Source organism: Musca autumnalis, unplaced genomic scaffold (assembly GCF_047663935.1).
Source record: "Musca autumnalis isolate F117 unplaced genomic scaffold, ASM4766393v1 scaffold_1, whole genome shotgun sequence".
Lineage (NCBI taxonomy): Eukaryota > Metazoa > Arthropoda > Insecta > Diptera > Muscidae > Musca > Musca autumnalis.
The window spans coordinates 63,967,645-64,038,609 of record NW_027411644.1 but is presented as its reverse complement, the minus strand read 5'-3'; the positions used below and the strand labels follow the sequence as shown (position 1 = coordinate 64,038,609).

At 39.3% G+C, this 70,965-nt stretch overlaps 4 protein-coding genes across 6 annotated transcripts; 2 read left to right on the top strand and 2 right to left on the bottom strand.

Annotated features, from left to right (window-relative positions):
* The first annotated feature begins 1,874 nt into the window (after window positions 1–1,874).
* Window positions 1,875–20,112, top strand: Gyc88E (Guanylyl cyclase at 88E). Of its 2 annotated transcripts, XR_012409410.1 has the most exons (10): window positions 1,875–2,562; window positions 4,700–5,187; window positions 5,449–5,572; window positions 6,977–7,112; window positions 7,234–7,360; window positions 7,524–7,728; window positions 13,699–14,975; window positions 15,043–15,108; window positions 19,217–19,705; window positions 19,784–20,112. XR_012409410.1 is itself a non-coding variant. In XM_073963533.1 (9 exons), exons 1-9 carry the CDS (start codon window positions 2,395–2,397, stop codon window positions 20,001–20,003), a joined length of 3,234 nt encoding a protein of 1,077 aa, XP_073819634.1. In that variant the 5' UTR covers window positions 1,875–2,394; the 3' UTR covers window positions 20,004–20,112. The 2 variants fall into 2 exon arrangements, 1 of the variants encoding a protein (XP_073819634.1); XM_073963533.1 differs by lacking the exon at window positions 15,043–15,108.
* Window positions 20,113–35,048: 14,936 nt separating this feature from the next.
* Kpc1 (Kip1 ubiquitination-promoting complex subunit 1) lies at window positions 35,049–51,847 on the bottom strand. Of its 2 annotated transcripts, none has more exons than XM_073979050.1 (16): window positions 51,362–51,847; window positions 51,045–51,288; window positions 50,574–50,719; window positions 46,262–46,744; window positions 45,933–46,196; window positions 45,590–45,872; window positions 45,216–45,531; window positions 40,584–40,629; window positions 40,365–40,518; window positions 40,116–40,304; window positions 39,936–40,049; window positions 39,587–39,876; window positions 39,164–39,524; window positions 38,738–39,103; window positions 36,129–36,375; window positions 35,049–36,068 (listed from the first exon to the last, which is right to left on the bottom strand). In XM_073979050.1, exons 1-16 carry the CDS (start codon window positions 51,547–51,549, stop codon window positions 35,755–35,757), a joined length of 4,005 nt encoding a protein of 1,334 aa, XP_073835151.1. In that variant the 5' UTR covers window positions 51,550–51,847; the 3' UTR covers window positions 35,049–35,754. The 2 variants fall into 2 exon arrangements, with proteins under 2 accessions (XP_073835151.1, XP_073835146.1); XM_073979045.1 differs by having other exon boundaries at window positions 51,045–51,306; window positions 51,362–51,726.
* Window positions 51,848–52,640: 793 nt separating this feature from the next.
* Window positions 52,641–55,676, top strand: Ufl1 (UFM1 specific ligase 1). Its single transcript, XM_073978473.1, has 7 exons — window positions 52,641–52,889; window positions 53,016–53,214; window positions 53,280–54,565; window positions 54,621–54,774; window positions 54,830–54,995; window positions 55,056–55,403; window positions 55,466–55,676. The coding sequence occupies exons 1-7, from the start codon at window positions 52,813–52,815 to the stop codon at window positions 55,603–55,605; spliced, it is 2,370 nt and encodes a 789-aa protein (XP_073834574.1). The 5' UTR covers window positions 52,641–52,812; the 3' UTR covers window positions 55,606–55,676.
* A 5,491-nt stretch (window positions 55,677–61,167) lies between these two features.
* On the bottom strand, window positions 61,168–70,440 carry LOC141399515 (PAX3- and PAX7-binding protein 1). Its single transcript, XM_073978462.1, has 13 exons — window positions 69,963–70,440; window positions 69,229–69,563; window positions 66,703–66,943; window positions 66,465–66,641; window positions 65,800–66,305; window positions 65,594–65,717; window positions 65,078–65,266; window positions 64,866–65,014; window positions 62,319–62,523; window positions 61,973–62,165; window positions 61,741–61,900; window positions 61,520–61,683; window positions 61,168–61,444 (listed from the first exon to the last, which is right to left on the bottom strand). Exons 1-13 carry the CDS (start codon window positions 70,264–70,266, stop codon window positions 61,393–61,395), a joined length of 2,799 nt encoding a protein of 932 aa, XP_073834563.1. The 5' UTR covers window positions 70,267–70,440; the 3' UTR covers window positions 61,168–61,392.
* Window positions 70,441–70,965: the final 525 nt, after the last annotated feature.

Genomic DNA, 70,965 nt, shown 5'->3' with positions numbered 1-70,965 from the left:
AGAAAGGGTGCTTATAAGATACCCTTCTTACAGAAAGGATGCTTCTAAGGGTGCTTCTAAGGTACCCTTCCTACAGAAAGGGTGCTTCTTAGGTACCCTTATTACAGAAAGGGTGCTTCTAAGGTACCATTCTTACAGAAAGGGTGCTTCTAAGGTACCCTTCCTACAAAAGAGTGCTTCTTAGGTACCCTTCTTACAGAAAGGGTGCTTCTTAGGTACCCTTCTTACAGAAAGGGTGCATCTAAGGTACCCTTATCACAGAAATGGTGCTTCTTAGGTACCCTTCTTACAGAAAGGGTGCTATTAACGTACCCTTCCCACAGAAAGGGTGCTTCTAAGGTACCCTTCTTAGAGAAAGTTTGCTTCTAAGGTACCTTTCTTAAGGTAATGGTGCTTTTAAGGTACTTTTCTTACAGAAAGGTGTTTCTAAGGCACCCTTATAGAGGAAGCATGCTTCTATGGTACCCTTCTTGAAGAAAGTGGGCCTCTATGAAGATTTTCCTTCAGAATCGGGCTTCTAAAGAGGCTTTCTTATATAAATCGTGCTTTTATAGAAGCTTTCTTACTGAAAAGGAGCTTCTAGAAGGGCTTTTTAAAGAAGATGGGCTTCCAAGGCGTCTTTCTTATTGAAAAGGGTGTTTTAGGAAGATTTCTTGTTGAAAAGGCGTTTCTAAGGAGGTTTTCTTTTAGAAAAAGGACATCTAAAGATGTTTCTTATAGAAAAGAGGCTTCTAAAGAGGAGCCTTTCTTATATAAACGTTCTTTTAAGAAGGCTTTCGTGCTTCTAAAGAAGTTTTCTTATAGAATTGTGCTTCTAAGTAACCATTCTTACATATGGTGTGCTTCGAAGGGACCATTTCTGATAGAAACGGTGCTTATAATAACAGTTTTTTGGGGAAAGGGCTCTCCGAATATACGTTTCTTAGAGAAGGGCTATTTTTAAGAACCCTTTTTTTAGAGAAGCTGCTTTGATAGACCATTTTTGATAGAAAGCTAGCCTCTAAGTACCATTTCTTATAAAAAGCCTACTTTGCAAGACCATTCCTCATAAAGAGGGTGATTCTAAGTACCCTTTCTTTTAGAAAGTGTGCATTGAAGGAGTATTACTTATAGAAGGGGAGCACCAAACGATAATTTTTTACAGAAGGGATGCATCAAAGGAAATTTTCTTACAAAAGGTCTGAATCGAAGGACCATTTGTTATGGGAAGGGTACTTCAAAGGACTTGTTTTTATAGAAAGGGTGCTTCTAATTGGTCTTTTCTATACAAGGCTGTTTCGAATGACCATTTCATATAAAAAGGGTGTTTCGAAGAACCATTTCTTATATAAAGAATGTTTCCAAGTACCATTTCTTATAGAAAGGTTGCTTTAAAGGAACTTTTTGGCAAAGGCCTTGTGTAAGCATCCCATAGAGCTTTTAATTATGTTTTCTTAAAGTCACTGTTTTGTTAAGGAACTTTATTTTGTAGATTACTCCCTTTCACTTTAAGCTCATGTTTGCTTTATTAAATTACCATTTCTATAAAACCACGATTTCGCCCTTAATACAATCAAACACACCTTCTTAACAAAACACAAATACATGTGTAAATGTGTAAATACATGTATGGAGATATGTTTGTTTATATTACATGACATATTTATGCAAATATTTACATATGAAATTACCGGTAACACTAAAACATCTTTGACACTAAACAATGATTGGGACAAAATAATATTTTTACTTTTAGTTGGTAGAACTTATGACCGCACTTGAAACCATCCAACGAAAGAAAATATTCATGCATTACCTTTTTTATACGCATATAATTTACTGACACTTTTTCCCCGTATCTCATCCTTGTCTCATTTTTGTCTACCATTTATTACAGATGACAGCATCATCATCATCAACTTCAAAAGTAGGAGCAACAGTAACAGCAATGTCTACTATCCGTTTACAGCGATAAGAGCGATGTGTGATAAAAAGGGAAATTAATTAAGGCTCACATACAGCCAGTCAGCCATCCAACAACATAAGCCAATATATCAGGCACTCGCTAACTCACTCATTCACTTCAGGAAAATATCAAGTGTATGTCCACAAGGCATATCCTGCTACGAATTTAACCCAAGCAAGCGGAACCATACCAGAAAAATACAAAATATGTAACCAAGTTTTACGGTCATTTACTTGCTTATGTTTCAAGCAGAAGAAGAAGAAGATGGAACAGTAAACGCCTCCAGTTAAGTTGAGTCGGTTGGTCTCCGCCTTCCCATTGACGGCATTTAAGCAGCCAAGAAGCAAACCATCACAACAACATCAAGTCAAGCCTTCATTCCCCTCGAGTGGCATACTACAAAAAGAACAACAACCATAACAAACGACATTCATCTTCATCAAGTCATCATGTACGGCCTTCTGTTGGAAAATCTCTCCGAATATATTAAATCAGTGTATGGCGAAGAAAAATGGGAGGATATACGACGACAGGCTGGGGTGGATTCGCCATCATTTAGCGTTCATCAGGTTTATCCTGAGAATTTATTAAATAAATTGGCAAAGAAGGCACAAACGGTAAGTTCAGAGAAAGTGAGATAATATAAATTAACGTTTCATTCTTTTATACTTTCTTTAAGCAAATTCAATTTGTTTTTATTGAGGAATGTTTTTCTTTCGAAAGGGAACAAAAAGATCACACAATCTTAATTCAAAACACAATTTCTATATGAAAGGGTATTTTACATAAGAAAGCTGCCCCAAAAGCACACTTTATATAAATAAGGGTCCAAAATAGATGATTTCCATAGCCCTTAGTAGCACCCTCTCTCTAACGAAGGGTTCTTAGAAGCACCCTTTCTCTAGGAAATGGCCCTTAGAAGCACACTTTCTCTATGAAAGGGTCCATAAAAGCACCTTTTCTCTAGAAAAAGGTCGATGGAAGCACCCTTTTTCTGGAAAAGGGTCCATAGAAGCACTCTTTATCTAGGAAGCACCCTTTCTCTAAGAAAGCACCCTTTCTCTAAGAAAGGGTCTTTAGAAGCACCCTTTCTCTAAGAAAGGGTCTTTAGAAGCACCCTTTCTCTAAGAAAGGGTGTTTAGAAGCACCCTTTCTCTAAGCACCCTTTCTCTAAGAAAGGGTCTTTAGAAGCACCCTTTCTCTAAGCACCCTTTCTCTAAGAAACGGTCTTTAGAAGCACCCTATCTCTAAGAAAGGGTCTTTAGAAGCACCCTTTCTCTAAGAAAGGGTCTTTAGAAGCACCCTTTCTCTAAGAAAGGGTCTTTAGAAGCACCCTTTCTCTAAGAAAGGGTCTTTAGAAGCACCCTTTCTTAGAAAAAGAGTCTTTAGAAGCACCCTTTCTCTAGGAAAGGGTCTTTAGAAACACCCTTTCTCTAAGAAAGGGTCTTTAGAAGCACCCTTTCTCTAAGAAAGTGTCTTTAGACACCCTTTCTCTAAGAAAGGGTCTTTAGGAGCACCCTTTCTCTAAGAAAGGTTCCTTAGAAGCACCCTTTCTGTTAGAAAGGTTCCTTAGAAGCACCCTTTCTGTTAGAAAGGTTCCTTAGAAGCACCCTTTCTGTTAGAAAGGTTCCTTAGAAGCACACTTTCTGTTAGAAAGGTTCCTTAGAAGCACCCTTTCTGTTAGAAAGGTTCCTTAGAAGCACCCTTTCTGTTAGAAAGGTTCCTTAGAAGCACCCTTTCTGTTAGAAAGGTTCCTTAGAAGCACCCTTTCTGTTAGAAAGGTTCCTTAGAAGCACCCTTTCTGTTAGAAAGGTTCCTTAGAAGCACCCTTTCTGTTAGAAAGGTTCCTTAGAAGCACACTTTCTGTTAGAAAGGTTCCTTAGAAGCACCCTTTCTGTTAGAAAGGTTCCTTAGAAGCACCCTTTCTGTTAGAAAGGTTCCTTAGAAGCACCCTTTCTGTTAGAAAGGTTCCTTAGAAGCACCCTTTCTGTTAGAAAGGTTCCTTAGAAGCACCCTTTCTGTTAGAAAGGTTCCTTAGAAGCACCCTTTCTGTTCTAAGGTTCCTTAGAAGCACCATTTCTGTTAGAATGGTTACTTAGAAGCACCCTTTCTGTTAGAAAGGTTCCTTAGAAGCTCCCTTTCTGTTAGAAAGGTTCCTTAGAAGCACCCTTTCTCTTGGAAAGTTATTTAGAAGCACCCTTTCTCTTGGAAAGTTTATTTAGAAGCGCCCTTTCTCTTGGAAAGGTTCCTTCGAGGCACTCTTTCTGTATGAAAGGTTTCTTAGAAGCACCCTTTCTGTTAGAAGACATGCTTCCTATATGAAAAGCTCTTTCTATGAGATATTATGTTTAGAGGCTCCCTTTCCATAGAATGGGATCCATATAGGCCACCTTCCTATAAGAAAGGCTCCTTATATACACCCTACTTTGAGAAAGGCTCCTTAGCGGCACCATTACGATTATAACGGTTCATTAGATACACCAAGAAAGGCCCATACTATAAGAATTGTTCTTTAGAGGCACCTTTCCTATAAGAATGTCTTTCCTATAAGAAAAGCTTCTTACCGTCAACCTTTTCTACGAGAAAGGTTGCCTCTAGGGAACCCTTACTATATTAAAGATTCCTTTGAGACACCCTTCCCCTTAGACAGAGTCTTTTAAAGCTTTTTGTCCTTTATATAACTTTAAATGCAAATATGCCAAGTAAAATTCCCTCTATGTTAATTTTGTTCTTCCCTCTCTAATTTCTTTACAGGTCCTTGGTGTCTCCGAACGTGAATTCATGGATCAAATGGGCGTTTATTTCGTCAGTTTTGTTGGACAGTATGGTTACGATCGTGTACTCTCCGTTCTCGGTCGTCATATGCGTGATTTTCTCAATGGCCTGGATAATTTACATGAATATTTGAAATTTTCCTATCCACGAATGCGGGCACCCTCCTTCATATGTGAAAATGAAACAAAACAGGGTCTCACCCTGCACTACCGTTCAAAACGACGCGGCTTTGTCTATTACACCATGGGTCAAATACGTGAAGTGGCGCGTTATTTCTATCACAAGGAAATGCATATTGAGCTGGTCCGGGAAGAAATCCTCTTCGACACTGTCCATGTGACATTTCAGTTGACATTTGATAATCGAGCCTTTACCTTGGCCTCCTTGGCCATGACACGTGAAGAGAAACATTTGCCAATTAGTGCCCATGTGTTATTTGAGATATTTCCATTTTGTATTGTTTTTGGGTGAGTAAGGGAAGGGAGATGTGTCAAGTTAAAAGGACCTGCTTGTTGTAACAAGTGGCTGTCATCGACCACAATTACTTGTGGCCACCTGTCTTTTCCATTTGTGTTGAATGTTTGGTGGCTGGTGGCTTTTAACGTTTATATCATCTAATGGGCGTTCTTCTTTTTTCTTCTTTTTTTCATCCTCTTGTTGTTTTTGCTCCTGTTGCTGCTGGTCCTTGAATTCTTGTAATGATGCCTTATTGTTGCTTTGCTCTTTAGAGCTGACATGGTTGTTCGCAGCATTGGAAACTCTTTAATGGTCATATTACCAGATTTGCTGGGTAAAAAAATCACAGCATGGTTCGATTTAGTACGTCCATTGATTGCCTTTAAATTTCAAACGGTAAGTAATTCGCCACCCACAGTGAGAGAGAGAGCAGCGTATAGAGTTTGCACTGTTTCTGAGGTTAAGAAAAAGTACGCAGATTTTTTAACAAAATTTGGGAAGCATCTAGACTTCGAATTTTCAAAGAATTTTATAAGGCTTCTAGGACCAACTTGGATTTTTTTAAGGAATTTTAAAATGCCTCTAGGACCAATGTAGGTATTATAAAGAATGTTAAAAGGCCTCTAGGGCCAACGTGGATTTTTTAAACAATTTTAAAAGGCTTCATAAACACCAACGTGGATTTTTTAAAGAATTTAAGTGACCCTCTAGGACCAACCTGGGGTTTTTAAGAATTGTAGAAGGCCTCAGGTAACAACCTGGATATTTTAAAGAATTTTTATAATCTCTAGGGCCAACATGGATATATTAAAAAATATAGAAAGGCCTCTAGGATCAACGTGGATTTTTAAAGAACTTTAAAAGGCCTCTAGGAACAACGTGAATTTTTTAAGGAATTTTTACGGGCCTCTATGACAAACGTTATTTTTTTTAAGAGTTTTAAAAGGCCTCTAAGACCATCGTGGGCTTTTCAAGAAAGTTAAAAGGCATCTAGGAACAAAGTAGATTTTTTTAAAGAATTTTAAAGGGCCTACAGGATCAAAGAGAACTGTTTTAAAAGTCTCTAGGGCCAACGTGGATATTTTAAAAAATGTTGAAATACCTATAGGATCAACGTGGATTTTTAAAGAATTTTAAAGGGTCTCTTTGACCAACGTGGATTTTTTAAAGAATTTTAAATGACCTCTAAGACCAACGTGGTCTTTAAAAGGAACAAAGTAGATTTTTAGAATTTTAAAATGCCTCAGGATCAACGAGCATTTTGGAGGCTTCTAGGACCAATGTAGGATTTTTAAAGGATTTTAGAATGCTTTTTAAAGATTTTTAGAAGACCAATAGGCCACATGGATATTTTTAAGTTTTTTAAAGACCTCTAGTTAGTACGTGCGTGGATTTTTTAAAGAATTAAAAAAGCCTGTAGAAACAACGTGGACTTTTTAAAGAATTAAAAAGGCCTGTAGAAACAACGTGGACTTTTTAAAGATTTTTAAAAGGCCTCTAGGAAGACCAACCAAAACACTATTTTTAAACATGTTCATCCCATCGGAAACGGTGCAAACAACCTAACCATGTTATTGATAATGATCCAATCTTTACGAACCCAGTGTATTCCTTTCACTCATCCATCCCTTCCTTGTTCTTGTCAAAAACACAGCACTTTAATGGGATTGAAGAATGAGCTTCAAATAACACTTAAACCTAACCACAACAATTATCGTTAGTTTTTATATGTTTTTTTTTTTTATCGTCTTCTTCTTCTCCTTGTTTTTTCATGCTCTTTTTATTTTTATACCAATTTAGATTTTAAATCGTACAAATAACATATTTGAATTGGTAACAGTTGAACCTGTCACAGACCGTCCCGATAATCAAAAATCCAGTGAATTGTTATTGCATGAAGATGGTTCCGAACCGGAAAAATCGTTGCGTTTAAAGGGTATGTAAGAGAAGAAATTAAACAAAGAATCTAGAAATACATTCAACTAAAAAGCTTCACCAAAACCAGCTGGCATTACCCTCAATTTATCATATGTGTTTTTCCATTCCTTTTGTATTAGGTCAAATGGTTTACATGGACAATTGGAGAATGATCATGTTCCTGGGTACTCCTGTTATGCCTGATTTGAATGCCCTCATAACTACTGGACTTTATATTAATGACTTGTCCATGCATGATTTCAGTAGGTAAGTACACTAGCCAATTTTTGTAGAGTCCATAATTTTAAGTTTGTTAGAGAGAGAATGTTTTATTTTGTCGTACCAATCTTTCTCTTTCTCTCCAACAATAATGAATTAATAATAATTCTTAACCCCCCTTCTAATTATGATATTTTCTCCCTGTTGACAGAGATCTCATGTTGGCGGGTACTCAGCAATCGGTAGAATTAAAACTGGCCTTGGATCAGGAACAACAAAAATCAAAAAAACTTGAAGAATCAATGCGTAAATTGGATGAAGAAATGCGTCGTACCGATGAATTATTGTATCAAATGATACCAAAACAGGTGGCGGATCGTTTAAGGCGTGGTGAAAATCCCATTGATACATGTGAGGTGAGTAGAGACGAAATAAAAAGAGAGTAAACATTCTGAAGATATTCAGGCGGATTCAATTACGAAAATAAATCTGTAGGTCTTGGAGAATCCCAAAGCGACAATCAACTTGGATTTTCTAAAGATTTATAAGTAAATTCACAAGCTAAACGATTTTCTAGAAATTCCTAAGAAGATTCATAGGCGACAATCAAACTGGATTATCTTAAGATTTGAGGTGGATTCAACAGTGACAATTAATGTGGATTTTCTAAAGATTTTTAGGTGAAATCAACGGTGACATTCCACGTGGATTTTGCAAAGATTTCTAGATAATAAATTCAACGGTGACGAATCAACCTAGATTTTCGGTGGATTCAATGCAGACAATCATTGTGGATTTTAAAAATGATTTTTAGGTGAATTCAACAGTGACAATAAACGTGGATTCAATGGAGACAACGTGGATTTTATAAAGATTTTTAGATGAATTTAACGGTGACAATCAACGTCGATTTTCTAAAGATTTTTCGGTAAATTCAACGGTGACGAATCAACTTGGATTTTCTAAAGATTTTTAGTTGCATTCACCGGTGACAATCAACGTGGATTTTTCTAAAGATTCGTAGGTGAATTCAACGGTGACAAACAACGTGGATTTTCTAACGATTTTTAGGTGAATTCAACGGTGACAATAAAAGTGGATTTTCTAAATATTTTTAGGTGGATTCAATGGAGACAATCGACGTGGATTTTCTAAAGATTTTTAGGTGGATTCAATGGAGACAATCAACGTGAATTTTGTAAAGATTTTTAGGTGAAGCCAACGTGGATTTCCGGAAGATTTTTGGGTGGATTCAATGGACACAATCAACGTGGATTTACTTAAGATTTTTAGGTGGATTCAATGGAGACAATCGACGTGGATTTTCTAAAGATTTTTAGGTGAAGCCAACGTGGATTTCCGGAAGGATTTTGGGTGGATTCAATGGAGACAATCAACGTGGATTTTCTAAAGATTTTTAGGTGGATTCAATGGAGACAATCGACGTGGATTTTCTAAAGATTTTTAGGTGAAGCCAACGTGGATTTCCGGAAGATTTTTAGGAGGATTCAATGGAGACAATCAACGTGGATTTTCTAAAGATTTTTAGGTGGATTCAATGGAGACAATCGACGTAGATTTTCTAAAGATTTTTAGGTGGATTCAATGGAGACAATCGACGTGGATTTTGTAAAGATTTTTAGGTGAAGCCAACGTGGATTTCCGGAATATTTTTGGGTGGATTCAATGGAGACAATCAACGTGGATTTTCTAAAGATTTTTAGGTGGATTCAATGGAGACAATCGACGTGGATTTTGTAAAGATTTTTAGGTGAAGCCAAAGTGGATTTCCGGAAGATTTTTAGGAGGATTCAATGGAGACAATCAACGTGGATTTTCTAAAGATTTTTAGGTGGATTCAATGGAGACAATCGATTTTCTAAAGATTTTTAGGTGGATTCAATGGAGACAATCGACGTGGATTTTCTACAGATTTTTAGTTGTTGTTGTTGTTGTAACAGTGTTTTTTATTATGTTAGTATGTTCGTTCCTCTGTTCAATCTGGCACTGGGTCTATCGCCAGTTCCAGAAAAATGGCTGATTCGATGGGATGTAGCCACAGATCCACTGGAGTTAGATGGGTAGGTTTGGCGGGGTAGTTGAAAAGGTGTTCTGTGTCGTGCGGGCCCATGCCGCATACTGGGCAGATGTCGCTGTGCAAGGCGCGATCGATTTCCGCCCAATAAGAATTTAGGCGACTGCAATATCCCGAACGTAGTTGAGCCAGCTGCGATAGATGGGGGATGTACTCCGAGTATTCATACTATAATTGCTTAAAGCCTTGACAAATGCGTCCGTGTGAATGCTATTCAAACCTGCTCGATATTCTTGTTGATCTAGGGGATCTCTCCTGTATCGTTGGACCTCTTCCTCTAGAGCATGGATAACTTTCCTGATCTGCCTGAATGTGTCAGGCCTACCCACAAGATTAGGATTGGGATGGTGATTGGGATGGCTCACACGGTAACATCCAAGCAGGTACTGCAACGAAAGCATCTCATTGTGTTGCTTCACTGGAACAATCTTTGCAATCTTTGTAGATGTGAGGAGGCACCCTGTTGCTGTTCTCAGGGCGGCTTCTGGCAAGTTTGAATCTTTTTCCAATTCGTATCACATAATCTCGGTGACCAGACTGGAGCCGCATAGCTTACCACAGACCGACCTATCGCGTTATATGTGGTCAACAAGGTTTCTTTATCTGCACCTCGAGTGCTGCCGCCTAGGGACTTGAGGACCTTGTTCCTACTTTTTAGCTTGTCGCAGATAGCTGTGGCGTGTGCGAACGACGTGAATGTAGTGTCGAATGTGACCCCTAAAATTTTAGGGCAGTTTGTTGTCGACATTCTGCTACCATCGACCACGACATTCAACTCACGCCCAAACTGTGCTGTCCATGCGGTGAACAGAGTGGCTGTAGATTTTGTGGCGGAAATCCTATTTCTCGAATGAAAAAGGTGGTAAGATCGGTTAAATAATTGTTCAGTCTCTCACAGATGTCATCAGGATAGGTACCTGACGCCAGGATCGTGCAATCATCCGCATACGTTACGATTTCGATGCCGTCTGGAGGGGGCGGAATACAGGAGACGTAGAGGTTAAACAGTTCCGGAGATATCACCCCACCTTGGGGAACTCCCTGTTTCACTCTACGGGGCTTGGACTTCTTGTTCCTGAATTCAACGTGCGTCTGGCGTCCACACATATAATTGACTATCCAACGTTTCAAGCTTGGCCGGAGGGTTGTTTGCTCAATGTCCTCAAACAGCGTGGAGTGCCTGGCTGTATCAAAAGCTTTTGATAAGTCAAGCGCCACCATCACAGTTCTATCGTACGGCCGTCTCTGGTTGAGTCCTTGACAAATATGTGTGGTAATGGCGTGCAGCGCAGTTGTCGTGCTGTGCTGCTTACGGAATACATGCTGATGATCGGCAACTTGATAGCTATTTCTGATACTGGGGAGGACTAAGGCCTCAAGGCCTGTACGATTCACTTTTGCTGGCATCCTTGCCGGGATTCCGTAGTGGGACCACCCTGCCCATTTTCCAGACTTCGGGATCAATGAGGGTGGATAGCGACAAGTTGAGAAATTTAGTGAGATACTCCAATCCCGGCTCATCCAGCTGCTTCAGCATTACCATGGAGATTCCATCAGGGCCCAACGCTTTGGATGATTAAGCGTTCCTGATGACATTGGCAACATCATCCATTTAAAACTGTGGTGGTTCCTCCTCGGCAGGAAGAGATCTGATGCGACGTAATACTTTTCTCTTCGCCTTTTCACTCTCAGTGTGCTCGACAAACTGTCGCTTGAAATAACTTGCGCACCTCTTCGGGTCAGTCAACGTAACGTCGCCAAACGTGACTGAGGTCCTATCTTCCCTTCTTCTAGGGTTCGAGAGTGACTTAACCGTTTCCCACAATTCACCTATACCGGCTCCAATGTTGCAACTCTTCAGATGATTTAACCACTTGTTCCGCTTATGCTCGCTGACCAGCCTGTTAACTTCCAGTGTCAGCCCCTGACTCTAGGGTCATTGGGGTTGGTTCGACGAAGCTCATCACGCTCATTTGCTAATCCCGTCGCCGCTGCTGGGAAGTTTGGTCTTACTTCGGGTATTCGACCAGCAAGGATATGGCGAGCGGCTGCAGCAGTGATGATGTCTCGGAACGTCCTTTCAGCTACCCGAACATCAGAAGGATTGGGCAGTTCTCTGAAGCGGTGATTGGTGAACTTTCTGAAACCCGGCCAATCAGCTTTCTTATGATTGACGAATGTGCGGCGTTCAGAGATAATGAAATCGGGTGGTCTGCTAATGAAGACAATTATGGGGAGATTGTCTGATCCAAGAGAAATGACGGGTTGCCAGGTAACGTCATTTGTCAGACCAGGTGACATGACGGTTATGTCTGCCGAGCTGTGACACTCTCCTCTAATTCTGGTAGGGGCGTCCTCATTGACCGTGCAAAACGTAGAGCTGTCAATCTGCTCAGCCAGTGCTGTACCTCTCTGGTCGTTTCCGAGGGCCGAATGCCACATCTCATGATGCGCATTAAAGTCCCCCAGGACCAGACGATTATGACCTTCCAAAAGCGGGCTAATGTTAGGCACGTAATCTAAGATACAGCTATTTCTCGGCGGGATGTATACGTTCAGCAACTCTATCTCGACAGATCCACACCTGACTGCTACCCCCATACATTCCATGTACGGGTCATTAGAGACAGGCTCAAGCGAGATAGGTCTGTATTGGACAGACTGGTGCAATAGGAAAGCTAATCCCCCACCTGCACTTCTGGTGCGATCCTCCCTTAGCACGTTGTAACCATCGCAACGTTGTAAGCTACAGTTGTTGTTGAGCTTGGTTTCTTGCACCGCAGCGACCTTGATATTCCTCCGACTCATGAAATCTACTATTTCCTCGATCTTACCTCGGAGTCCATTGCAATTAAATTGCAAAAAGGATGCATTCTCTGGGATTGGAACAACAACGGCTGCTGTTAAAGGCTGCGTGTGCGGTTGTTGTCGAGGGGACTGCGGGGGAGTTTCGTAGTCAGACGACGAGGAATTTCGTAATCCGACGACGACTCACTGGGGACTGTGTTCACGCAGCATGCAGCAGCATAGTCCCTGTCCTAGTTCCTCACGTGGACAAGTCCAGAGCAACCCCTTAAATGCACCCACTTATGCATCTCACCGAAGGTTGGATGTGGGTGAAGATGCGGATGTGACAAACTGAGCACAGACATATTGGTCCTGGGGTTTCCTCCGTCCTGGCACGGACCAAAAGAATTCGGAGAAGGCATTTCGGGATATGCTGCTCCCAGCACAGAAAAACGAAACAAATACAAACATATGTACACTGAGGTGGCAGCCGCTGGCCGGAACGATGATTTTGTGTTGTTCCGGGTCAAGCCGGTACGAAAGAACCCGCTGCCGTGGGATTGATAGATTTTTTTATAGATTTTTAGATGAATTCAAAGATGACAGTCAACGTGGATTTGCTCAAGATTTTGAGGTGAATTCAACGTGAATTTTCTAAAGATTTTTAGGAGGATACAAATGTGGATTTTCTAAAGATTTTTATGAGGAATCAAATGCCACAACCATTCTCATTTTTTTGAAGATTTTTAAGCATATTCAAAGGCGACAATCAACTTGGATTTTTTTTAGATTTCTAAGTGGATTCAAAGGCGAAAATCAACTTGGATTTCCTAAAGATTTTAAGGAGGATTCAAAGAAAAAAGAAAATCAACCTGGGTTTTTTTTTTAAATTTCTAAGTGGGTTCAAAGGCGACAATCAACTTGGATTTTCTATAGATTTCTAAGTGGATTCAAAGGCGAACATCAAAGTGGATTTTCTACGATTTTAGGAGTATTCAAAGGCAACAGTAAACCTCGAATTTTTAACAATTTACAGGAGGATTTAAAGGCGACAAACGACTTCGGTTTTCTATAGATTAATAGGAGGAATCAAAGGCGACAATTCAAGGCACAACAATAAGCAGCAATAAACACGGATTCTCTTAAGATTTTTTGGAGAATTCAAAGCTGACAATCAACCTGGATTTTTAAGAGGATCCAAATGCAACAATAAACGCGAATTTTTTTAAAGATTTTTAAAAAGAATCAAACATGACATTAAACAGGAAATTTTTCAAGAAGATCAAAAGACCAAAAATACCTTGAGGTTTTCATCCATAGGCCTAATTCCATTGATGTCAACGCCTGCACGTTGTCGTAACAACAGAGAATAACGAATTCAAATGAGAGCTATGTCAGCCGTTGTTTAACAAAGGGACATTACTCTCTCATCAATTCTCTCTCATTTATTTTGGCCACCAATGCCTAATTCCAAACTCATTTTTCTCTCTCTTTTATTTTCCAGATGTTCGACTGTGTCTCGATACTCTTCTCGGATGTGGTGACTTTCACGGAAATTTGCAGTCGCATTACTCCCATGGAAGTTGTCTCCATGCTAAACGCCATGTATTCCATATTTGATACGCTGACAGAACGTAATCACGTCTACAAAGTTGAAACAATTGGTGATGCCTATATGGTTGTGGCCGGTGCCCCAGAAAAAGATCCCAATCATGCAGAGAAAGTATGTGATATGGCGCTAGATATGGTCGATGCCATTAAAGATTTAAAAGATCCCTCAACGGGTCAACATCTGCGTATACGTGTTGGTGTACATTCCGGTGCTGTGGTGGCCGGTATTGTTGGCTTAAAAATGCCACGTTATTGTCTATTTGGTGATTCGGTGAATACCGCTTCTCGCATGGAATCAACAAGTGTAGCAATGAAAATCCACATCTCGGAAACAACAAAAGAATTCTTAGGTCCAAATTATCGGGTAGCCGAACGTGGTGAAATTGATGTCAAGGGTAAGGGAACAATGAAAACGTATTGGTTAGATGAACGGGAAAATCGTAAACCTTTGCAGTTGTCACCGGCCCAATTACTTCCCGTCTCAACATTTGTACCGCCCGCCCCAACACCGGCGGTGATTATGGCAAAACAACCGTCAAGGGCGATAATGCCGGCGCCCACAGTATTACCCAAGGAAAGGTCAATGGTAACGATGCCTGCTGTGCCACCAGCATCAAGCTCAATGGCCGTGGCTTCCTCCTCAACATCGGCCAAGGTCGCAAGTCAAACGGAACCGGAAACTAACAACAATTCAACGATAGAAGAACGTGGTCGCATCTATTCACCGGTAACATTTAAAGATGTGGCACGTCGCAGCATAGCCAATTCACCGGTACGCAGCCTCTATGGCAGTGCATCGGCTGGTATGGGCGAAAAGGGCCGTGAATCACGTTCCAATTCGACAGGCCATGTATTTATGCGCTCGCCCAGTGATGTATTTGGTAGTTTGATTTTGGATACCGAAGAATTTCTGGAAGATCTACAAATGTCCCGCGGTTCTTTGTCGAATAATGCCCAGTGTCCCTGCAGTCCCATACCGCCATTCCGTATTGGTAGTGCGCCACATAAACCGCGACCCAGTAATCCAGATCAATTTACCCCCGAAGAATTGGCGGTAATGGATCAGGTCACACCACCCTCAACAGCACCGGCTCGTGAAACATCTACGTATCACATGAAGTCATCAGCATCGACTACGAGTTTGAGTATGGAAAAGCCGGTAAAGGCCAGGTAAGTATTTGGCACCATAAGGGGAGGCATTTAAAATTTATGAATCTGTACATAAACACCTATGTAGGTTTGAAAAATGAAATAGTGGCTTTCCAAGGATTGAACCAACTCAATCCGTAGTTTATGAAAAAAGGTATTGCCATTTAAGAATATTTTAAAGTTCTTTCGTTTGTGTATTCGATGCATGTTGGTGCCATGAACCATTTTCTTTATACCATTTTGTCAGTTTTAAACGAAATTTCGATTTTTTTAATAGTTAAAATTAAAAATTCTTTTTATAAAAATTATATTACAGTTTTTTATATATAATTATTTTTTTTTTAAATTTGTATCTAACAGTTCATTAACACATTAATCTCCCAATGTAACAATTGATTTAACTTTAAATGCAAATATGTCAACGTTTCTTAAAATTAGTGACTGATCCCCAATGCGTTATAAATACGGATGAGGCTAAGATATTTCGAATGAGGTGCACTTTCCTTTTTATCACACAGTACAAACGAAGTCAGTCCTTGAAGTTGTTGTTGTTGTAACAGCATTCGTTTTTCTTCTCAGTCTGGCTTTGGGGTCATCGTGGCATCTGACGCTCCTCAGCTGCGTAGATGGGGGATGTTCTACGAGGACCGCATTCACACCATAGTTGTAAATGGTATTTACGACTACATCCGTGTGAATGTTATTTAATCCTGCCTAAGTCTATCAGGCAGGATCTAATAGTAATATTTTGTAACGTTGGACCTCTCTTTCTAGATCATTAAGATCCCTCCTGACATGCCCGGGTGGGGGGGTCCTATCCACCACATGGTGATTCAGATGTCTCTCACGGTAACACCCGATCAAGTACTGCAACGAAAGCATGACATTGTGTTGCTTTACTGGTAGAGTCGACAACGAGGTAGAGGAGACAACTCCTCACGTAGATGGTCCACTGAAGACATGTGAGGGCGGCGTTCAGACAGGTTTGAATATTTTTTTCATCGCATTGCACTTATATTCGCGGACCATACTGGCGCCGCATAGCTTACCACAGAAAGACCCAACGCGTTATACGTGGTCAACAAGCTTTCATTATCTGCACTCCAACTGCTGCTTGCTAGGGACTTGAGAGCCTTGTTCCTACATCTCAGCTTGTCGCAGATAACTGTGGTATATGCGGACGATATGAACATGCTGTCGAATATGACCCCTAGAATTTTGGTTTAGTTTGTGGTCGGAATTCTGCTACCATCGATCATGACATTCAACTCTGCATATTTCTCGCGTGGAAAAAGGTGGTAAGATCAGTCAAATAAGAGTTCATCCTTTCACAAATGACATCAGAGATTGTACCTGACGCCAAGATTGTACAATCATCCGCATACGTTACGATCTCAATGTCGTCTGGAGGGGGTGGAATACAGGAAAGTTACTGGTTAAACAGTTCCGGAGATATCACCCCACCTTGGGAACTCCCTGTTTCACTTAACGGGGTTTGGACTTCTTGTTCCTGAATTCCAAAGCAAAGGGTGCTTGTATTGACCCTTTCCAAAGGAAAGGGTGCTTCTATAGACCCTTTCCAGAGGAAAGGGTGCTTCTATAGACATTTTCCAAAGGAAAGGGTGCTTCTATAGACCCTTCCCAAAGGAAAGGGTGCTTCTATAGACTCTTTAAAAAGCAAAGAGTGCTTCTATAGACCCTTTCCAAAGGAAAGGGAGCTTCTATACACCCTTTTCAAAGGAAATGGTTCTTCTATAGACCCTTTCCAAAGGGAAGGGTGCTTCTATAGACCCTATCCAAAGGGAAGGGTGCTTCTATAGACCCTTTCCAAAGGGAAGGGTGCTTCTATAGACCCTTTCCAAAGGGAAGGGTGCTTCTATAGACCCTTTCCAAAGGGAAGGGTGCTTCTATAGACCCTTTCCAAAGGGAAGGGTGCTTCTATAGACCCTTTCCAAAGGGAAGGGTGCTTCTATAGACCCTTTCCAAAGGGAAGAGTGCTTCTATAGACCCTTTCCAAAGGGAAGGGTGCTTCTATAGACCCTTTCCAAAGGGAAGGGTGCTTCTATAGACCCTTTCCAAAGGGAAGGGTGCTTCTATAGACCCTTTCCAAAGGGAAGGGTGCTTCTATAGACCCTTTCCAAAGGGAAGGGTGCTTCTATAGACCCTTTCCAAAGGGAAGGGTGCTTCTATAGACCAAAGAAAAGGGTGCTTCTGCAGACTTCTTCCATAGTAAAGGGTGCTTCTGTATACTTTTTCCATAGTAAAGGGTGCTTCTGTAGACTCCTTCCATATGAAAGGGTGCTTCTGTAGACTCCTTCCATATGAAAGGGTGCATCTGTAGGAAAGGGTGCTTCTATAGACCCTTTCCAGAGGTAGGGGTGCTTCTATAGACACTTTCTAGAGGTAGGGTAGCTTCTATAGACGCTTTCCAAAGGAAAGTGTGCTTCTATAGACCCTTTCCAGAGGAAAGGGTGCATCTATAGACCCTTTCCAAAGGAAAGGTTGCTTCTATAGACCCTTTCCAAAGGAAAGTGTGCTTCTATAGACCCTTTCCAGAGGAAAGGGTGCATCTATAGACCCTTTCCAAAGGAAAGGTTGCTTCTATAGACCCTTTCCAAAGGAAAGTGTGCTTCTATAGACCCTTTCCAAAGAAAAGGGTGCATCTATAGACCCTTTCCAAAGGAAAGGTTGCTTCTATATACCCTATTCCTTTGGAAAGGGTGCTTCTATAGACCCTTTCTAGAGGTAGTGGTGCTTCTGTAGACCCTTTCGAGAGGAAAGGGTGCTTCTATAGACCCTTCCAAAGGAAAGGGTGCTTCTATAGACCCTTCCAAAGGAAAGGGTGCTTCTATAGACCCTTCCAAAGGAAAGGGTGCTTCTATTGACCCTTCCAAAGGAAAGGGTGCTTCTATAGACCCTTCCAAAGGAAAGAGTGCTTCTATAGACCCTTCCAAAGGAAAGGGTGCTTCTATTGACCCTTCCAAAGGAAAGGGTGCTTCCATAGACCCTTCCAAAGGAAAGGGTGCTTCCATAGACCCTTCCAAAGGAAAGGGTGCTTCCATAGACCCTTTCTAGAGGTAGTGGTGCTTCTGTAGACCCTTTCGAGAGGAAAGGGTGCTTCTATATACCCTTTCCAAAGGAAAGGGTGCTTCTATATACCCTTTCCAAAGGAAAGGGTGCTTCTATATACCCTTTCCAAAGGGAAGGGTGCTTCTATATATCCTTTCCAAAGGGAAGGGTGCTTCTATATACCCTTTCCAAAGGGAAGGGTGCTTCTATATACCCTTTCCAAAGGGAAGGGTGCTTCTATATACCCTTTCCAAAGGGAAGGGTGCTTCTATATACCCTTTCCAAAGGGAAGGGTGCTTCTATAGACCCTTTCCAAAGAAAAGGTTGCTTACAAACACCCTTTCCAAAGGGAAGGGTGCTTCTATAGACCCTTTCCAAAGAAAAGGTTGCTTACAAACACCCTTTCCAAAGGGAAGGGTGCTTCTATAGACCCTTTCCAAAGAAAAGGTTGCTTACAAACACCCTTTCCAAAGGGAAGGGTGCTTCTATAGACCCTTTCTAAAGAAAAGGGTGCTTCTATAGACCCTTTCTAGAGGAAAGGGTGCTTCTAAAGACCCTTTTCAAAGGAAAGCGTGCTTCAATAGATCCTTTCGAAAGGAAAGGGTGCTTCTACAGACCCCTTTCAAAGAAAAGGGTGCTTCTATAGACCCTTTCCAAAGTAAAGGCTGCTTCTATAGACCCTTTACAAAAGAAAGGGTGCTTCTATAGACCCTTTCCAAAGGAAAGGGTGCTTCTATAGACCCTTTCCAGAGGAAAGGCTGCTTCTATAGACCCTTTCCAAAGGAAAGGTTGCTTCTATATACCCTTTCCAAAGGAAAGGGTGCTTCTATATACCCTTTCCAAAGGAAAGGGTGCTTCTATATACTCTTTCCAAAGGAAAGGGTGCTTCTATATACCCTTTCCAAAGGAAAGGGTGCTTCTATATACCCCTTCCAGAAGTAAACATAACGTAAGATACAGTTGCTGTAGAGCATAGTTTCCTTCATGAAGTTCACTGTTTCCTCGATCTTATCCCGTTGTCTAACTACAAATAATCTCATAACCAACACATTTTGTTGACTAATTCAGAAATATATTGAATAAATTCAAAGTAAAGTTTCCACTTAAAATCCATTTTCTTGTTAAACCCTTTCTTCGCATTTCCTCCACCACATCTCAAACAAACTTCTAACATTTTTGTCCACCCATTTTAGGTTAACACCTCAAACAACCAGCATGCCACCATCCCGAGTAAAAGAAGTAAAACCTGTCAGCAGCAGCAAACCCGCCACGGTATGTACAGCTCCCAGCGCAACGTTAACTGGTGCTACACCCAAAAACAGAGCCTTCATTACCAGTCGTACCACTTCCAAAGAGTCAATTTCAATGAGTTCACCACCACCAATGCGCTCCATGTCGGCACCATTGCCAATGTCAAAGGCAGCACGCAAAGCATTTCTGGCAGCCAAACAGACCAAGGCCATTGAGAAATTGGATAAAATGATTGAAGAGGTGCAGGAAAATGATGCCCATTTGAAGGCGGCACAAAGCGTTAGATTAAATGAAGTATTTGGTGATCGCATTGGTCCCCAGGGTGGTAATGCTTCGGTGATGGATATGGGCGGTGGATGTCCGCTGTTTTTACCACCACCGCCAAGGCATATGGGAAATTCAATTTCCGATTCGAATATTTGTAGTCATGGGTATGTTTTGCATGTACATTTATCTTATTTCGATTTCCCTTTAATCTAATCCTCTCTTCTTTCCACACACACACACAGACACAGTCATGGCCATGCTCCCACCATACATCATGCACCGTGTCATCATGTCCACGAGCCTTCCTCCTCCAGTAAATTGTCAACCAGTCATAGTTTTAGTCATGCACGCCATTCGGCGGCCATCCATCCATGCTGTACGGGAGCAGCAGCGTATGCTGGTCATTCCGGAAATGGTCGTCATTCACATCGCATGCACTCGAATGCCTGTTACATACTGTAGATCAATAAAATGCAGATGAAATGAAGAAAATAAAGAAACCCACCCACACTCGAACCTACCCACTCCTCCTACACCCCCCTTACACGCACACACACACAAAAAAAGAAAAGCAATGGTTTTCACTAGACATACAAAAAAATGGCTTTAAGTGAAATGAAAAAAAAAAACACTCTCTCTCTCATCACTCTTTGAAAGAAACAAGAATCAAAACAAAGGATATTTTTAAGGATATTACTACTACTAATACTCGTATACATACACATGTGAATGCTTTAAGTATTTTTAGGAATTATGTCTGTATGTATGTAATTTATGTACTGATTGTATTATTATTATTACGATTTAATTGTAGAATAAGTATTAAGTCAAATTACACTGAACTATGATGCAGCTGGAATATGTACCTACCGACATATATTAGGGTGTATAGCGGAGGATCTTGTGTGGGTATATAGGAAGGCAAATTTAGTCGCGTATAGAATAATATTTGAAAACAAAAATAGAAAAACTTTAGAAATTATTGAAGCTCTTCTTTTGTTCACGGTCTTCACACTGTGAGGTTCATCTACATCAGAGATGAACACGGAGAGAGTATTACGGACTCGTGTTATCACAAAGTGTAATGGGGAAATTAAAAAAAAAATTGGAAATGCTTTTCAGGCGCCCACTTTCCATTGGAAAAGGTCTATAGAATCCCAGTTTCCTTTTAAAAGAGTCCATAGAAAACCACTTTCCTTTGGAAAGGGTCTTTAGAAGCACACTTTTTTTTACAGAGGGACTTTAGAAGCACCTTTTCCATTGAAAAGGGTCTTTGGAAGCTGGAAAGGGTCTTTGGAAACACGCATTTCCTTTGGAAAGGGTCTATAGAAGCACCCGTTACTTTACATAGAATCTTTAGAAGCACTCTTTCCTTTACAAAAGGTCTTTAGAAGCACCTTTGGAAAGGGTCTTTAGAAGAATTTGAAGGTCTATAAAGACACACTTTTCATTGGAAAAGGAAGTTTAGAAGCACTTTCCTTTCCCTTGGGAAGAGTATTCAGAAACACCGTTTCCCTTGAAACAATTAATTAGAAGCTCTCTTCCGTTGGAAGGGGTTTTTAGAAGCATTCTTTCCTTTGGAAAGGGATTTTGAAGCCCACTTTCCTTTGGTAATGGTCTTTAGAAGCCCACCTTCCTTTCGAAAGGGTCTTAAGAAGCATTCTTTCCTTGGAAAAGATGTTATAGATGCCCACTTTCAGTGGAGAAAGTTTTATAGAAGTGCACTTACCTTTGGAAAGGGTCTTTAGATGTTGGGATGGGTTTCTAGAAGCCTACATTCCTTTGGATAGGGTCTTTAGTCTTTAAAAGTACACTTTCCTTTCGAAAGGGTCTTTAGAAGGAAGCGTTCGTTCATTGGGAAATATTTTATAGAAGCCCACTTTCCATTGGAAAGGGTTTATAGAAGACCACATTCCTTTGTCGAGGGTATTTAGAAGCCCACTTTCCCTTGGGAAGGGTCTTTTGAAGCAACCTTTCCCTTGGAATGGGCATTTAGAACAGGGTAAGATAATAGGCCTCCTGTGAGCGTAAATTTACTCTCGCTCAAAACCTGTGTAGACTCTAAGTGGCGGTGAGCTAGAGTGAATTTACGCTCAAGGGAGACTCATTTCCGTACTCTGATTTAGAAGCACCCTGTTTAGAAAGGATCTTTAGAATCACCCTTTCCCTTAGAAGTGGTCTTTAAAAGCCCACTTTTCCTTGGAAAGGGTCCTTAAAAGCCCACTTCCCTTTGGAAAAGTTCTTTAGAAGCCCACACTTCTTTGAAAAGGGTCTTTAAAAGCCCACTTCCCCTTGGAAAGGTTATTTAGAAGCCCACTTTCTGTAGACCCACTTTGGAAAGGGTGTTAAGAAAGCCTACTTTCTTTAGACCCACTTTGGAAAGAGTGCTTAGAAGCCCACTTTCTTTAGACCCACTTTGGAAAGGGTGCTTAGAAGCCCACTTTCCTTTGGAAAAGGTCTTTAGAAGCACCCTTTCCCTTGGAAAGGTTCCATAGAAGCACCCTTTCCCTTGGAAAGATTCCATAGAAGAACCCTTGGGAAGGTTCCTTAGGAGCACCCTTTCCATTGGAAAGCCTTTCCCTTGGAAAGAGTCTTTAGAAGCACCCTTTCCCTTGGAAAGAGTCTTTAGAAGCACCCTTTCCCTTGGAAAGAGTCTTTAGAAGCACCCTTTCCCTTGGAAAGAGTCTTTAGAAGCACCCTTTCCCTTGGAAAGAGTCTTTAGAAGCACCCTTTCCCTTGGAAAGAGTCTTTAGAAGCACCCTTTCCCTTGGAAAGAGTCTTTAGAAGCACCCTTTCCCTTGGAAAGAGTCTTTAGAAGCACCCTTTCCCTTGGAAAGAGTCTTTAGAAGCACCCTTTACCTTGGAAAGAGTCTTTAGAAGCACCCTTTACCTTGGAAAGAGTCTTTAGAAGCACCCTTTACCTTGGAAAGAATCTTTAGAAGCACCCTTTCCCTTGGAAAGAATCTTTAGAAGCACCCTTTCCCTTGGAAAGAGTCTTTAGAAGCACCCTTTCCCTTGGAAAGAGTCTTTAGAAGCACCCTTTCCCTTGGAAAGAGTCTTTAGAAGCACCCTTTCCCTTGGAAAGAGTCTTTAGAAGCACCCTTTCCCTTGGAAAGAGTCTTTAGAAGCACACTTTCCCTTGGAAAGAGTCTTTAGAAGCACCCTTTCTCTTGGAAAGAGTCTTTAGAAGCACCCTTTCCCTTGGAAAGAGTCTTTAGAAGCACACTTTCCCTTGGAAAGAGTCTTTAGAAGCACCCTTCCCCTTGGAAAGAGTCTTTAGAAGCACCCTTTCCCTTGAAAAGTTTCCTCAGAAGCTCACTTTCCTTTAGAAATGTTCCTTAGAAGCACCTTTTCCCTTGGAGAGGTTCCTAAGAAGCACCCTTTCCCCTGGAAAAGTTCCTTAGAATCACCCTTTCCCTTGGAAAGAGTGTTTAGAATAACCCTTTCCCCTGAAAAGTATCTTCAGAAGGCCACTTTCTTTTGAAAAGCGTTTTAGAAGCCCGCATTGCTTGGGAAAGGCTATATAGAAGCACACTTCCCTTGGAAAGCCTTTATAGTAGCTCACTTCCCTTGGGAAAGACTTTATAGAATCACACTTTCCTTGGGAAAAGCTTTACCTTGGGAAGCTCACTTTACTTGGGAAAGGCTTTATAGAAGCCGACTTCCCATGGGAAAGACTTTATAGAAGCCGACTTTCCTTTGAAAAGGGTCTTCTGAAGCACCCTTTCGCTTGGAAAGGGTTTTTAGAAGCACCTATTCTCTGGAAAGGGTCCTAAGAATAACCCTTTCCTTTGGGAAAGCACCCTTGTCTTTGGAAAGGATATTTTGAAGCAACCTTTCCCTTAGAAGCACCTTTGGAAAGGGTTTTTTATTTTATTTAAGCAGCAAGTGCGACAGTTCGCCTGACATAACCATTGTGTCTGGCGCCACCTGGCAACGTGTTGTTTCTATGTCAAACGTCTCCTTATAACGTCTCCATTACTAGACCGGACGAATTAATCACCTTTGAACACTCCACTTTCATCAATAATGGGAAAGCTAATTGGCATAGTTCCAGATAGCGTTAACCAATCAATCCGCTCGCTACATACCCCTGCTGGTCGAATATCCGAAATGAGACCAAATTTAGCAGTAGAGGAGGCGAGCGATTATCAAATTAGCGTGAAGAACTTCGTCGAGCCAACCCCAGTGACTCCAGAGTTAGGGAACTGACACTGAAAGCTAACAAGTTGGTCGGTGAGCACAACCGGAGTAAGTGACTAAATCATCAGAAGAGTTACAGCAGTCGGAACCGGACTAAGTGAATTGTGGGCAACGCTTAAGTCACCTTCGAACCCTGATGGTGTGCAAATTATTTTAATCGACAATTTGTCGAACACCCCGAGAGAAACAGGTCGAGGAGCAGATTACTAGTTCACATTAGATCTCTTCCTGCCGCGAAGAACCGCCAAAATTAACAATCCTTCCAAGCATTAGAAATAGTTCCCCAAGGTGGAGTGATATCTCGGCAACTGTTTAACATCTACCTTTTCTGTTTTCCACCTCCTCCAGACGGCATTTAAATCTTTACGTATCAGGATGAAGAAATCATAGCCCCATAGAGTGAACAAGGTGTCCCCCCATGTTGAGTGATATTTGTGGAACTGTTTAAGGCATTGAGATCAAAACGTATGCGAATGATTTTACGATCTTGGCGTCATGCACCTTCCCTAATGACATTTGGTAAGGTCTGGGGCTGGATTCTTGTTGTATGAAAATTTGAAATGAAAAATGTTTTCCTTATAATTTTTTTCATTGGACATTTACATATTTCCTTTATACATTTTTTCATTTCACATTTTCATAGAATCAGAATTGAGCCCCTGAACTTATATTTGACTGATTTTAACACCTTTTTTCACGCTAAGAGATTACAAATATCCGCCACTGAATTTACAGTCACTCTGTTCAAGACATGGACCGCAGAGGTGATCACAGAACTGCCGAATGTCCTAATGGATGGTATTCGGGTTCCGATCGCCAACTACCCTAAGATTCTATGAGTCACAATCAACAACATGTTCACGTCTGAGATGTGGGAAAAAGATCCTCAAATCCCTAGCCGGAAGCACTTGACGTGCAGATAAGGAAACCTTCTTGACCATATATTACGCGATAGATCGGTCTGTGGTAAGCCAGTATGGTATGGTATGCGTCGCCAGTATGGTATTTCGCATACCACACTGCATTGCGATGGAAAAATAGGAGGGTGCCTCCTCACGTCTTCAGTTGACCATTAACTCATCTAGAGGAGAAGACAAAGGTTCTTGCAGTACGACAACAAACCTCAGTATTTTTGGTCCAGCTACGTTACGCAGCCTATAGGAAAACGAAAGATGACAACGTACAAACAATCTACAGCACCTTCTCAACTGCCCCAAAGGAGGGTTGCACAAATGTGTATGGACGCATCAGTCATACAATCTTATGGAGAGGTCATAAACACAGATAGTTATCTCACATGTGGCAAGCAAACACGCTACACATGGCTAGCAGTTTACAGCATAGCTTACATCCCCTAATGTAGCTCAAACATACCACATGCAGCAATAGAAAGTCTTCTCATTTGACTCAAGCGACATCCCACAAGAATACGGTCTGGCTAAATATTTATTTATATTTATTTAGATATAATAATTTATATTTATTTAGATAAATATTTACTTAATATTTATCTCCTCTACACACGCAACCCTCATAAAGACATTCACTATCTTTATTATAAAATCAGACTGTTCGCTACGTGAACACCTTCTCTTTTTCTGTATTGATTGTTGGACGTCACGTCGATGGTGATTGATTAAAATCTGACGTTGTAGTAATGTAGTGTATAGAGATAGGTAATGGAATGCAATAATCGATTTTTCGACTTTTCGATTTTGGTCTTAAACTAAAAATGCGACTTTTCGGTCTTGCGATTATTTCAGTGGTCTTAAAACTCGACTTTCGACTTTTTCATGACCGCAGAAAATCGATTATAATCGACTATTCGTCGATTTTCGAGTTTTCTTTTGAAACTGTAAAACCGCCAAAAGTGAAAAACCGCCAAGTCCACCATCTATGGGCAAACTCGAAAATCGATCACAAGATAATCGATTACGCGATTTTCCCTCCAGACAAAAGTCGACTTCGATTTTTAGATTTTTGACTGCAAAAAGTCGATTAATCGATTAACCGAAAGTCGACTTACCTATCCCTAGTAGTGTAACTATCCATCTCCAGAGGGATCTGATCTTCTTATCTAACATAAAATAGTTGCCCGCATTTTACCACTAAGGAATTAGAATGACCCGTAGTTTGAAAAGGTTGATGGACTCACTCGAATCCAAATCTGCTTTCCTTTATATACCCACACTTCCCGACAGAAAATAAAAAAAAAAAACATTCGAATACCAAATGTAACATGAAATTAAACTAAACTTATTTTAGTATACCTCTCAAAAGGACAATATATTCGTATAAAAATATTTACAAAAACAACTGAACAAACAAATTTTTGAAACAAACTCAAATATAACCTAAAACTATATATAACATGTAATAATTGAAATATTTATGTACACCTTGAATAATGTAAGCATGTTAGTACCATTACTTCACCTTACCTTCCTCCCTCCCCCAGGCAACTGAAATTGTGTAAAGTAGTTATAGATAGGAGCCCTTAACATATCCCAAAGCCTCAGATATGTGACTTGATGATTAGTTAGCGCATTCCATATGCTTCAAAATTCAATGGTGTTGTAGCTTGGTTAGCTTCTGGGAGGTTAATTTTATGGAACTCACACAAGTCTACCATAAGCCTTTGCAACACACACACATATTGAAATTAGCAAATTTATTGGTCTGTTCCAGAACTGCAAGAGTCTACTAATTTTGACTATTTTCTTCGAAATTGTTATCGTAGTAAAAACTACTAGACTCTTGCAGGTTCTCGAACAGAGCATATGTTATCAAAACTTGTTACCAAAGCCTTTTCGGACTTAAAGCCTATAGAAAATGAAATTAGTTGAATTGTATTTTTATGCTAAGAGTGCAAATGCAAATTTGGTCTCAAATCTGTTAACATGCCACGGCCGACAAACCCCCCAAATAATCTCAAATTCTAGTCATTTTTATTTTTAAGTTAAAGACTAATATTCTGATTTTTGTTCCTTGTCATGGACCATATTTTATGGCACTACAAGCAGTTCCCCTATTATTTTGCAAAGAGAAGTCTGAGCATCTGGAGAACTTATTGCAGTTCCACAAAATATAATATGTGACACATTTATATACACATATCTAAAGTGATAAAAATTAATGAATGAATCAAATCTCACTTTGTAAGAATGTTACTAAATTATTATTAATTTTAAAGAATATACACATACATACAAATATAGATTTATTTATATATTTTATAATGTTAATAAATTATTTTAAGTTTTTATTTTAATTACAATTATTATTAAATATTATTGTTGATGTGTAAATGTTTTTAATCAATAGTCAAAGCAGAAATAAATAAATTAAATTTAAGAATCAGTAAATAAACAAAAAACTAATAAGTGGCTTGCCAATTGTTTAATGGAAATAAACAAAAAATTATAAACAATTATTAAAGAAATATAAAAGAAGGAAGGTGTTTTATTTAGTGCCGGTTTATTGTTGTAATCAGTAATCTGGCTTCTCTGTGCTCAGATTCAAAAATTCTGCAACCTTGACTGACTGCGTGTATAAAGAATCCACGGAAAGATGAGTGGGTTTAGCTGATCAATTAAAGAGTATTGCGCGTTTCCAATTCAAAATCAGGGCATGTGTTGGGTATCGTGCCAATTCGGGCATATTGTCGGGATCATAGTTGAGCTAAAATCGCTCATGTTTGCCTCGGCAGCTCGTTCTTCTGCTGCAATGGATGGGAGTGGTCTACGAGTATGGCATTCACACTGTTTCTATATTTGAATGCTTTCCAAGCCTGCCTGATAGACTGGTTGGTCTAGAGATTTTCTTTCGTACCTTTGAACCTCTCTGTCTCTACATCATGAAGATCTCTCCTAAGGTGCCTAAGTGGGGGAAGCCTTCCCACTAGATTGTGTTGTTGTGCTGACATACCGGTAAAATCTTTGTTTTCTCACGAAGACGGTTCACTAGTGCCAGTCATGAGGTACCCAGTTGCTATCCTCACAACGACATTCAGGCAGTTTTGAATATTCTTTCGTGGCGTAAGACCAACATTTACATACTGCACTGGCCCTGCAATGCATGCAACAGACCGTCCTATTGCATTATAAGAGGTCAACAAGGTTTCTTCGTCAGCCGACCAGCGACTTGGGGATCTTACATACATTACGGTGTGGAATTTCAGAAATGTAGTGGTTAAATAATTCCGGAGATATCACCTCGCCCTGTTTCACTCCTTACTTATTACTGAATATCCCAAACGTTTGGTGTCTTAAACACATAGTTGACTATCCGACGTTTAAAACAAGGGAAGTATTTTCTACATCCACGAACAACTAAGAATGGTTGACTATATCGAAGGCCTCGATAGGTCAAGAGCACGGTCGCACGACCTGTTCTGGTTCATTGCTCGACTGGTATGTGTAGAATGGACGTGTAATTATGTTGTGGTTCTATGCATTTTCCGGAATATATGCTAATGTTGGGCAAATGGGAAACAACTTTTCATATTGGGGAGGAATACAGTAATATCTGGTTACCTTCATCATTCATAGCTGCATTTTGCCGTTTCCTGACCAAAAATCATTTTTTAGGAAACTATTCTCTAGATTCCGTTCAATATATTCAGGGTTATTATGAATATTTCCCTCGGAATTTTCCGCACGGAAATTAATTTAAACAAGTAAAAAGTCGTTAAGTTCGGCCGGGCCGAACTTTTTATACCGTCCACCATAAAATAGTCTTAATTAAAATGGAATAATTAGGGACCTTTCACAATTTTAGGTGGAACAACTTTTCGACAATGGATAGACTCCTACTGCCTCCCACTATTGCTTAAATTACACTGTGAGCACAAATGTTGGGGCAGAGATATTTCCTTTTGGAGATGAAAGCCCTTGGTGTGTGTATATTAAAAACCCCGTAGGACAGATGCGCCGTGAGTAGAACTTCCGCGTTATGGCGTTATGAAGTTTTTGCACGAGACCCTGTAAGCCGTCATGAATTAGCATTATATAATTGTTTGTTGTTTTTGTAGAGCACTTAAGCAACAGTGAACAAAGATATAACGCTAATTCCTGATGGCCCACAGGGTCTCTAACAAAAATTTCATCACGCCATAACGCGGAAGTTCGACTCACGGCGGATATGTCCTTCGGGGGGTTCATAATATACTCACCAAGGCCTTTCTTCCCCACGAGGAATTTTCCGTGTCCCAGACTTTCACCTCCATTTTGTTGCACAGTGTTATCTAATCTAATCTAAAAAAATGTGTTCAGCTAGGTGAAAGGTACCACTAACGGGGCTATATCAAAGAGTCAACCTATCTTTAAATTTTTTGGCGGAAAAGTTTTATAGCTGCAGGGAACTTCAAGAGCCAAATTTAGGGTAGTTTCATCAAAATGGACCAATGTTGACGAATTTTAGTGAAGAAATTTCGTGACCACTGAAAATTCCCGAAAATCGGGAGGTACAGTTATATGGGGGATATACCAAAACATTTATCTATGTTGACGATGTTTGGTGGAGATCTTTCATGGCCACTGAGAACCTCAAATGTCAAATTGCAGATAGTTCGGTTAAAAATTGTGGCTACAATTCTCAAAATACCGAAAATCGGGAGGTACCGTTATATGGGGGCTATACCAAAACATGGACTTATGTTAACGATGTTTCGTGGAGATGTTTCATGACCACTGAGAACATCAAATGTCCAATTGCAGATAGTTCGGTTAAAAATTGTGGCTAAAATTCTCAAAATACCGAAAATCGGGAGGTACCGTTATATGGGGACTATACCAAAACATGGACCTATGTCCATATCCTTTGGGATATAAGTTTGTTGATCACTAGGAACCCTAAGTGCCAAATTATAGCTAATTCGGTCTGCAAATGTGGCGAAGAACGTCAAAATACCTCAAATCCGGAGGTACCGTTATATGGGGGCTATACCAAATAGTGGACCGATATAGCCCATCTTCGAACTTGACCTGCCTATGGAAAAAAGACCCTCGGGTGCAAAATTTCAGCACTCTATCTCAATTATTGCGGACGCTAGAGTGATTACAACAGACGGACAGACGGACATGGCTAGATCGTCTTAGAATTTTATCCTGATCAAGAATATATATACTTTATAGGGTCGCAAATGATTACTTCGATGTGTTACAAACGGAATGACAAACTTAATATACCCTCCATACTATGGTGGAGGGTATAAAAAAGTGAAATTATTTTAAAATGAATATTTTAAAAAGTTGAAAACTACTAACATCACTTATTTATGGAATATTCTTGCCGAATCGACAAATATATTCCGTTTTTTGACATTAATATGGAAAAAAAAATTATGAAATTGGGGAAAGGCAAAAATTCCACAGGGAATTTTTATTCATGATAACCCTGATTATGTTTTAGTGCACATTCAATAGCTAAATTTTTGGGCATAGCTGCATCAAAATTTTAATTTGGTCGTCGAATTTCGAACTCAAAACAAGAATAAAATTCAACCACTCTGATTTTGCATTGATAAGAAGTGTAAAAACAAAGACAACACAAGAAAAGATAATGAAATGTAAAAAATTGTAACGTTTTCTCTCCCGAACTTGAAAGGTCCCTTACTTTATTATTTCAACATTGTTTATAGCTGCACATCATAGGCACGTAAGTTATATTAAAGATATCTGCCTTTTTGGACAGGTAAGCGAATTTAAGCATCCTGCATATTGGACATACGTTTGATGCTGGCCTGGCTGCCACTGGGTTTCGGGTCAATCTTATTATCTCTGTTTGTACCCTTGACTGACTTCAGTAGCGAAACAATCCTACCAACTTTCCAGCCTTCTGAAACAATATGAGTTGTTAAGGATAAATTGGGGAAACTTTTCAAATACTCAAACATGGGTTCATCCAGTTGCTTAAGCATTACCATTGAGATTCCGTGTGGGTCCAACGTTTTGAAAGATTTCGCCACGGCGTCTGCAACAACGTCCATCGTAAATTGTGGTGATACATCCTCGGCTGGGAGGGGTAGCAAACTCCTCTTCGCTCTATCATTGCCGGTGCGCTCTATAAACCGCCGGTTAAAATAACACGCGCACATTTTCGGATCTGTTACTGCCAGGCAGTGGAATGTAACAGCCGTTCGTTCTATCAACCTTCTTTACCAGAGTTTCCGGGCCGCTGAACAACTTGTAGTGTTAGATGCTGCGTTTGTTGTTGTTGGGAAGACTTCGAGTTTACCATGTATTCCGACGACGAAGTTGTAGACACGCTGGGAGACAATCCCACGACGGCCGGTTCTATGTACCGGATTGACCCGAGGAACCATCTTCTCGGCCAGGGGCCGTCACCTCATAACTACTTGTTCGTGTTCGTCTTTATTTTGGGAGCGGCATGTCCCGGAATGCCTGCTCCGGATTCTTTTGGTCCGTGCCGGTCCCCGGGCCATGGTTCTGCACCGTTTGTCAACGTCTCATCCACCATAGGTCGTTGTCAATGAGATGCAACGGGTGCCAAGGATGGGTGCATTTCAGAAACTGTTCAGGCCTCACCTACCTGAGGGAGTATTACGACAGGGTTTATGTTGCCTCGTGCTGCGCCAATATGAACCCCAGTGAGTCTTCATCATCAACATCATCGGATTATGAAACTCTCCCGCAATATCCCAGACAGCAGTATCAGCAGCAGCCGTTAACACCGCGTATTGCTGTCCCAGTTCCTGAGGATGTAACATTCTTGCAGTTTAACTGTGATGGTCTTCGAACCAAGATCAATGACATCGTGGACTTTATGAGCCGGAGAAATATTATGGTCGCGGCGATCCAGGAAACGAAGCTGAGCAACAACTGCAGTCTTCGGAGTTGTGATGGATACAACGTTCTTCGCCAGGATCGTACGAGAAGTGGGGGTGGAGAGCTTGTATTCCTACTGCACCAGTCTGTCCAGTACAGACCTATCTCGCCTGAGCTCTAGTGACCCCTACTTGGAGTGTATGGGGGTAGCGGTAAGGTGTGGATCCTCCGAGATAGAACTGCTGAATGTGTATATCCCGCCGGTCAATAACTGTGCCCCGCGTTATTTGCCTAACATCAGGCCTCTGTTGCGAGGTGATAACCGGCTGGTCCTAGGGGATTTCAATGCACATCACGAGTTATGGCATTCAGCTCTGGGAAACGACCAGAGAGGTACAGATCTGGCTGTGCAAATAGATATCTCCACATTCTGCACTGCGAACGAGGACGCACCCACCAGGATTAGAGGAGACTGCCACAGTTCGCCTGACATATCCATCGTGTCACCTGGTCTGACGAATGACGTGACTTGGCAACCCGTCATTGGGTCGGACCATCTCCCAATCCTCATCTCCATAAACAGACCACCAGACTTCATAACCTCTGAACGCCGCACTTTCATTAATCATGGAAAAGCGGATTGGCAAGGTTTCAGAGAGTTCACTAATCAACACTTCAGAGAACTGCCCAGTCCCTCTGATATTCGGGTAGCAGAGAGGAAGTTCCGAGACATCATCACTGCTGCAGCCGCTCGCTTTATCCCTGCTGGTCGAATACCTGAAATAAGACCCAATTTCCCAGCAGAGGCGACGGGATTAGCTAATGAGCGTGATGAGCTTTGCCGTACGAACCCTAACGACCCCAGAGTCAGGGAACTGACAATGGAAGTCAATAGATTAGTCTGTGAACCCAAGCGGAAAAAGTGGCTAGAACATCTGAAGTGCTGCAACATTGGAGCCGGCTGTAATAAATTGTGGACAACGGTTAAGGCGCTATCGAACCCTGGTAGGAGAGACGATCGGTCATCTGTCACGTTTAACGGCGTGGCTGTGACAGATCCGAAGAGGTGCGCTGGCTATTTCTGCCGACAATTTATCGAGCACCCCGATAGCGACCGGGCGAAGGGAAGTGTTTTGCGTCGTTTGCGGTCTCTTCCAGCCGAAAAAGAACCGCCACAATTTACGATGGATGATGTTGCAGATGTTATGCGAGGCGCAAAGTCATCCAAAGCGCTTGGACCTGACGGAGTTTCTATGGTGATGCTAAAACAGCTGGATGACCCAGGAGTCGAGTATTTAAGTAAGGTCCTCAACTTATCGCTAGCCACCCTAATAGTTCCCGATGCCTGGAAGATGGGCAGGGTGGTCCCGCTGCTGAAACCTGGCAAAAATGCCAGTAAAGGTGAGTCGTACAGGCCGATTTCACTTCTATCACCAGTAGCAAAGATACTCGAGGCATTACTCCTCCCCCGCATCAGAACGTGTTATCCAGTTGCAGATCATCAACACGGGTTCCGGAAGCAGCACAGTACCACAACAGCACTGCACGCCATTTCCACATATATTGGACGAGGACTCAACCAGGACAAACCACGTCACTGAACAGTGATGGAAGCATTGGATCTGACCAAAGCGTTTGATACGGTCAGCCATGCTAGGCTGTTCGAGGATATCGAGAATACTACCCTCCGGCCTTGTCTGAAACGCTGGGTCATCAACTATTTGTGTGGTCGCCAGTCATACGTGGAATTCAGAGACAGGAAGTCCAAACCCCGTAGAGTTAAGCAGGGAGTTCCCCAAGGAGGGGTGATATCTCCGGAACTGTTTAACCTCTACCTCTCTGCAATTCCACGCCCTCCCGACGGCATTGAGTTAATTACGAACGCGGATGATTGTACACTCATGGCGTCAGGTCCCAATATCGGTAACGTTTGTGAAAGGCTAAATGCCTATCTCATTGATCTTGTAGAGTTTTTCCACGCGAGGAATATGAAAATATCCATCACTAAGTCAACAGCCACACTGTTCACCACATGGACGGCGCAAATGAAGCTCCCACTGAATGTGCAGGTCGACGGTGCAACTATTCCGACCACCAGCGCCAGCGTGGTTTGCTAACGTAAGTGATACGTAATGGGATAAACTACAAATCTGTCAGAATGCTGCCCTGAGAACAGCTACAGGGGGTCACCTCATGTCTGCAATGGACCATTTACATGAGGAGACAAAGATCCTTTCTGTGAGTCGTCACAACAGGATGTTGACGATGCAGTACTTGCTTGGATGCTATAGGCAAGACCACCCAAATCTCCATCTGGTGGATATGCCTGAACCCCCCAGGCGAGTTAGGGAGGATTATAGAGATCTAGAGAGAGAGGTCCAAAGATATAAAAAAGAACCTCTAGATCAACGTGCATACCAGGCAGGTTTAAGAGACATTCATACTGATGCGGTTGCAGAGGCTCTGGCAGCCTACAGTGTGAATATAGTCCTCGAAGATCATCCACCACCCGTGGCAGCGGAAGAACAGCAGCTGCCAAGACAAACGAGAGTCGTGTTGGCTCAACTTAGATCTGGTTGGTGCAGCCGCCTCAATTCTTACTGGGCCAGGATTGATGGCACGCGGAATATCTGCCCAGCATGTGGCACCGGTCCGCATACTACGCAGCACCTGTTTAACTGCCCAGCCAACCCGACTGACTTAACTCCTCTCTCTCTCTTTGGACTAATCCAATTCAGGTGGCGTCCTTTCTGAGCTTGGAGCTGGAGGCAGAGCCGAATCAATAAAATAAAGATTTACATGTACTTGTAGAAGCTGCTACAACAACAACAACACGCTGGGAGATGCTCTGGTTCAGCAACATAACCCCTATCGCAATAGTCCTGGAGACGACTAAAGCCTGAGTATCATGTGAAGTGCACCTATTCTCTACATCCATTACATATCACCGAAGTTGGCATGTGTTGGATGTGGATCTTGATTTCGAAACGGATTTTATCCATACATACATACTTGAGATTTTAAACAATTATGTCGACGCGTCACATTTTTATAGTATCAGCGTTTATATACACTCGTCGGCCTAAATAAATTATTTATAAAATAATTATATTCATTTCTATATCTCTTGCAATAGGTTGACGTATTTTAAATTAACTTTAAATGCAAAGATGTCAAGATAGCTTAGATTTTTCTCCGCCCTTGTGGATTTGATTATTAGTACCAAGTTCCAGGAAAACAAAATCCTCTGAAAAAGAAACTTAATCAACATATACCTACGCTATATTTAATGTATCAGAATAGGAGTAAATTAAAAAAAAAAATGATTTATTAATAAAATATTTTAATAGCTTACCAAAATTCATTATCCATTTTCATAACCTTGGGGATAGCTTTGTACATTTTAAATTAACTTTAAATGGAAAAATGTCAAGATAACTTAGATTTTACAAATCAGTCTCCCAGAAAGCCAAATACTCTGAAAAATAAACTTAATTAACATAGATGACATATGAGGTATTTTTAAATAGTTCACCAATGGCAGTTTTATTGAATTGTATGGGAAAATATTTTAATTTTTAAATTTGTAATATTTTAAAAAGCTTTGCAAGCAAAATATTGTATATTTTCTTTAAATGTATAATAATAATATGTGGCTGTTGCTTTTCTTCTTTTCCATTTTTTCTTTGTTTTTCATAAATTTGTGTAAGAGATCTTTATAATTATATAAAAATAGTTATTTACAGTCAGTAATAATAAATGCAATAATTTGTAATTTTTTAAATTTTCAAAATCAAAAGTTTTTTTTTAAATAAATAAAAATTTCGCAAATGTTTTTAACCAAATTTGAGTATCACATTATCTAAATATATGAAGAACATTTAAAGCTTAACTTTGAATTTGTTTTTCATTTGTTTCAAAATAAATATTTAACAATAAATTTGCAATTAAAATTAATGTCTTCAAGAGATTTTCAATCTTAACAAAAAAATCTAGGCAGTGTAAAAGGTAGGTATGTAAGTTTGTATGTATGCAAAATTGCTGCAGTACTAATACTTAAAAAATTATATAATTATTTTAATGAACAATTTTTGTTGTTATAATGGAAAAAATATTGACTAGAATAAACATGATGAGATTGCAATGTGTTTTTAAAGGGTGGGTCAATTGCATGATATTTTTTGATTTGATTTTCTTCTTTTCAAAATCTAAACTTTTTATTTCTAAAATAATGCCGGTGTTTGTAAATATTCCGCATTATGATATATGACCGAACCATCCGAGGCCTCTATGGTTTGTATGGGTGTCTTACAATAGAAACAAACTTTGGAATTCATTAGATGTTGTAAAATACAATTGCTACACGACTGATGTTTACACGGTGTAAACAGCACTGCTATGGGTTTGGCACAACATATTGGGCACAGAGAATCTTCTGAGGGCAAAGTTATATCCGATAGCAAAGATTGTTTGGCTTTTAACATATCAATAAGAGATTTGACTTTGTCGATTTCTTCAGGCGTTACATGGCTGGGGACTGTTAGAAGAATTGAAAATATGAAAAAGGCTCAATAGAGTACTGGATGAATATACTTACAATCATTTAAACTAAATTTCAATATTGGGGGATCGGCCCGAATCTTTTTCAAACTGGAGGTAGTTGGCTGTGGTATCCTCACATCATTCGTTAGAGGATCAATATGGGCCCTTGTCGAGGGATCAAAGTTACCTCGTGGAATTTCACTTTGCTGTAGAATTGGTGTTTTTATTTCACCCAAGGCAAATTCCAAATTGGCAAATTGAAAGCTGGGATCAGTCAAGAGGGCACGACAGACTCGGGTAACCTAAAATTAAAGGAAATGTTAGTTGTTTCCTCTTCCTGATGTGGATGCATTATGTTTTAAATAATAAAAAACAAAAAAATACAACTTATACATCCACGGTCTCTCTGCAGCACCATTTAGTATGTGGTGATGGCGCATCAATATTCCGTATCGACTGAGAAATCAACTAAGGATCTCAACACACACACACCTACACCTGACTGTACGACTGACTCAGTACGTTGTAACCATAACACCGTAGTTCACAGCCGACCAAGAAGAGGGCACACAAAATTCTCAATATTTGCAACTTTTGACAGTGTGTTAGTAACGTTGTATGCACGCATGCTGCAAAACAAAAACAAATCAAAACATTTGTGTGCTCTTTCGTTAAGTTCGGGTCGTGTGTGTGTGAATTGCCGAAAAACTTCGTAACTTTAACACGACACGCACGACAATGCCGTAGTTGTTTCTGAGCTTGGTTTCCTTCAGTGCCGGGTTATTCGTCCCACTGTAACGCCCATGCATAACGATATTGAAAAAACCAGGACTGGATACTCCCAGCTTACGGCTGACGGGACAATAATTCCGGAAGAGGTTATAAAGGGTATCTTATTTAGAAGTTGTAAAATATAGTCTAGCAGAGCAAAGGAGACAGCTTCTAGACATTCTTGAGCAGATGGTCGACCTGAGTTTCAGTCAGGGTAGTGCTTTTGCTAATAACTAGAACAGTTTATCTGATGACAAACTCGTCGTTCCAGCGACAGAAGTTGCAAATACCTTGAAACAGGACCGTAAAAACCCATAGAACTCGTCTTTCGAGACAGGAAGCTATTGAGGATGGAAGTTTTGGGCGAAAATATTCCCACCGACTCAACTAGATCTGTAAATCACTTGGCCAAGAGAAATCCTTATGTAAACAAGGCCTTATCCCGTTGACGGAAGACGCCAAATTGAGTTCAACATCGACGCCTAACCATTAGCGACGGTGACGCCTCACGAATGACTCAACTCATTTGTCTACAAACGAACAAAGGATGTCGAAAACTAGGATGTCGGACCCGGCACCGTCTTGAAAACCCAAACCTTTCTTATCAAAGGAGGAGGCATTAGAGTGTGGCCAAGAGATCCAACCCGAGCCAGGACTCCAAACCATCCACATTATTTTCCTGATTTCAAAAGAATGAGAGCAGTAAAGGTGGCTTCACAAGCTAATTTGAGCCGCATGGTATCTTTCTGGTATCTTCTCAATGGTAGCCGAACAGAAGACCAATGGTACCAGACGAACTAAGAGTGGCAGACATCTACAGAGCCGATCCACATGGTAAGTTCCCTGACAATCGATGGCTGCTTATCGAAGATCGTCTGAATGACATTGTATTCTCGGGTGATGGGGAACCTCCAAAACAAACGCAGTTTGGTAGCTCTGTCCCCTACAGAGCAGTTCAGGTCATCTGTTGCGAAAACAATATATTCCTAGAATTCCTTGTTAACAATCTTGGTCTTGGTGAACCCTGCGGTTGTTAGTGTGAAGGGGATCCCCTTTAGAAGGGTTGTCATCGGGGAGCCAAAAGACACTCACAGACAAGAATATTTAAGGACTCGCGAGGACTAACTACATTTTGTTTTAGAGGCTGCTGCAGTTCTAGTCCTCATGAAGTCTGAAGTTGACATCGTCATAATCCAGGAGCCTTACATATACAAAAATAGGGTTGCTGGGTTATATCAGAATGTGCAACATCGTCGATACGCAGGGACATTACTGGTTACTGCCGCATAAGATCCCTGAGCACCAATTGGGAGGACAACAATATTAAGTACTGCAGGCTCTGTGAAGTCGAGGAAGAAACCGAAACAATCGAGCCCTTTTCTACTGGTGTCCTAGTCTTATACAGAGTCTTACAGGCAGAGACTATTTTGTGTCTATGAGATTGAATATTTTTCTTACTTCTCTACCATTGAAACCGCGGTCTTTTTAAAATACTGCTGGAGCCTTTAATGGCTATGACGTGCAATTTTAGATCTTAATTTATGTTCCACTAATTTATTATACATTATTCTTTGTCCCTTGTTTTGAAATCTATACATTTTCCTCTCCTTTCTCGTTTCTATTTCCTCTTCTTATCTTTTTTTCTGGATGAACACAATAGACCGCCGTTCACAGAACGAAGTAGTTGGCTACAAAAATGGCAGCTGGGCACCCTACAACCCATCCATAAGATTGATGGCTGCGATTTTGATACGTATGGTGCCGATTATATGAACTTCTCTAATTATTTTGGCTTCTGCCTCTATTTTCAAACACTTGATCTTACCTCTCTTAATTCTAATTGATCGATTTAGCATTTTGTTATTATATCGCAGATCTGAATATTCCACTTACCTTTGATGGATTTTTATCATTGCCAATTTCCTCTTTAAACAAAGCCAATAGAATACCCAACGCTGCGGTAATTATGGGAAAATGTGTTACAGCATTTAAAGAAGAGGAACACATGTCGACCACAAATTGAAAGCAACCCGGCGGAACTGTGACTCTTGACAACACCTGACTTATTAGCTGGCAAACACGATTCAAAACCAAATCGCTGTTAGCCCTACAGGGATCGTGGAATATATCTGGGGCAACGGTTATTATCATTTCCAAACAACGCATCAACGAGACGGTTAATTCAAAACACATGGAACATATTTTCAGTTGTTTTGGCTCGAATTTGGTATTTTCTTGGCGGTGGGCCGTGTTTTGTATCTGAAAAGAAAAGACAAATGTGTATCTATATCCACCTATATTATTCTGTTTATCTCTTACCTCCTGCAATAGCAGTATAAATTCCGAAAAAGCCCAATTTAATTGACTTAGTACTGAGTTTAAAAATGCCGTAGCAAATGGTTCATCTTCGCTCAACTTCAAACCAATCAAATCTTGATAATGTTTGGACGGATTTGCCGGTGCAATGTTGTGTAGTAGGCCGGTGTGGGTTTCATTTTTGGACCTTGAACGACATAAACCAAAGTGCATGGGTGAATTGCCACCCTGCCAAACACATGGTTGGCGTGCATCACGATAGGCAAAACCTTGGCCCAGCCAAAAACGTAATATTAGCCAATTACTTTGACCCCAGGCACGACTTTCATAGGGTCGCAATAAGGCATTCACTAGGGCCATTTGACTGGAAAGAAAAATCAAACGTTAACCTCTAATAAAACCGATATTTTTGTCATAATTGATTACCTTTTCATTGGTGCCTTTTCAAGAGCTTGTATGCCCGCTTTGTGACACGTTAAGGTGCCCAAGGCTTGCAACAAAGAATCCTTGCAGGAAGCCAAGACAATGCGGGGATCCGCAGAGTGTAGACTTAAAAAATTCGCCACTGCATTTATGACACATTCCGAATCTTGCATTTCGAATTGTACAACTAAATCGTGATTACTAAAATCCATAACAGTATCCAAGAGTATGGGCAATATGTTGATATACACCTCAGGAACAAAGGCAAACAGGGGTCCCTCGTTTGAGGAGGCCTAGAGAAAAAGAAGATATTAAAAGTGAGGAAATCAAACAAGGAACTTAAGCAATTTACATTCAATGTCCTCAAAGCCTTATCCAGCAGCCATATTAGCAAAGAACGCCTTTTGGGACCCAAGGCAACGGCACGATACCAAGCCTGCTTGCGTGCCAATTCAATAGAACGTTTCTGTATACAAAATGAAAAAAAACGAAAAATGAATGGTTATTCTACTACTGCATGTTCTTAACCTACCGCAAAAACATTCTCCCTTTGACTAAATTTCGTTCTCAACTCCGATACAACATGGGTATGTTGCTCATCCATACAAACACTGGCATGATCTTCCAGGACTTGCAATTTTTTCTCCACATCTTCACGATAAAATTTTGTTTCCAAAAGGACATCATTTAAGGCAGCTATTTCATCGCGTACAGAAGCGATCTAGAAGATAATTTTAAAAGTTCATTTAGCAGCAATTCAGATTTAATGATTGCCACATACCTTAACAATATATTTATGGCCCACACAATAGTAATATAAGACACATAGATCCAATAAATCATAGAGGGAAGCTTCAGTTTTACTATTACCAGGTTTGACTTCGAACACCTGATTGATACGTGGATTAAGGAATGTTGTAAAGGCGGTGGAATTGCTACCATGAAGAAACAGATAAAATAAAAACAATAGATGCCACAGATATTCTAGTTCTATACATACCCAATTGGACGACCCACAATGGATACAGCATTTGTAAGTTCACCAGCTAAAAATTAAAATTAGAAATATAATTATTTTCTGGTTCCCAAAAGTGGGAAAGGGTCAATAGAAGCACCCTTTCCAATGGAAAGGTTAATAGAAGCACTCTTTCCTCTGGAAAGGGTCATAAAAGCAAGGGTCATAGGAGCACCCTTTCCTCTGGGAAAAGGTCAATAGAAGCACTCTTTCCTCTGGGAAAAGGTCAATACAAGCACTCTTTCCTCTGGGAAAAGGTCAATACAAGCACTCTTTCCTCTGGAAAAAGGTCAATAGAAGCACTCTTTCCTCTGGGAAAAGGTCAATAGAAACACTCTTTCCTCTGGGAAAAGGTCAATAGAAGCACTCTTTCCTCTGGGCAAATGTAAATAGAAGCACTCTTTCCTCTGGGAAAAGGTCAATAGAAGCACTCTTTCCTCTTGGAAATGGTCAATAGAAGCACCCTTTCCTCTGGAAGAGATCTATAGAAGGACACACTCCTTTGAAAAAGGTCAATAGAAGCACTCTTTCCTCTTGGAAATGGTCAATAGAAGCACCCTTTCCTCTGGAAGAGATCTATAGAAGGACACACTCCTTTGAAAAAGGTCAATAGAAGCACCCATTCCTTTGAAAAGGGTCAATAGAAGCACCATTTCCTTTGAAAACGGCCAATAGAAGCACCCATTCCTTTGAAAAGCGTCAATAGAAGCACCCGTTCCTTTGAAAAGGGTCAATAGAAGCACCCATTCCTTTGAAAAGGGTCAATAGAAGCACCCTTTCCTTTGAATGGGTCAATAGAAGCACCCATTCCTTTGAAAAGCGTCAATAGAAGCACCCGTTCCTTTGAAATGGGTCAATGGAAGCACCCATTCCTTTGGAAAATGTCAATAGAAGCACCCATTCCTTCGGAAATGGTCAATAGAAGCACCCATTCCTTTGGAAATGGTCAATAGAAGCACCCATTTCTTTGGAAAGGTTCAATAGAAGCACCCATTCCTTTGGAAAGGTTCAATAGAAGCACCCATTCCTTTTAAAAGGGTCAATAGAAGCACCCATTCCTTTTAAAAGGGTCAATAGAAGCACCCATTCCTTTGAAAAGGGTCAATAGAAGCACCCATTCCTTTGAAAAGGGTCAATAGAAGCACCAATTCCTTTGAAAAGGGTCAATAGAAGCACCCATTTCTTTGAAAAGGGTCAATAGAAGCACCCTTTCCTTTGAAAAGGGTCAATAGAAGCACCCTTTCCTTTGAAAAGGGTCAATAGAAGCACCCATTCCTTTGAAAAGGGTCAATAGAAGCACCCGTTCCTTAGAAAAGGGTCAATAGAAGCACCCATTCCTTTGGAAAATGTCAATAGAAGCACCCATTCCTTTGGAAAGGGTCAATAGATGAGCCTTTCCTTTGGAAAGGGTCAATAGATGAGCCTTTCCTTTGGAAAGGGTCAATAGATGAGCCTTTCCTTTGGAAAGGGACAATGGAAGCACCCTTTCTTTTGGAAAGGGACAATGGAAGCACCCTTTCTTTTGGAAAGGGACAATGGAAGCACCCTTTCTTTTGGAAAGGGACAATGGAAGCACCCTTTCTTTTGGAAAGGGACAATGGAAGCACCCTTTCTTTTGGAAAGGGACAATGGAAGCACCCTTTATTTTGGAAAGGGACAATGGAAGCACCCTTTCTTTTGGAAAGGGACAATGGAAGCACCCTTTCTTTTGGAAAGGGACAATGGAAGCACCCATTTCTTTGGAAAGGTTCAATAGAAGCACCCTTTCTTTTGGAAAGGGACAATGGAAGCACCCTTTCTTTTGGAAAGGGACAATGGAAGCACCCTTTCTTTTGGAAAGGGACAATGGAAGCACCCTTTCTTTTGGAAAGGGACAATGGAAGCACCCTTTCTTTTGGAAAGGGACAATGGAAGCACCCTTTCTTTTGTAAAGGGACAATGGAAGCACCCTTTCTTTTGGAAAGGGACAATGGAAGCACCCTTTCTTTTGGAAAGGGACAATGGAAGCACCCTTTCTTTTGGAAAGGGACAATGGAAGCACCCTTTCTTTTGGAAAGGGACAATGGAAGCACCCTTTCTTTTGGAAAGGGACAATGGAAGCACCCTTTCTTTTGGAAAGGGACAATGGAAGCACCCTTTCTTTTGGAAAGGGACAATGGAAGCACCCTTTCTTTTGGAAAGGGACAATGGAAGCACCCTTTCTTTTGGAAAGGGACAATGGAAGCACCCTTTCTTTTGGAAAGGGACAATGGAAGCACCCTTTCTTTTGGAAAGGGACAATGGAAGCACCCTTTCTTTTGGAAAGGGACAATGGAAGCACCCTTTCTTTTGGAAAGGGACAATGGAAGCACCCTTTCTTTTGGAAAGGGACAATGGAAGCACCCTTTCTTTTGGAAAGGGATAATGGAAGCACCCTTTCTTTTGGAAAGGGACAATGGAAGCACCCTTTCTTTTGGAAAGGGTCAATGGAAGCACCCTTTCTTTTGGAAAGGGACAATGGAAGCACCCTTTCTTTTGGAAACGGTCTATAGAAGCATCCTTTCCTCTGGAAAGGATCTATAGAAGCACCCTTTCCTCTGGAAAGGATCTATAGAAGCACCCTTTCCTCTGGAAAGGATCTAAAGAAGCACACTTTCCTCTGGAAAGGATCTAAAGAAGCACACTTTCCTCTGGAAAGGATCTACAGAAGCACCCTTCCCTCTGGAAGGGATCTATAAAAGCACCCTTTCCTCTGGAAAGGATTTATAGAAGCACATTTTCTCGGAAAAGGATCTATAGAAGCACCCTTTCCTCTGCAAAGGACCTACAGAAGCACATTTTCCTCTGGAAAGGATCTACAGAATCACCCTTCCCTCTAGAAAGGACCTATAAAAGCACCCTTTCCTCTTTAAAGAGTCTATAGAAACACCCTTTCCTCTGGAAAGGATCTACTGAAGCACCCTTCCCTCTGGAATGGGTCTAAAAAAGCACCCTTTCCTCTGGAAAGGATCTATAGAAGCACCCTTTCCTCTGGAAAGGATCTATAGAAGCACCCTTTCCTCTGGAAAGGATCTAAAGAAGCACACTTTCCTCTGGAAAGGATCTAAAGAAGCACACTTTCCTCTGGAAAGGATCTACAGAAGCACCCTTCCCTCTGGAAGGGATCTATAAAAGCACCCTTTCCTCTGGAAAGGATTTATAGAAGCACATTTTCTCGGAAAAGGATCTATAGAAGCACCCTTTCCTCTGCAAAGGACCTACAGAAGCACATTTTCCTCTGGAAAGGATCTACAGAATCACCCTTCCCTCTAGAAAGGACCTATAAAAGCACCCTTTCCTCTTTAAAGAGTCTATAGAAACACCCTTTCCTCTGGAAAGGATCTACTGAAGCACCCTTCCCTCTGGAATGGGTCTAAAAAAGCACCCTTTCCTCTGGAAAGAATCTATAGAATCACCCTTTCCTCTGGAAAGGATCTATAGAAGCACATTTTCTCGGAAAGGGATCTATAGAAGCACCCTTTCTTTTCAAGTGGGTCTACAGAAGCACTCTTTCCTTTGGAAAGGATCAATAGAAGCAACCTTTCCTTTGGAAAGGGTCAATAGAAACACCCTTTCCTTTGGAAAGGATCAATAGAAGCAAGCTTTCCTTTGGAAGGGGTCAATAGAAACACCCTTTCCCCTGGAAAACGTGGTTTTTCAAAGAATATTTTTCCCTCCACCATCAGACCACACAACGTGGATTTTTTAAAGAATATTTTTCGCTTCATGATCAGACCGTAAAACGTGGATTGTTTTAGAGAATATTTTTCCCTACACCATCAGATCACAAAACGTGGATTTTTTTAAAAAATATTTTTCCCTCCACCATCAGACCACAAAACGTGGATTTTTTAAAAAATATTTTTCCCTCCACCATCAGACCACAAAACGCGGATTTTCCCTGCGTCATAAGAAAACAAAACGCGGATGTTTTAAAAAATATGTTTCCCTCCACCAGCAGTCCATAAAAGCACCCTTTCCTCTGGAAATGGTCTGTAGAAGCACCAGTGCATTGTCAAAAAATGTGCCTCATTGGGATGCTGGTTTTAGATCCAACGTACGTTAAGAACTAATTTCAGACAATTTAAAGTTAATCTGTCTTGCTGGTGCGCAACTTAACTATCAAAGTAACCGATACGATTCAAACTTTGAACGACGTAATAACAATTCGATTTAAAATTTGTACCGAAGTTAATGTTTGGTCCTAATTACAACGATATAGGTTGTTGTATCCCTGCCGGCATCAACCAAAATGACTGATTAAGTCAAGTTCAAAGACGGAAGTATCTCTTGGGAAAGAATCCTAGCTGGTGGACACGATACCTATCGAAAGCATTGACGACCAAATTTAAATCAAGCTTCAAGATAGACAGTATAATTTTTTCTAGGGAAAGCCAATACTTCCCGACATTTTGGCGTGGAGATGTCTTAACATTTACGGTGGAGTTCATTTTATTATACACACCTCACAAACGGCTTTTAAGATCTCTAATAAAAGACCTATTAGAAAAGATATTTATTTATAAAAAGAAATGCTTTTGAACGCCTATTAGAATCCCTACTTAGACCTCCTTTAGTTTGTAAGCTTTTAATACTCACTTAAATCAGCAACACGAACAATCAAACGATCATCTTCCAATAATTCCAATGTTCTTTCCACCCCCAAATGCTGTTGAATATCATTGCGATGAACTTTGCGCAAATGTGACAGAACTCCACCGACACGATCAAAGTGTTGATATTCAAAACTGCCATCATAAAAATAAATTGGTGAAATTTCCACTGGCATCCCAGTCAGTTCCTTTTCAAAGGCAGTCTTGGTTATGTCGATGAGTATGCAAATAAATGCCAAAGCCACTGTGCTTTCAATGGGATGTAAAATGCTTGATTGCATAAAAAATATTGAATGGAAGGGCTGCAACAAAAAAACACATTTGAACACTGTTATCCATTAATGTAATTCGATGGCTTACCCTTTGTTCCATACTAAGATCCATAACATATCTACGTAATTTGGCCAAAAATATTTTACGGCTTGATGGGGCTGTAGTATCACCATCATCATTGGTTAGCAGTGTTAGTAGTAACGTCTTTTGTAGGACATAAACAAATTCTGTAGATTTGGCAATTTTATCCACCACTGACATGTATTTGTGTTTTGGTCCACCAATACCCTCCGTCCAGGCCAAATGATCGGGTATTAGAGATTGCATATATGTGAATTCTGGTGGCCGGATGTACATTAATAAGGCCAAACTGTAATGGAAGAAATCTTCAATATAACTGGAAGAAATAAGCGTATTCGTATTGACTTACAAATGTTTTTTGAAAAACTTAAATTCCAAATATATTTTGCGACATCGCTTGTGATTGCATAGGCCAATTAAGGTTTGCAATGCTTCACATTGTTGCCCATAATCCAAACACTTATTGGTCTGGGTATATTCACACAGCAAGGCATTTGCCAACTTTTTCAAAATATATTTCATTTCTTCCACCTCCAAATAATTCCACAAAATATCCAATAATGCACCCAAGGGACTTTCCGGTTGGCCTGGTTGTATGCTATCTGATTCACATCTGGAAAAAAAATAAATAAAATTAATAAATGTTTTTTGTTTAAATCATCTTCCCTTCCAACCTACCTTCTCCTTCCCACCTCCCTTATGGTCCACAATAGTTTACTCTCAATAACATAGCTGTTGAAAAGCAACGGTGACAGGTGCTCTATGATCAGGGTACAAAAGACCACATAAACTGTTTTCTTGGTAGAGAGTTTATCTTCTTTTGATTTCCTCTGTTTTTCACAATTGTAACGGGAAACAATTGTTGACATATTCACCAAATAGTTTAGCAACATCTCAGCTTTTTGTAATTGAACTATGGGTTCAGCCATTAGAGGCATATAGGTGGCAACAGGATATTTAAATGGATAATTGCCAAAGTTGGCCTGAACACTTTGATTGTAACCCAATGAAATAGCGGGGAAAAATGTTATGCCAGGACCTTTTTCCAACTTAGAAAATGCCACACCCATGGATATGCCATTGCGATAGTAGGAAATCTCCTCATTTTCAATATCCAATGTTACACCAATTATATCACCAATTTGCCATTTTTCACCGTATCTGGAAAGAAAGGGGGAAGAATTATTATTAGAAATTAGAAGTCCTCAAAATCAGTAATTTTGCCAAGTTTTAATTATATTAAATAATTCTCTTTTTAAAAGAACATTTGGTAAACTATAAAAAGTCCTGTGGATGTTCTATTGGAGCTGATGGAGATGCCCGATGGAGTTGTCCAAAGGTCCGGTGGTACCCATGCTGACAAAAGCCATTGTTTTCGCAACAGCTAACTTTGACTTCTTTGTATGGGGTCTCTTGGCAATAGGGTAAGGTTCATCCGTTGGCCTAACTCACGTCATCATGTTCTTGGATGAAGGGTTGGTTTTGGTAAATTCCAATAGAAAGGGTGTTTCTTCTATTTCCAAAGGTAAGGGTGAGACTCTTTCCAAAAGAAAGTGTGCTTCTATTGACCCTTTCCAAAGAAAGGGTGCTTCTTTTGACCCTTTCCAAAGAAAGGGTGCTTCTATTGCCCATTTCTAAATTAGAGGGTGCTTCTACTAACTCTTTCCAAAGGAGAGTATGCTTCCATTGACCCTTTTCAAAGGAAAGTTTGCTTCTATTAACCCATTCCAAAGGGAAGGTTGCTTCTATTGGCCATTTCCAAAGGAAAGGTTGCTTCTATATACTCTTTCCAAAGGAAAGTGTGTTTCTCTAGACCGCTTCTTAAAGTGTATGTGTGTGTTCTATAGACCCTTTGCAAATGAACGGGTACGTCTACATACCCTTTCCAAAAGAAAGGGTGCTTTTATTGACTCTTTCCAAAGAAAGGGTGCTTCTATTGACTCTTTCCAAATTAGAGGGTGCTTCTATTGACTCTTTCCAAATTAGAGGGTGATTCTATTGACTCTTTCCAAAGGAGGAAGTGTTTCTATTGACCCTTTCCACAGGAGGAAGTGTTTCTATTGACCCTTTCCACAGGAGGAAGTGTTTCTATTGACCCTTTCCAAAGGAGGAAGTGTTTCTATTGATCCTTTCCAAAGTAAAGGGTGCTTCTATTGTCCCTTTCCAAAGTAAAGGGTGCTTCTATTGTCCCTTTCCAAAGTAAAGGGTGCTTCTATTGTCCCTTTCCAAAGTAAAGGGTGCTTCTATTGTCCCTTTCCAAAATAAAGGGTGCTTCTATTGTCCCTTTCCAAAGTAAAGGGTGCTTCTATTGTCCCTTTCCAAAGTAAAGGGTGCTTCTATTGTCCCTTTCCAAAGTAAAGGGTGCTTCTATTGTCCCTTTCCAAAGTAAAGGGTGCTTCTATTGTCCCTTTCCAAAGTAAAGGGTGCTTCTATTGTCCCTTTCCAAAGTAAAGGGTGCTTCTATTGTCCCTTTCCAAAGTAAAGGGTGCTTCTATTGTCCCTTTCCAAAGTAAAGGGTGCTTCTATTGTCCCTTTCCAAAGTAAAGGGTGCTTCTATTGTCCCTTTCCAAAGTAAAGGGTGCTTCTATTGACACTTTCCAGAGATACAGGTGCTTCTATTGACCCTTTCCAAAGTAAAGGGTGCTTCTATTGACCCTTTCCAGAGATACAGGTGCTTCTATTGACCCTTTCCAGAGATACAGGTGCTTCTATTGACCCTTTCCAGAGGTAAGATTGCTTCTGTTGACCCTTTCCAAATTAGAGGGTGCTTCTATTTGCCATTTCCAAAGGAAAGGTTGCTTCTATTGACCCTTTCCAAAAGAAAGGGTGCATCTATTGACTCTTTCCAAATTAGAGGGTGCTTCTATTTGCCATTTCCAAAGGAAAGGTTGCTTCTATTTGCCATTTCCAAAGGAAAGGTTGCTTCTATTGACCCTTTCCAAAAGAAAGGGTGCATCTATTGACTCTTTCCAAAGAAAGGGTGCTTCTATTGACTCTTTCCAAATTAGGCTCTTTCCAAATTAGAGGGTGCTTCTATTGACTCTTTCCAAAGGAGGAAGTGTTTCTATTGACCCTTTCCAAAGGAGGAAGTGTTTCTATTAACCCTTTCCAAAGGAGGAAGTGTTTCTATTGATCCTTTCCAAAGTAAAGGGTGCTTCTATTGACCCTTTCCAAAGTAAAGGGTGCTTCTATTGACACTTTCCAGAAATACAGGTGCTTCTATTGACACTTTCCAGAGATACAGGTGCTTCTATTGACCCTTTCCAGAGGTAAGATTGCTTCTGTTGACCCTTTCCAAATTAGAGGGTGCTTCTATTGACCCTTTCCAAATTAGAGGGTGCTTCTATTGACCCTTTCCAAATTAGAGGGTGCTTCTATTGACCCTTTCCAAAAGAAAGGGTGCATCTATTGACCCTTTCCAAAAGAAAGGGTGCATCTATTGACCCTTTCCAAAAGAAAGGGTGCATCTATTGACCCTTTCCAAAAGAAAGGGTGCATCTATTGACCCTTTCCAAAAGTAAGGGTGCATCTATTGACCCTTTCCAAAAGAAAGGGTGCATCTATTGACCCTTTCCAAAAGAAAGGGTGCATCTATTGACCCTTTCCACAAGAAAGGGTGCATCCATTGACCCTTTCCGGAGGTAATGTTGCTTCTATTGGCCCTTTCCATGGGTCAAAGTGTCTCAAAGGTGACATTTTTTAGCTTTCGGGTCATTATGGCACGAATTTTGGACTTGCCCACCAAAAAAGTTATATCGTTGTAATCAGGACCACAAGGGCCACCTTCAGTGAAAATTACAAAACTATTCTAAAACAGGTCCTAAACTGCACTAAAGTGAAAATTTTGAACTTTTGTGGGCGTGGTACCCGAAAGAATTGTCCGATGAAATTGATTATCATCTTCGAACTTGACTTTACTATGAGAGAAATATAAAGAGGTACAAAGGATGGACAAACTCCAGTCACACTTTTCGATATTTAGTCGGTCACCACAGATTTTTTTCTTTTGGTCCATTATTTCGAGAAGCATGGACCTGCGCAAGAAAGAAATTATATCGCTGTTTTCAGGATCTCTAGAACTATATTCAGTGACATTTTCAAAACGATCCTGAGACAACTTATAAGCTGCACTTGATCCAAATTTCTTGAACTTTTATGGGGAAGGTACCCAAAGATGTTGTCCGATATAGGCCTTCTTGGAACATAATATACGTTTGGAAGAAATATTAAGGTTTGCAGGGTTTCGCCCACCTCAGATACTCAATTCATAGGTTAACATGTTCATCGGGACATTTTAGTTAGTTCCGGCAGCCTTTTTTGAGTGTATGGGACATTATCTCAGGGAATATGGACTTGCCCACGATATAGGTAATATCATTGTAATCAGGAAGACAAGGACTGCCTTCAGTAAATATCCCAAAACTATTCTCGAACAGTCATTAAACTGCACTTAATACATTTGTTTTCAACTTTTGGAAACTACCCCACCAAGGTAGTGGGCCGATATTGCCCATCTCCGAAATCGGTCGAAGTTTCGAAGCATGGTAGGGTTGATGACTAGCTAGCTAAGTTTTCCTAAACAAACTCGTAAATTCAACATTTATAACCAAAAATTGCTGGCTAGGAAAAAATATTGTAGCGCCTAAAAGTATGCAACGGTATTTGTTGAATTAGCTTTGCAAAATCTTCTAAATTAATTTTTGTTTAAATTAAAATTTACAACTGCAATTCCTTTCAATACTTTGCGTTCCTTGAACTGGCAAATTCTGGTTCCTTTCATTAGAACCACACTACAACACTCCCAGTTACCAATTAAATTAATCGCACCCATTTTCTTTATCGAATTTTGATTTTCCTCACCACTGACTAATAACCCCTCCCTCTAACGATGCGGGGATACCCGGAAACTCCTAGACACATTTACGTGTCCTTGTCATTTAATTTATTTCTTACTCCATCATCATCATCTCTGTTTCACACGATAACTTACTTTGCCGTTGATATGTGCCAACTCTGTTGTTTACTGCCATCATAGCCATAACTAAGTTTCGAATCTCCCACACCGCTGTTTTCATTGAAGACACATTTTTTGGAACACCAACCCACTTGCATTACTCCCTTGGTGTGTAGTTGAATCTAAAATAAAAACAAAGAAAATGTAAAGAGGAAGCAAAAAATTCGTATAAAATCAACAAGGAAAGTGAAAGTGACTTTGTGATTGTTTTGTTTACATCTCATACCACCAATGCAGTCAGCCCGACGAAGACATGCCGCATTGGAGGCATGACACATGGCTTTCGTTCAAACACTCGTTTGTTGTGATTAAAGAAGCCGAACGAACTGCCTGCCTCCATACACACAGACACAAATCAAAGAAGAGTAAGAAAGGTCATTGATTCTTGTCGTGTGTCGGCTGGCGATGTCGATAATCATAACAATAACACAGAACTAGGACAATTACCTCATACATCCAACGACCTCCGAAAACGCAAACATTAGCTTTTATGGTGTTGAAACTACCCTGCGAACGTACTGTTAACCGGTCATTGGCTATGCGCACCGTAGAAGATGAAAAATCAATATCGAATATAACAAATTCCGGTCCTAGCCTTGACCCCAATTGTTGCTGCAACACGGCATCTCGACAGCTACTCTCTATATCCTCAAGTTTCCCATTTAACCATGACTTCACCAACACCATTTGTCTGCAATAAGATAATTGACTAAATTTAGACATTTCAATGATGACAAGAATAAAGTGTGTTTCTGTATACATACTCAGGCAAAGTAAGGCCGCCACCATCACAAGCTCCAACACCATTAATGTTCACGGATGCAACAGCAGCTCCTGATGTACTCCTTTTGCCACCACCAGCATCATCATCCACACCGGAAGTCTCATCTTCATTTGGTATCTTGAAAATATCTTCACCAAAAACTTTAACAAATAATTTTGCAATAGACATGTTTCCGTTTTGTGTTGTTGTTGCAATTTTAAATTTTATTGAGGCCACAAAGATTGTTTAAAACCTTTTTTCGCTCCCACAATTCAATTTTCGACATTCCAATTTTAAAGATTTTTATTGTTAAATATTGTAGAATTTTAAAAGAAAACTTTCGAATATAGGTATTCAATGGAAAAAATAGTTAATTTTTCCCGATGTATTCGAATTCGATGTATTCATACACAATAAAAAAGGACTAAAGGACTGACTGAATTTTTTTTTTTTTTTGACTGAATGGCTCAATGACAACAACAAAAACGGAAGAGAGTAAGAAAGCGTTGCCAGACTAATGGAATTTCCTAAAAACGCATTATTGTGAATGGGCTGGACATAATTAACAGCTGCTTAATGTTGTTGCTATCAGAGCTGGAGAACTGCATGGTGGAATAATAAGAGATGCGTTCCTTTATTACCTGAGGTTACCATTTTTACCATTTGTTACCATTTTTAACCTGCAAAGCGTTCCTTAACCCCAAAAAGTGGTAAAATTGGCAGCAATTTTTAAGAGAGTGAGAGAGGGAGAGATCACATATGCCTTTCTCTTCTACCACAGGCTACCAGACAAATTTCTGCAGGTAAACATGGCAGAACTGATTTTTCGACTTTTGTTTGACGATTATTTCACAATGAAGAAAAGAATGGACGAAAAGCAGAAGAAAAAGTCGAACGCTGACAAAACTAAATTAAAAACTGTGAAATAAAAGACGAAAATTGATTTTTTATGTTTCTTTTTGACATTGCTACCAGATCTACCATTTTCCGTACCTTTACTTTTCTGGTAATAATGTTCATGAGAGAGCAGTTTTGACACTTTTCTCTTTTACCACTCTTACTATTAAAAAAATAAAGGAGCAAAGCTAATGTGTAGCGCCAGAACAGCTGAATAAAATCACATACAGAATGTAAACAAGCTGTAATGCATTATTGTGAGCAAATTTGACGTTTGATATGATTTGTTGTAACACCTTCTTATTCCACCATGATTAAGAGTGAAATGAAAGGACAAAATGAATGAAATTGATGTTTGGCCAGGTAGCATATTATTCTCCGCTATTGTGAATGATTACGAACAGCTGAATTGTTCGTTCATTTTTCTATCTGTAAAGCCCTGAAGATGTAACTTTTTCAATCTAGTGAACCCCTGAATGTTGGCCGTGGCACTATTGTTTAGAAAATTATATTAAATTAGTAAAAAACTACATCTAGGATATATATTTAAACAAAATGACAACAGATTGGGATGAAGTTAAGCGATTAGCAGCCGATTTTCAAAAGGCTCAGCTTACATCGACTCTGCAAAAGTAAGTATTGAGTGGTGCAACAACTTGTCTTGAAAGTGCCAACTCAAGACATGCATTGTTATGTTAGGAACGGGGTCTTTGGGTGAATTTATACATTTTTCCTTTATATTTCTTCCATTTGACTAGATTATCCGAACATAATTGTGTTGAAATCGTAACACTGCTGTTGGAGAAAAAGTTGATTGAGGTGGTGTTTACCAATGATGGTAAGGAATACATTACTCCCGAGCATTTGGAACGTGAGGTACAGGATGAGCTTTATGCTAATGGTGGCCGTGTTAATTTGGTGGAAGTTAGCAAGAATTTAAACGTTGATTTGAGCAGGGTAAGTTGCAAATGTATGTACTTTAGTGAATAACCCAATATTGATGGTTACTATATTACTTGTAGATTGAAGAAGTTGCCAAGAAAATTGCCTTGGAAAATCCCAGCGTCCATCACATATTGGGTCAGTTGATAGATGAGGACTACATAACCTATATAGCCCAAGAAATTAATGAAAAGCTAGCCCAAAAGGGAGAAATATCTGTCAATGACTTGACTGAACAATTTGATTTACCATCGGATTTCTTGCAAAGAGATGTGTTGGAAAAACATTTGGGTAAAATCATTAAGGGACGTCAAGATCCCTCAAATCCTAGGGTGTTCTTTACCCAAGCCTATTTGCAACGGTGTAAAGCCAAAATACGTGGTGCCTTGGCTGCTTTGACACGGCCCACAAACGTTTCTGCCATATTACAACAAGTTAATATACAACAAAAAATATTCCACACATTGGTGGATGAAATCAATCCAGCTGGTCATGTTACATCGAAATTGGCAAATGCCCAATATATACCCAATGTTTATGCCAAAATGCAATCGGATTGGGTTAATAACTTTTATCGTCAAAATGGCTTTTTGGAATATGATTCCGTTAACAAATTGGGCATTACCAATGCCAAGCAGTTCATTGGTAAACAATTTCCCGATGAGGATTTGTTATATTTGAAACGTTGTGCAGTTAGTTCCAAGTTAATTGATCTAACCGTTATGCCTGCTCTGGCTGCAGCTAAACAATTTGTTGACTTATCTACCCTATTGCCATCAAATATGACTTCCACGGATAGGGAAGAACTTTTTGAAGTCATAATGGCCAAAAATAATTCAACACTACCAAACTTTGTGTTGATTGGAGCAAATTCTGGTTCTTCGGTGCTATTTACACCACAATATTTGGAAGAATTAACCCAACCTTGTCGAGAATTGGCTTGCACCAAGGCAAAGAGTTCCGTGGATAATGGTAGTTATCAGCAATATATTGCCACCAAACAATTGGCTGCTAAAAATGCTCAACGTCGTGGTGGTGGTGATGATGATGACGATGACAAGCTGGATAAACGTGACGAACGTCGTAAGAAGGCAGCTTCTGGCAAGGCTGGTGGTGGTGCCCAAGGTCGTGAAACTAAAACCAAATCCACAAAGAAACATCCACGTGGTGGCAAAAAGGGAGGTAAAAATGATTTCGATAGTGATGATGATGAAGAGGTGGTTGGCAACAAGGGTAGTGGTAACAGTGGTTCCAAAAAGCAATTGGAATTGGTCACAATTGCCGATATTGTTAAAATTTTGGAAAAGGAAACTTCCTCATTGGGCATCGATGATTTGAATGAGGATATTGCCAGCATGTATCATGAGTATGTTTTCAAATTGAATATTTTAAATTTTTTTATTTATATTGTTTCCCCATAGACAAATTAATCAAGTGGCCTTGACCAAAGCCCAGGAGTTATATGAAATTACCCTGCAAAAGAGTGCTGCTGGCAGTGGTCAAACCCATGCTGGTGTCCAAGAAAAAATCAATACTTTATTGGTTGATTTAAAGTTATATGAAAAGGGTCTTAAGGTAAGAAATTTAAATTATTTAGGAAAATACGAGATTAAGTTTCCGTTCTTTTTAGCTCTTCCCCGCCAGTGCTCAACAAGATTTGATGAAATATCTACTCAAATCCTTGGGTAATGATATCAGCAATGAATTGATTCTCTACGTGGCCAATGAGTGTCAAATTGAGGTTAAAAACACCAACTTGAATGTGGATCAACGTAATAAATTGGCCCAGGAATGTGGTATGATATAAACCCACCCTTCCTTTTTTTGATTTATTAATTTTTGTTGTCCCCCTTCAGGTGGTGATTACAAAACTGCTCTTTTGGAATTGAATAAAGCCATTAACAAAACCATAGATGAATTTGTTTTGGCCACCGAAAACGTTTTGAAAATCTGCAGCATGATTGTTAAAAAGGTCGATAAGAAGAAAGATCGCCAACTGATAATACAACATCGTGAAAAGTTGCTTGAACAACTGCAACAATGTTCAGAACCTGCATTAATATTGCATTTGACTTCATTGATTCTGTTCACCACCATAACGGGTTGCATTCTGCATGCCAGCGGTAAATTTGTATCACAAATCTTGGCATTTATCAATCCCTCAATGGCTGATGAACAAAATAAGCTGCTGGCAAAATATCATGGTAAGTTTCCTTGGGAACTTCCATAGTATAGTGTATTAACTATCATTTTGTTTTCATTTTAGATTTGGTCATAAGTGTCTTACGCTTATCTGCCGATTCTGAAGAATATTCAATAGCAAATAATGAACTTGCTGAATTGGAGCCGCAAATCAAACAATTGGCTGCAACATATGAAAAGCCTGGTGTATCGAAATCAGAGTAAACTGCTATTATTCCATTTGTGTATATATAGTTCCATTATATTGCAATATTTGTTTAACTTTCTTCTTCATATTTGTTTTTGTTTTTTTTTTTTTAGAAACTTCTTACAAAGTTTGAGATTTTTTATATAATTATTTTTTACTAAAGGTTATCGAGCTTAAAATCATGTAAAAAAATTAGTAGCAGGAGGTTGTTGGAGTACCTTATCAAATTTGATATGTTTGCATTTAAAGTTATTCATTTTACGATGGCAGTTTCGCTTGTTTATGTGGGCCAAACAAAACACGTACAACTATTACTTTAATTTTCAGCTTCGTTAAGTTCTATGACACAAGTAGTGCGAGTCTCGTAACTCATTTTTTGAGTAATCGACAAAAATCGAATAATTTCGATATTATTCGGTAAGTTTGCGAGTTGAAGAATCGCATTACATATCCACGTGAAATATAATAGATGTCGTGAATAAATGTATTTTGTCTTCAAGAGTCTGATCCCCATCCTAGGGGAAACAATAAGGCCGTTACAGTTATCATGTTACAGCAACAAACAACGAATATATGACATTAATGGGCCGATTCCGTACAGCGAGGCGAGTCATGTCGCGTCGTCTATCGTCTCTGCGACAAAATTTAAAAAATGCACTACGTACAGCGATAGAAAATAATCGTCTATAACAAGTTATTATACCCTATACCACAAAGTGGAAAAGGGTATTATAAGTTTGTTTTGGTAAAAATTCATGTAACACCGCGAAATATTCGTCGGAGACCCCCAATGTGGTATACCAATCTTCATATCTCGACGAGATAAAGCGATTTTGAGATGTGTGTCCGTCCGTCCGTCTGTCCATTATAAATTGTAAACACGCTCCAGGCCGCAATTGTGGACCGATCGTCACGAAATTTTGTATGGAGGTCGGGTTCAGATCAGAATAGATCCCTATTCTTATTGGTGATGATCGTGAAATATTTAGCGGGTGAAATGGACCAAAAACATAATATTTATCCAATTTTCTAGCGGCTCTGTAGGTCTCAATAATAGTCCGATCAACGCGTAATTTTAAATAAGGTAAGAATATATCACAAAGGAGAAGCTTGCAATTTGAGATGGCGATCGGATAATATTTAGAAGGTTAAATGGACCAAAACTTTTGTGTGAAAACTGTGAAAATTTTTAATATACATCTTATATATTAATTCCTGGAAGTGACATTGCAGACAAGTGAGATATACTTGAAAGTGAAACGCTTGACCTTTCAATTGATGCCAATTATGTTGGTGTGCATGATCAGATAACAGAGTTACAGCCTAATATATTCCGTTATTTGTTTGTAGTGTAATAATAAACTCGCTAGAAGTCGCAATTATACATCAATAGTCACGAAATTTTGCACCGGGTAAGAGTATAGGTCGAAAAAGATGCCTACAATTTTGAATGATGATCTGATATTCTTTAGCGGGTGAAATGGACCATAACTTTTGTATGAAAAATATAAAAATTTTATTTTTCGTCGATATTTTAATTCCTTGAGAACATATATATTTCGCAAAGTAGCCTACATATGGGAAAAAACTACTGACCTTTCCTCTGATTTAAATTGAAATAAAGTGTTTGGTAGATAACGGGCCTACTGCCTAATATATAATGGGTTCTGTGTAGAGAACCTCATTTATATCCCATGCTACATATTGTCTCTCCAAAAGTTTATGTAACACCACGAAATATTCGCCCTAGACCCCTTATTTGGTATGCCAAAATTCATATCTCGACGAGATAAAGCGATTTAGCGATGTGTGTCCGTCCATTAAATATTGTAAACAAGCTTAAGGCCGCAATTATGGAACGATTGTAACGAATTTTTTAAGGAGGTTGGGTTCGGGCCAGAATAGATATGATTAGTTTTTGCTGATGATCGTGAAATGTTCAGGGAATGAAATGGACCAAAAACTAAATTGTAACCAATTTTTTAGCGGCTCTGTAGGTCAAAATAATAACCCGCAAAATTTTAAACAAAGTTTGAGTTTATGATGGAGAAGAAGCGTACAAGCCAACGTGAAGATCAGATAATACTTAGCGGGTTAAATGGACTGAAACTTTTGTGTGAAATTGGTAAAAATTTCAATAACGTAGCGGTTAAACAACGTAAGTAGTAGTACTACATAAGTGAGTTTCATTACATTTTAGTTTGTGTGAACTAATTTTTCCTTTCCTGCTACAAAAATGTCTTTGTCATGCTAGATAACTTTTTGGTTTTGGTCATAAGTATTATACATTACATCTCTGATATTTGATAATTACATTTTCACAATCATTGATAAGAAGTTCCGTGGAGAGCGATTGTCCAGGGATAGTGGTATAGGGTATCCCATGGTCGGCTCCGTCCGACTATAGACTTTTCTTACTTGTTTTTATTTTTTTTTTATTCGTTAGTAAAAATGAACGGCGACAGCTAATTTGTTGTCGCCGGAAAATTAACATTACGGCGACAAAATTTGACGTCGTCGTGCGACTTTTGCCATACGTAATGGAAAAATTGCAACTGGCAACGCGACCCGACTCGCCTCGCTGTACGGAATCGGCCCATTGATCTCCTGCCTCCTTTATTCCTTCATAATTGTGCATACTCTTTACATGTTGCTCTCAAGATAATATTTAATCAGTCCCTCTCTCAAGGCCACTTTCCCGATGATTGGAAACTGGCCTTTATTTCTCCAACTTTCAAATCTGGACGGAAAGATATAATTGAAAATTACCGCCCAATAGTGAAATTGTCTACGATTCCGAAACTTCTAGATAAATTGGTTAACAATCGCCTTTCGTGGATATTTAGAAACCATATTTCTCCAACACAACATGGATTTTTTCGCGGCAGATCAACCGGTTCAAATTTAGCTCTATTCACACATTTTTGCTCTAACTCAAATGAAAAAGGTAGACAGGTAGATGTACTCTATACTGATTTTAGCAAGGCATTTGACAAATTGCCGCAAAATATGTTAATTGCTAAGCTCAAAAAGATAGGGATACATTCCAACTTATTGTCATGGATTTCATCATACATATCTGGTAGAACTCTTTTCGTAAGAATTGGTGATTGTTTGTCTAACCCCATTGAAGTGATATCTGGTGTTCCCCAAGGCAGTCACCTTGGACCATTATTATTTTTACTCTTTATAAATGATATACCTAGGAGTGTTTCGTACGCTAAATGTTTGCTTTACGCAGATGATTTAAAACTTTTCTGCGAAGTCTGTTCTTATACAGATTGTTTAAATTTTCAGCATGATATCAACAGCATATTAAGTTGGTGCCATGTTAATCAACTTATGTTAAATTTTTCCAAGTGTAAAGTAATGACTTACACTCGTAAAACTCCAATTGTATTTAACTATTCCTACAACTCTGGTACCGATTTTACTCGAGTAAATTTAATTCAAGACTTGGGTGTATTTTTCGATCCAATTCTCTCCTTTAAGCATCATATGGAGTATATTGTTTCGAAATCTAATTCCCAATTTGGTTTCCTTAAACGGAACTCTAAGGAGTTCTCAACAAATACACTAAAAATACTTTTTGAGAGTCTGGTTAGACCTCATATTGAATATTTATCCATAATTTGGGATCCTTATTACAATGAAGGAATAAACAGAATTGAAAGAATTCAGAAACGTTTCACAAGATTTGCTTTAAGAACTACTTATAACATTGATAATATGCCTCACTATATTGAACGATGCCGAATCCTTGATATTCAGCAACTATATCAAAGGAGGAAGCTACAAGGTATTGTTTTTATAAAAGATCTATTTGATTCAAATATTGATTGCTCTGAGCTTTTGCCTTTGTTACCCTTGCACGTTCCAAATCGATTTTTACGAGAACATCAATTATTTAATATATCTTTTCATAGAACTAATCATGGGAAGAATGAGCCGTTAACACGATGTCTTTGTTTATTTAACTCCATTGCAAACCATATAGATTACCACATAGAACGTCATGTTTTCAAGAGATTAGTTAGATCTTTGCTTGAAAATGAACCTTAACTATACATTTAATGTTTGCCAATTTATTAAAATTCTAGTTTTTAAGTCCAATCCAATGTAATCTGTGAGAGCATAGCTCGGTAGATGAAATAAATAATGTGGGCCAAACAAAACTCGTACAACTATTTAATTTTCAGCTACGTTAAGTTCTATGTCACACGTAGTGCGAGTCTCGAACTCAGTTTTTGAGTAATCGACAAAAATCGGTAAAATTAAAGTGCTTATAATTTCGGTATTATTTGGTAAGTTAGCGACCAATAAATTGTAGTCGCAAGGTTCTATTGATAGCAACAGTGTTGTCAACCTTCATTTGATTTTTTCATGCATAATATTGCATTTTAATGTTACCGATTTTTGTAGATAACTCAAAAAATAAGTTAGAGAATCGCATTACATATCGACGATGAAATATAATAGATGTCGTGAATAAGTGTATTTTGTCCTCAAGAGTCTGATCCCCATCCTAGGGGAAACAATAAGGCCGTTACAGTTATCATGTTACAGCAATAAACAACGAATATATAACGATCAAATATACGCACCAGAACGACCCGAGTCCCAATGGGCGGAGACTGTTGCTGGCAAAAGCCAAAGCATCAAGCATTTCGTCTCCTGCATCTCAGATCAAATCCATTCGCTCGCAGCAAATTGTCCACTTTTCCAATTCGATGAATAGCTTCAAAAAAATTAGTACCACATGAGAATATTTAACATCTTGCATTCATACAGGGACTGGAAGGGTAGGTTCCTAACGGCATTATGCCTCAACACCGGACAACAAAGACGACATCTCCGCTAGCAATTTATTTTTTATTTAGAATTTTATTATTTAGGGCTACGTCGATGCCTCTCACACAAAATTTACTTCAAAAATGCAGTATTGAAACGTTTTTAAATATTTTGCAGTTGGTCGTTCTCGCGACCCCTACTAAAACTGTTCCATTTTTTTTGGTGGAAAGCCCATACTTCTTGGGGTAATGGTCCAAAATCTCTATATAATAACTTACGAATTGAATGTCCCATTTGGCAGGAAATTTCTAAATTCTCTTCAAAACGTACATCAATAAAACAAACACCTATCGGATATCTCACAAATGTTCAAAACTTTAAATTATTAAATGCAGTTTTAGGACTGTTTGAGGTTTTTTTTTAAATTTTTATCAAGGTAATCCATTTGATTCTGATTACGATATAATTGTTTTCGTAGGCAAGTCCATGCTTCTCCCAAAACTAAATCCAGTTCCAGATGGGCTATGTCGGTGCATTCCTTCATTTGCCTTCTCTAAAATTACAACACTTATTGACCTTAATCCAGCATAAGTCAAATTCTAGGATCGTGTGGCTCCGGGTATCAAATCAAGCGCTAATATAGACCGCGTAAGCACTTAAAAAATTCTACTACTTAGAAATTATTACTAATTTACTGCTAAAATATATTTCATTACCTTTATTTCTTATTACGTAGCTTATGCCATTCCACTTCCAACTATTCCCAATAAAGAGTAGTTCCATACAGATAGTCTTCGAAACAAAATCTTTACGTGTATTGAAAATTTGGAAAACTATTCTTTAAGAATATACAAAAAATTGCTAAAACAGTATTTATATGTGACAATCGGATGGGTGATGGGTGGTGATTTTATGAAAAGATATCTCTCAGTTATTATGAAATGCAACAATATGTTGTATTTATAGATAAAAAACTAATTGTTATGGATTCATGGAAACACTGTAAAATACATTTAACTGCTATGTAGTCTTTGTAAGATTTGTTTAGCCTTATCACTAGTTTGCCTGCAAAACAAAAAGGAAAAGAAGTGGAATGTTAGAAGTGAAGACCAAAACAAAAAGGTTCTGCTAACAACTTACATAAATACAGGATTATTAGCATCACAAGATTCCATTGTTTGTTTAATATACAATATGAATAGTTGTAGGTTTTTCAAACACTCTGAATCGGGTTGCAGCCAGGCAGTGGGTAAAGTATTAACAATTGTATAAGCTTTGCTTATAGCATCAATTGGTGTACAGACCTGGAAAAGGGACACATAATATTTTTCATTATCTCAAGTAAGTAATGGAATACCTACCCTCATGGCCATCAATAGATAACGATTTAATAGACATCCAATTGCCATTTCCCTTAGTGGTGTATCGGCAATAATACCCTGCCACGATAAGAAATTGCGAAACAATTTTAGGCCACTACAAAATTGCCTTTGAAAAAAGGAAGTTTTGTTTTCGGAAACTCTGCAAGTAGGAGAGGTGTAAAATAAGTATTTTATATTTCTCAAAAATTTTTTTTTTTTTTTTTGTTCTTACTGTTTTGGAAAGATGGGTATAAAAACATCATTCTCTAGGGCATTTTTCATTTTGTCCAATATTGCCTTAAATAATTGCTGTAAGGATTTTGTAGATTCCTTTAGAGGATAATCACGTCCCAAACGATTAATGAAACCAATTAAACGTAATGTTTGTGTTGTCGACAAGGGATCCCAGCAATGGGTTACAATATCTGTAATTAAAAATAGACAGAATTAATATGTTTTAGTAGAATTGTATTGATTGGCATCACTGTTTATGAATAACCATTTAAATGATTATTAACTGGAGTAACATCGAACGTATTACAATTTTAAAGGAAATTGTTAACAAATCTGTTTCCTACCTGTAATTTTGGGTAATATAATTTTCTCTATTAGTGTTGGCACCAAATTCACATCTGGATCTTGTCTCAGTGATTCTTCAGTTTCATTTTCTTGCCAGGCATATAAAATACAAGCAGGATACCAACTGAGTTTTTCAATATCTTTGTAGTCTGCCAACAGGGGAGACCATGTTAGCATTTCCAAACGTATTAATGGACCCATAATCTGAAAGGGAAAAATATATTTGATTTAAAATATATACGCTTTATTGTACACCAGCCCGATTAACATATAATTTTAGGCACCACATATGCTATGTCCATTTTCAACAATTTAGAGTCGATCTAAAAATGTCCGTGCGTCTATTTGTTTGACTGGTTAAACACGATAACTCTCGATGGCAGTAACATTGCTACCACTAATGTTCGTTGTTGTTGTAACAGTGTTTGTTATTATGTTTGTATGTTTGTACTTCTGTTCAATCTGGCTCTGGGTATATCTCCAGTTCCAGGAAAGTGGCTGCTTCGATGGGATGTAACCAGAGATCCACTGGAGTTAGACGAGTAGATTTTGCTGGGCAGTTGAAAAGGTGTTTTGTCTCGTGCGGGCCCATGCCACATACTGGGCAGATGTGTTGCACGGCGCGGTCGATTTCCGCCCAATAAGAATTTAGGCGACTGCAATATCCCGAGCGTAGTTGAGCCAAAACTACTCTAGTTTGTCGTGGCAGCTGACGCTCCTCAGCTGCAATAGATGGGGGATGTATTTCGAGGACTTTATTCGCACTATAATTGCTTAAGGCCTTGGCAACTGCATCCGTGTGAATACTATTTAAACCAGCTTGATATGCTTGTTGATCTAGGGGTTGTCTCCTGTATCGTTGGACCTCGCCCTCTAGAGCATGGATATCCTTCCTGATCTGCCTGAATGTGTCGGGCCTACCCACAAGATGGTGATTGGGATGGCTCTCACGGTAACATGCAAGCAGGTACTGCAACGAAAGCATTTCATTGTCTTGCTTTACTGGAAGAATCTTTGCCTCCTCATGTAAATGGTCCACTGAAGATTTGAGGAGGCACCCTGTTGAAGTTCTCAGGGCGGCATTCTGGCAAGTTTGAATCTTTTTCCAATTCGTATCACATAATCTCGGGGACCAGACTGGCGCCGCATAGCTTACCACAGAGCAACCTATCGCGTTATATGTGGTCAACAAGGTTTCTTTATCTGCACCCCAAGTGCTGCCGGCTAGGGACTTGAGGACCTTGTTCCTTTGTCTTTTCAGTTTGTCGCAGATAGCTGTGGCGTGCGCGCACGACGTGAAAGTAGTGTCGAATGTGACCCCTAAAATTTTGAAGCAGTTTGTGGTCGGAATTCTGCTACCGTCGACCACGACATTCAATTCTCTTCCAAACTGCGCTGTCCATGTGGTGAACAGAGTGGATGTTGATTTTGTGACGAAAATCTGCATATTCCTCGAATGGAAGAAGGTGGTAAGATCGGTTAAATAGTACTTATGTACTAACGTTCGTGGACCACATTTGTGCCGAATAGCTTATCACAGACCAGCCTATTGCGTTATATGTGGTCAACAAGGTGTCTTTATCTACACACAAGTGCTGCAGACTAGAGGCTTGAGGACTTCCTACATCACATCTCATCTGACTCTAGTGGTCGGAATTCTGTTGCCATCGACCAGGACTGGCTCAGAAGCCATTGCTACGGCCGACAAAAGCGAAATAGGTCAGATGCACCTTTCTGGTATCCTTGTTGGCTCATCCCGTTCATTTGACATTTGTTAGTCTAGACACATCTGCTGGGGAGATTTTATCTCACCTCGAAAGCTCTTACAAATGCTTCGTTGACCAATTAAAATGTCTGATGGACACGACAACTATAGTAAAAAGCGACTTGCAAACTTAGATCAGTTCGAAGTCAATATCTGACCATTTCCTAGATATGGTTCCAGAAATGTCCCAATTCTTCTTTATACACCTCCCGGTGTACAGGTTTTTACTGCAGGTAGTATTTGAGGTCTCTATTAAGAGGCTATCAGGTATGTGATGAAAACCGAATCGACTCGATTTGCAGAATTGAAATTGTATGTTATCGGGTTGCCTTTGATGATATATATAGTTTTGGCAAAAGCCCCTTACTTGAATAATTTTTTTTAAATCCATTTCGAATCGTTTTCCATCACATACCTGTATAATTTTATTCTCCATATTTCCCTCAAGAACGACCCGAAAGTTCCAAAAACCCAGATATTATTTTCATATCAAGGGGGCGAAGCCGCCTGATACAATGGTAAATTGGAAACTAAATTCCCGGGTTCGAATTCCTAGACAGCTAAAATCACATTTTTAACGGTGACCAAAATATCCCTCAGTTGTTGGCGACATCTTAAAATTATTTTGGCCACGTAAAAATTCTCTACAAGTGATATCTTAAAACGCGCCGTTGAGACTAGGCTATATGAATGGAGACGCACTCTTAGATATGAAAGAAGTCTCCCTTATCCCTTTTCCGATGTGTGTGTGTGGGAAAATATAGTCCCAATTTATACCCACCTTTGGTAAACACAAACTGACAAAGGCATCTTTATAAGATGCCATATCAGTATGACGCCAAGCATGAAATTTCGATAGAATTATTTCAGGTTTACAAAAGTCATCTGTAACATCATCCATGACTTCAAGGCCTTCTTTGATTAGTTCCTCTGTAGAAAAACAAAGAATTTTAAAAAGGAGTTCTATTGTCGATTTCTATGATCATTACAAACCTAGTTCATTTTGAAATTGCTCCTGATAACGATCCGAGGTTTCCTCATCCGAAGACATACCATCCAAATGCGACGATAAAGTATTTTGTCGTTCACGTTCACAACGTCGGCGAGTGCGTCGACCTTCTCTTCCAGCTGCTCGACGAATTTGTTCATCATATTCGGGACCTTTGCGTAATGTTGTGGGTTCTAGAAATGTAAAAGATTGTTTTTATAGTGGGGGATTTTTTGTTTACTGTAATTAAGGAAAAAATAAAGGGGCACTCCAACTGCCAAACCTGAATATTTTTGAACCCTCAAGACCTTGGTACATAATCAGCATGATATTCTTGCTTATGTCATCTCTGATATATGAATAAACAACGACCGAGACAAATTAGAATTAGTATGTCCTTTGCCTTTTAGTCTTTTACCAGAAATAACTCAAGCAAGAAAGCCAGCCGCTTGTGTACCGAGCTCTTTAGAATTGTTCCAAAAAACGTATCACCGCTTTGCTACACTCAATTCCATACTTACTTGCTGCTTCTGCCATTTCTCTTGCCTGATCTCTGACATCCTGTCTGCGGCGTTCAATAAGGAAATGTTGATGTTTACCGAAAAATACAATGCACCTTTTTTCCAGATCGTTAATGACAGAAATCTGAAAATAAAGCCATATTTAAAAACTCTAATCTTCATCTTTCTCAAAGTTATTTCAATAAATGTTCCACCCAAATCCCTACCTTTTCATTAAGACAATCTACCAAATCGGTTACATAACATTTAATCTCCTGATAGAAACGATATTTAGCTGCTGCGGCAGGGGCTTTTTGTTTGGCATCCATCTCTTCCAATTGCATAGCTTTCATTTCTTGTTGAAGACGATCAATATCACTCAAATGTCGTGAATTTAACTCCTTCAATTTGTTAAGCCTTTCATTGACGGCTTCACGTATTTCCTGGGGTGAACGCAGGGCTGCTGTTTTAGTTTTATCCTTTTTGGGTTTTGTAACACTCAATAATTGTTGTGGTCGTTCCAGGGTGCATTTGGCATATGCCTGTTCCAGCAAAGAAGACGTTGATTTGACTTCTGGTGGCGCCTCAATGGCCTTATCAGCACTTGACTTAATCATAAATCTTGACAAAACCGATTCATTTTGAGCATTTACTAACTGGGCACCTGTGACACCTTTACGTATTTGTTGATTTTCCCATTCATGGGTTTCACAATCGGAATCTTCATCAGAACCTAAGGAAAGGAAGAGAACTGGGATTAAAGAAAATGTTGTAAACATTTGTGTTAATTCATGCAGGTGGTTTATATCATTTAGGGTACTGTGTAGATTTATAAAGTAGTGGTGGTTTTAAGCCTTACAAACCATAAGTTAAGTTTTTTTTAATTACATACAATCTTTTTCCACGGAATAGAATTTTTCACGCCTTTCTTCACGTTCCTTTATGCCAGTTATGGCATTCATATCCATACGTTCTTCATCATCGGAATTATCGCCTTCCATATCTTCGCGGGCCAAGCGGCTGCCTTTTTTCGTTTCAACTTTTGGCTCCTCAATGGCAATGAAATCACCTAAAAATTTCATATTGGATTAAAAAGTCCAATAACCACGGAATTCTTTCAAATCACTTACCTTGTTCCCGGGCCTTTTGTCTACGTTTGCGTGCGGCATGTATCATTGCAGCATCGGGTATGGAACCACTTTCCAACATTTGTTTCAAATGATCTGGTTTGGCAAAACGATGTTTACTACTATCCCCATTTCTTTCGCTATCACTGTGATCAGATTCATCATCCGACATATCATCACGTCCCGCACACAATGCTGCCCGTCCATTGAGTATAATATTTGGTTCAGTTTTTTTAACCACCAGCTGTGAAGCAATTTTGCGGAAAAATTATAGATTAGAAAATCGGGAAATGACTCGTCTTTCGAAAGTGGTATGGTTAGGAAGGAAAAAAAGACTAAGGTAGCTATTAAATTAGGTTGAAAAATTTTAAAATCATTTTAAGTTTGGCCAAGCCGATCCTTATACCTATTTTATAATGGCACAGAATCTCACCCAGAAAATTTGTAGGAGGGATTCATGATTCTCAACTCAAGCAAAAAGCTGAAACATATTTTTGAAGGAATCCTCATCACCACCAAACGTGCAATTCTTAAGAATATTTTTTTCAGAATTACTGAGACCAACCCATTGTAGGATTTTTTTATGTTTTTTTGAGGGATTTTGAGACCACCAAAGGTGGATTTTTCAAACAACATCTGATCACAAAGCGTCGATTTATAAAAGAATATTTTTTGGGGGACCATCAGACCACCAAACGTGGATTTTTTAAAGAATAATTTTTGAGGGACCATCAGACCACCAAACGTGGATTTTTTAAAGAATAATTTTTGAGGGACCATTAGACCACCAAACGTGGATTTTTTAAAGAATAATTTTTGAGGGACCATCAAACTTGGATTTTTTAAAGAATATTTTTGAGGGACCATCAAATATGCATTTTTTAAAGAATATTTTTGAGGGACCATCAAACGTGGATATTTTAAAGAATATTTTTGAGGGACCATCAAACGTGGATATTTTAAAGAATATTTTTGAGGGACCATCAAACGTGGATTTTTAAAGAATATTTTTAAGGGACCATCAAACGTGGATTTTTTAAAGAATAATTTTGAGGGACCATCAAACGTGGATTTTTTAAAGAATTTTTTTGAGGGACCATCAAACGTGTATTTTTTAAAGAATTTTTTTGAGGGACCATCGAACGTGGATTTTTTAAAGAATATTTTTGAGGGACCATCAAACGTGGATATTTTAAAGAATATTTTTGAGGGACCATCAAACGTGGAATTTTAAAAAGAATATTTTTTGAGTCAACATCAGACCATCAAACGTGGATTTTTTAAAGAATATTTTTTGAGGCAACATCAGACCATCAAACGTGGATTTTTTAAAGAATATTTTTTGAGGCAACATCAGACCATCAAACGTGGATTTTTTAAAGAATATCTTTTGAGGCAACACAAGACCACAAAAAGTGGGGTTTTAAAGAATATCTTTTGAGGCAACACAAGACCACAAAAAGTGGGGTTTTAAAGAATATCTTTTGAGGCAACACAAGACCACAAAAAGTGGGGTTTTAAAGAATATCTTTTGAGGCAACACAAGACCACAAAAAGTGGGGTTTTAAAGAATATCTTTTGAGGCAACACAAGACCACAAAAAGTGGGGTTTTAAAGAATATCTTTTGAGGCAACACAAGACCACAAAAAGTGGGGTTTTAAAGAATATCTTTTGATGCAACACAAGACCACAAAAAGTGGGGGTTTAAAGAATATATTTTGAGGTACCGTCAGACTAGATTTTCAAAAAATATCGAAACGACTCCCAAAAAAATTTAATATCGTGTTGACATTTTAAAAGCAGGTGGTCGTTGTGATTATGACAACAAAGAATTTGTTTACTAGGGGAACTTTCTTGGGACTTAGATACTTTATAAAGAGTAACAAAGGTAGTTGTCATTTCTGTGTCATTCTAAACCTCGTTCACTTAGTGATGATTTTAAATGTTTTTTTTTTTTTTCGAAAAATTAACGTTTTTAGTCTTTAGTAAGTATCGGTAAATTGAAAGCATAAATATCCTTGAGTTGTAATAAAAATTCAAATCTGTACATAGACACGCCAATTTACAGCATTGCGAAGAAGACAACCATAAGCTGAAAACAGATACAACGTTTGATTAAAGTTTTGCGTTGGGCGTCGAGAAAAAACAACAACAACAGGGCGACGACGATACCAAAGTCCAGCGTTTATGTGTTTGTCGGCATATATTTCAAATGAATTTGAATTTTTCGGCATCATGCCCAACAGTGTAAAAACGGCCAAAACGACAAAAAAACTATAATCAAACGTTGCATCTGTTTTCAGCTTTACTTTTCCAAACACCTTGGGAAAACTTTTAACCGAAAAGGAAAAGTATAATTTCTTCTTTTTGAAAAAAAAAATACAAAAATTTGATCGTACTAACGAATTTTGTCTTCTTTTTTTTCTAATTATGTTTCGAATATTTTCGCGTGTTGGTAATCGAAAAAGTAGTTTTTGTTTTGTTTGGTTTTTGTAAGGTGAGCAAAAAAATGATAATAATAACCTTACCACAAAGTCGTCTGTGCGTATTTCTGTTTGGATACTATCACTTTTATTACTTTTCTTATTTTGTTCCGAAGAACTTCTTGCTGATTGTGTTGTTGTTGCGGATGCAGATGAACCTAAATTATGAGAATCATTATTAAGACGTGAGGAACCGTTTTCACGATTCGTATTAGCACTATCGGTTGTTTGATGACCACTACCACCAAAGCTGCTGCTGGTTGCTGAGTTTTCAGCACAACGTTCTTCCCTCTTTTTGCGACGTCTTTCCTTGTCCATCATGCGCATAACTTTCTTGCTATGAGATGATTTGCGTACTTGGAAAACTTCACCATCGTCCTCTGGAAAACAAAAAAAGGAAAGACATATTAGGCATTGGAAATTAATTCCAAAAGATCTTGAAAATGATTTTTTGTTAATAACAAGTTTCAGAAGCAGTCCCTTTCCATATATAATATAAAAAAAAAACATTCCCTATACAAGTTCTTTCTTATTGCATTCTGTAACATTCTGATGGCTTCGAAGCAAGGCATTACTATGCATTTCATAAATAACCTTCCTCAAACATTATTTATTGCAATATTACATTCTTCTCCTTTTTGGAAAATCTCAAATTTCCATTATCATAATTGCCAAGATTCACATCAAACCTCATATTGAAATGCAAATCCTACTTCTCCCCATCCCAACGACCCAATAACCCACTTAATTATTTAGGCACGCGATGCATTTCTAATTACCTTCGTCTGCAAAACTTAAAAGCGCCTTCGTTTTGTAAGCATCTGTTCCGGCACTACTACTTTTACCACTGGAAGATTTTGATTTGCCATCTTTGTGTTTCTGTTTACTGGATATATTGGGTGGTGGTGGAGCTATAAGTTCATCACCATCGTGTTCCATATCATCCGACGCATCGTTTTTCTTTCTACTACTATAACCATCATTGTTTGTTGCTGTTGTTGTAGAACCATTTTCATCATCATCATCTAGGGCACTTGAAAAAACTCTTCTTTGTATCTTTTTCGGTTTACGAAAGAGTGACATTTTTGTTTAATCGATTTTTTAAGCGGCACAGTTTTATTTTGTACAATGTATTCGCATTTAATTATAATTTTTCCGGTTTCAATTCTATGTGTTTTGCAAAAACCCAGTGAAAAATCCTGTCTATAGAAATGCTTCTTCTTTTTCTCAGTGTGGCGTGTTGTCAAACATTGTTGTGATGTTGCCAGTAACAAAAAACGATTTGCTGGAAAATGGCAACTTTTGGCCTGTTCCCGTACTTTATAAAGTGGTAAAACATGGTAGAATAAAGTAAAGGTAGGCCACAGCTAACAGCTGATTACAATTTTTTCTTTTAATGGCCTAATCTGTCAAAAGCAGGGTTGACATTTTGTACTGTTTTTGACATTATGCAATTATAAAGGTAGATGCATCGTTGAATTGTTCCAACAAAAAACTTCTGCTGTAGCACTATATCTTAAAATTGAAAACAAGGACAAAAAATGTGTATTCGCGTGGCAAAATAAAATTGTTGATTTTTTTTAGCAAAACTTACGAATGAACGATTTATCAAATATTGATATTAATTTAAATTTGTTCCAAAAGTACGGGAATGTAAAAATTACAATTTTTGTAAAAATTCTGCTAACATTTATGTGCAAATCAGATGCTAGCAATCACGATGTCAGATTAGCCAAACTTGTCAAGTAGAAAATAAGTGAATGACATTTTTCACTGTCATAA

Excerpts from the sequence above, each read along its gene's own strand:
- Ufl1 (XM_073978473.1), top strand. The coding sequence starts at position 52,813 with ATGACAACAGATTGGGATGAAGTTAAGCGATTAGCAGCCGATTTTCAA. Across the intron at positions 53,215-53,279 it reads TAAACGTTGATTTGAGCAGG|ATTGAAGAAGTTGCCAAGAA; the intron begins GTAAGTTGCAAA and ends TATTACTTGTAG. Across the intron at positions 55,404-55,465 it reads GCTGCTGGCAAAATATCATG|ATTTGGTCATAAGTGTCTTA; the intron begins GTAAGTTTCCTT and ends TTTTCATTTTAG.
- Kpc1 (XM_073979045.1), bottom strand. The coding sequence starts at position 51,549 with ATGTCTATTGCAAAATTATTTGTTAAAGTTTTTGGTGAAGATATTTTC. Across the intron at positions 50,720-51,044 it reads GAGGTCGTTGGATGTATGAG|ATTCAACTACACACCAAGGG; the intron begins GTAATTGTCCTA and ends TTTTTATTTTAG. Across the intron at positions 46,745-50,573 it reads TGGCACATATCAACGGCAAA|ATACGGTGAAAAATGGCAAA; the intron begins GTAAGTTATCGT and ends CTTTCTTTCCAG.
- LOC141399515 (XM_073978462.1), bottom strand. The coding sequence starts at position 70,266 with ATGTCACTCTTTCGTAAACCGAAAAAGATACAAAGAAGAGTTTTTTCA. Across the intron at positions 65,267-65,593 it reads AGAAATGGCAGAAGCAGCAA|AACCCACAACATTACGCAAA; the intron begins GTAAGTATGGAA and ends TTACATTTCTAG. Across the intron at positions 65,015-65,077 it reads GCAATTTCAAAATGAACTAG|AGGAACTAATCAAAGAAGGC; the intron begins GTTTGTAATGAT and ends GTTTTTCTACAG.
- Gyc88E (XM_073963533.1), top strand. The coding sequence starts at position 2,395 with ATGTACGGCCTTCTGTTGGAAAATCTCTCCGAATATATTAAATCAGTG. Across the intron at positions 5,573-6,976 it reads TTGCCTTTAAATTTCAAACG|ATTTTAAATCGTACAAATAA; the intron begins GTAAGTAATTCG and ends ATACCAATTTAG. Across the intron at positions 7,361-7,523 it reads TCCATGCATGATTTCAGTAG|AGATCTCATGTTGGCGGGTA; the intron begins GTAAGTACACTA and ends CCCTGTTGACAG.